This window comes from Varanus komodoensis, unplaced genomic scaffold (genome assembly GCF_004798865.1).
Source record: "Varanus komodoensis strain SLA01 unplaced genomic scaffold, ASM479886v1 scaffold2, whole genome shotgun sequence".
Classification (NCBI taxonomy): domain Eukaryota; kingdom Metazoa; phylum Chordata; class Lepidosauria; order Squamata; family Varanidae; genus Varanus; species Varanus komodoensis.
Window position 1 is genome coordinate 16,715,920 of NW_025335568.1, and position 72,089 is coordinate 16,788,008.

The 72,089-nt window shown below is 41.8% G+C and overlaps 2 protein-coding genes across 3 annotated transcripts in view; both read left to right on the forward strand.

Moving 5' to 3' along the window:
- Positions 1–3,721: 3,721 nt before the first annotated feature.
- LOC123022639 (melanopsin-like) lies at positions 3,722–30,243 on the forward strand (the record flags this gene model as incomplete). Its single annotated transcript, XM_044428495.1, has 10 exons — positions 3,722–3,750; positions 4,307–4,462; positions 7,825–7,958; positions 10,818–11,021; positions 19,846–20,017; positions 21,220–21,378; positions 22,846–22,953; positions 25,871–26,045; positions 28,200–28,349; positions 29,845–30,243. Coding segments are annotated over 10 exons (1,686 nt in total), but the record flags the coding sequence as incomplete, so codon positions are not given.
- A 34,252-nt stretch (positions 30,244–64,495) lies between these two features.
- PDLIM5 (PDZ and LIM domain 5) overlaps positions 64,496–72,089 on the forward strand; it is an 80,996-nt gene continuing 73,402 nt past the window's right edge. For both annotated transcript variants that reach the window (XM_044428308.1, XM_044428309.1), the window contains exons 1-2: positions 64,496–64,652; positions 70,235–70,370. In XM_044428308.1, the coding sequence (XP_044284243.1) occupies positions 70,275–70,370 (96 nt within the window). In that variant the 5' untranslated portion in view covers positions 64,496–64,652; positions 70,235–70,274. The remainder of the gene's footprint in view (positions 64,653–70,234; positions 70,371–72,089) is intronic.

Below are 72,089 nucleotides of genomic sequence, written 5' to 3' on the forward strand. Positions count from 1 at the left end.
AAAAGCCCCTTGGAAATGCATAAGCAGCCACTTTCTTTTCCTAGCATGCTTGATCTGAAACATGTGCCACCTACCCACTAACAACCCACACCATCCAGGAAAAGAATTGAAGAAAGGCACAGAACATGTTGCTCTGGCATCAGGTGACTGGATTATAGAGTTTTGCATTTGTTGTCATAAAACAGGAGGGTGCCCAGAGATCTAAATGTTCTGATTGCTCTGGCTGCCAAAAGTTCAGCATTCTTGAAAAAAAAATGACAGCTTGGCACATGTAATTCTTTCTTTCTCACAGTGCTCCATTGACACAATAGGTTTATGTCCATTAATGCAGTGAAGCAGCTTTTACTTGTCACATAAACTGGCAGCTCAGGGACGGATTATACTTCTTAGGACTTCTGCATCACATCCTGGCCTTTTCCCTGTCAGTTTTTTATTTCCATTTATGCCTTTTTTCTGATGCGATTATTTACTTTTGATTGTCTGAATGAATATTACCAAGTAACATGTACTATGTTCCAGTATGGCGGGCAACCTGCAAAGCAAGGAGTCAGGCTGATACTTGTTTTCATTTGATTCCTGTTCTAGTTCAGCAGCTTGACACTGGAAAACAGGACTAGCACCAGGGTTGAGAAGGTTTGTGTCAGGGATGCTGCCACTGGTTGCTGGCCATGGGCTCACCTGGTGGCAGTAGCAGGGTTTTCAAAGCTGCCACCCTGTTGCATTCCCACAGTATCCCAAAGGATGCAGCATTAGCCACTTAAGAGCACTGTAGGTCCAGCCATTGCCAGCTAGGAGAACTGGTGGAAAGGAGTACCGCAGCAGTCAACAGACTCCAGTAGGATTGGCTACCCAGATATTCTTTGTGTTTATGGTGGATCTGTTTTCAGTCCCATAGAGACACAAAACTACTTGTATATCATGTAGGCGGCAGTGTAGTGTTTAATTTCAAGGTGCAGGCACAAGTCCAAAAGTACAGAAAGCTTATCAATGAACTGATTGTAGCAGGTTTATCTCCAGGAATCAGTTTTTGTAAATGAGTTTTAATTGCCTGTTCAAAAGAAAAATCACCACAAAATACTTTGCATTTCAACCAGAAACAATATGGTCGTAGATAATGGCAGAAAATTGTGATTTACCCATAATTTACAGCAGCAAGTGTCAGGTGCATTCTGCAAACTTTTTGACTATTCATTCCAAATTGAGGGTTGCTGTGTGACATCCAAGCCAAACACTGGCCCTTAATCATGTGTTAGATAACTCACGGTCATTTCCTACTAATTGTAAGTTAACTGTGACTTGCTTGATTTTTGATAGGTTTAGATAGGACTCAGTAGTTGAATATTTTAAATGGCTATGAAACATGCTCAGTGCACAGAGGGCAAATTCTGGGTTAACTGACTTCCCATTTGTTCATGCAAACCAGTGCACTTCATCCTAGCTATTGTGAGAATTGCAACTCAATTTGGAGGGAATTCTCAGAAGGAGTGGCAGATGTCATCAGTGTCCTTGCTGATTAAAAGGAAAAGTTGATATTCCATCCTTTTGAGCAACTAGTACCACTACTGGTATTTTATTTATTGATTGATTTATATCCTGCCTTTTTCCTACAAAGGGCTCAAGGCAGCTTACATCTCCTCCTTCACCTATCCCCACAACAACAACCCTGTGAGGTAGGTTGGGCTGACAGTCTGTGACTGGCCCAAAGTCACCCAGTTGGCTCCATGGCTGAGTGGGGACTAGAACCCAGATTGCCTGAGTCCCAGTCCCATGTTCTTAACCACTACACCACACTGGTTTAATTACTAGAAAGCAGAGAATTTGCTTTTATGTGCTTTTATTCGGTGGTACTTTCCATTTTTAAATTCTCTTTGTAAGGTGAGTTTCCTTTTAAAAAGAAAAGAAAAGCTTTAGGGTGAGACTTATACTGTGTAGTTAAACTATTTTAGTCTAGTTCTACTTCAAACTGGCAGTAGTTTAGTAACTAGAATGGTGTACATTACTTGATCTAGTTACTAATCTAGATTTAGTTACTAAGCTAGTTTATTAAACAGATTTAGTTTACATTGCTAAATTTAAATAGTTCACATTATGAAGCTAAATCACAATATGAGTTGAGGTAAATTAATGGATTTTTGTATGTATTTTTCAATGGGTTAAACAGTTATGCATGTTCTGATGTTTAGGTCGAAGAACAGAAAGAAGGGGTTTCATCAATAAATTCAGCAGTTGCAGAGATAGGAAGTCCTTCCAGAGGGACTTCTCCTTGTGCTACAAATCAGAAGATTTTGTTCACCTGTTGAGTCTTTCACTCCTGAATGGATTACCTCTCATTCCTCTCATTTGTCTATCAAGTTGTGCATCTTCACAGTAGGAGATGAAGTCTTTTGTCTGTTGCCTTCTGGGCTTTAAAGACTATTACATAAAATGATAGTAGACACTGTTCTTTGGGGTCTTAAACTCAGTCTTCATACAATCTGTGGATGTGACACAGACCTATTTATGTATTTTCCTCCAATACAATTTGAACAAATAATCTGAAATATTTCCTTTTTGTTCTCTTCCATTTAAGAGACCTAGTTGAGCAATCAGAAAGGGTGTGCGTGATTTTAATTTTGTTGTTGTTCTTGTTGAAGTTTGATTTCACTCCCCAATAAGTGAATGAGTAAATGAGTCTTTCAAGAGCCTTCCATACGGTTTGACAAACTATTTTCAAAATTTGCAGTTTCCTGTAACCCCAAAGCTCATTTTTACCTAGATTGTTTAAAAGAGCATATGTATTTGTGTACAGGAGGCTATATAATATCAACTTCTTAATATCATTGAGATCAATAACAAAGATAACATAATTAGGTAATTAGGATCAAAGAACATTTGTGAATTTTCAGAAAGAAAAGTATAAAGTCAAGTTACATATATTTCTGTATAGTTAACTCTATGTATCTGCTTTTGCTATTGATCCTAAGATGTATTTCCAAGGATATTTTGTGATAAAAGCTAATCTTTCTTAGTCTTTATGTAACATAATAGTTATATATCTTAGTAAATCCCCAAGACACACACAAAGCAAAAGCATTCTGAGCCTGAGCCTTCCCTTCTCGCCCTCGGCTCCCAAACACCGGAGAATCCTTTACAGTGCAGATCATGATTGGCATTTCACAGCTAACATGACAGTGCAACTCCAAGAGCTCTCCAGCAAGGTGAACAATAAGCCCTGTTCATGTAAAGAGTGAGTGCCTGGCCTACTCACTACAAAAAAATAGCCATGTTGGCTGTAAGAAGAATGTCAGAATTCATATTAGGGTAATATCTTTATCAAGCCGATTTAAGGTCTCTTTCACTCACACACCCCAAGCTTTTGAGATCTCTAGAGGACTTCATCCAGCCGTATGAGTATGTTATAGAAAGCAGGTTGTGGAACAGGGAAGGAGTTGATCTGTTGTTGAAATAAAGCTGGAATAGTCAGGGTCCTAATATGAAATTGTGAAAAGTCTGCAGATATCATCAGACAGTCTAATGATGGTTTCTTTATATCACACTTCTATAGCTGCTGGAACAAACAAACAATAAATGGATTATTAATTCTTGTTCCCAAGCAATTTAATCAGAGGAGTCTTTCTGTTGGCACTCTCTTCTAAGCGCCTTCTAAGATAGAAGTACAGTATCCAGTAACAGAAGACAGCTGTTTTTAGAAGTGTTGGTAGCCCAGTTATAAAATGTCCTGCCTAAAGAAGTGTATTTGATGCCTACATAACATTCTTTTCAAAACCAGCCTATTATGTTTTGATTTTTATGTGATACATGGTTCAGAGGCTGCTGAATGATTATAAATTTTATAATCATTTCATAATTAATGTTATGGTTGTATTGTACATTTTACTGTTGTATAAAACATTTGCTGATTAGCACAATCTTAAGGCTAGTACACAAGTATTTTAAATTATCTTTATCATCAAGAATTTACATCAATTTTTGGCATTTTATTTTTATTTTAAAGGAAGGCCAACATAATTTCTGTCTTACATCTGATCTGTTTACCCATTAACAGGCTTATTAGGTGTCTTTTACTCTGCACTGTTATGCCAAAGTATTCTTGCAGTATGTTCATGCTTTGTTTGAGTCAATGCCTGATTTTCATTCGAAGCACATCAGTTCTTCTTTTCATGCTTAAAAAAAGAAGGATGCATATTTCATGACATACTGATTTTTTTACTCAACTATTCCAATAGTTGTCATAGATAGTGTTGTATTTCATGCTTTAATAATTATGTCCAAAGGAACTACACTGATTGTGGCAACATTATCTTTCCTCTCCTTTTTTGTTCCAGACGCAGGATCTTGGAACGCAGAACCGAACAAAAGTGAATGTTCCCGATCATGTCCTTTATGCTGTAGGCTCTTGTGTTCTTGTAATTGGTTCTATTGGGATTACAGGAAACCTCCTTGTCCTCTATGCATTTTTCAGGTAAGGTAGTTTTATCAGGTTGAAGAGAAACATGAAGGACATTTTTGTTCTTAGTAGAAGGGGAAAATCAACAACCTGAGGAGCTGTCCAGTTGGTCCAACCCTCTTCTCAGTTTCACATGGCGGGAGAATGGGAGAGATGACTCTTGCAGGATTCAAGTACGCTTCATATTCAATATGAAAACTCCTGGTTCAGGAGCAGGGAATTCCTTATCTCACCTGACATAGAGATGAAATCAGGAATATTGTAGTTAGAACACTTAGTAATCTCCTCAGAGGGCCCTCAGACCAACATAGTGGAAGATATGTTTACTAAATAATAACTGCCTGTAGTATCTGAGAGACTGGGGTCATTGATATTAACTATTTTATTTAAGTTCATTTATAATCCAGCTTTCCATCATGGAACTTAAGGTGGCACACATTGAGATCTCAGATGCCTTCCTATTCAGAAACTCAACAGATACAAACTTTTATATAGCCTGAAGTACCTGATATTGCCTAATCTTGGGAGCTAAGCAGGGTTGGGCCTGGTTGAAATCTGGATGGGTGACTTAATTGTTGAGAACTGCCCAGAGAGCTTCAGCTACAGGCAGTATAGAAATATAATGAATGATAATAATAGCCTGCTTAGCTTCAGCAAATAGCCATATCCTGTACCCTAAGAGTGTAACCTGGAATGTGGTAACAGAATATAAAAGCTATTAGAACTTGGAGGTTTGCATGAATCCAATGCTCTTCTGTCAGCGGTGAAGACACAGTGAGGCTGGTGCTAGACCAATTATAGGGTTTCTTGTATCCTGGACGCTCCCCTCTGCATCCTTCAAAGTGCTTCCTTTCAGACCTGCCCAGGATCCTCCGCGGCATGTGGTTCTTTCCATAATGACTTCACAGGCACAGATGGTGGTGAGGGAGAAAAGGTCCGATTTCAGAGTCCCCCTTAGTGGATCCTTGTAGTGACTATGGACTAAGAGAAAGAGTGTAATTAAATCTATGGTCCCTAGATACTCTCAATGTCCACAGGATTGATTTCCCCAGACCTTAATCATGCGTGCTTCTCTGGGCTATTATTCTGGACTCTGTGAAAGACTACTGAACCAAGGAGATAGGCTGGTGGATAATTTTCTGATGGTATTACTGTGAAGGGTGCTTGTGGACCGAAAATTGTCATGTAGCTTTTGAGTCATGATTTTAGCACCCTGTAAGAACTATAACAAAACTTGATTCTGGAATATCCTACATGCAGTTATCTTAACCCAGTCAAAATCTCCTTTCCAGCATATCAGAAATTTTACAAAATTCCTTTGGCTGAGAAAAAAGACCATATGAAAATGTTAGAGGATTTCAGAACTAAAAATAGTCACAGGTGAGGAAAATGTAGTTTCTGACATCCTATGTATGTTTAGATCAGAAAAAAAGTCCTTCTACTCTCGACATTCCACTGCAGCAGTGCTGGAAGCTGTAGGATATTTTTCTGTCTACACACGCATAAGTTTATGCCCTGAATTTGTTTTTGGATGGACTGTCTTCTGCACCTAAAAGTTCATACTCTGCGCCCTGATATTTTGATGAATTTTCCTTGGATGTTGTCAGTAGTGTTGTTTAGTTATCACATTTGTTGAGATGGGCCCTGGGATACTGAACAGCTGTCAGAAAAGGATGACTTTTGCTCTTGCTAAATAGGGATAGCTTTGACCTCATGATCCAAAGAAGCTGTCTCAGATCTTCTACTTCTTTCTCCTACCTCTTCAGTCAATTGATTTTTCCTTGCCCATTAACATTTCAAGACCTCTGTAAACCCTAGAGAGTAGCATAGCATGCTAGCATCTGCTGAGCCATGGGTCAGAGCTTACACAAGCTACCTTTTGAAAGATGTAATGTGGTAAGATTACACATTATACAGCATTGTAGGACAGGTATATGATGAGCTATTTCTATCACTGGCAGCAAAAGAATAATTTGCACAGAATACTATGCAGACAACATGCACTAGAAATAAAGTCACAGTGGGACTTTTAAAATATTAGTTGAAAAATTTTGTGGGGAGAGTGGCTTTTTGCTTATAGTTTTCATGAAACTACTACAACACTAGTTTTACTGGAAACTAAATGGTATTTTTGGCTGTTGCAGTTGAAGTAACAAATTTCAACATGTACATTTTATACTAATATTTCACCTTGTAAGTAGTAAATTCATATATCTGCAACCATTCAGTTAGGTTTATATTTGTTGCCCTGGTTTTCCCCCCATCATGTACAGGTACAAATGCAACCGTGTAATTTGCAATCAGTTGTACTTCAGACATAGATAGCGCACACCACTGAAAAAACAGAATTCTTGTTTCAATGAATTATGCTTCTACTTTAATTATTTACCTCTCTTTATATATGGGCTGGGTCATAGGATGGACAGCCACCTGAGAGGGATGGTTCAACTTAGAGTCCTATACTGAGCAGAAGGTTGGACCCTATGGCCTATTGGCCCCTTCTAACTCTACTGTTCTATGATGACCAGGCCATGAAAAACATGGTATTTACTGTGATAGTGTAAACTCACATATATTACTTAAGCTGAAACTGAAATAAAATTCATTTTGGGGACCTCTTAGTTTAAAATAAAAACATTGAATATATAGCATTGCTGTTACTGTGCTTGCTTCTGTGAATGTCATGGAGGTGCTCTATTCCGAGCATCCACAGAACGTTATCTGTTATGCATATGAATTCATTTACAATTGATGTGGATTCAGGTAAGATGGCATCATTAGTTTCAGTACTGTACCTGTAAGTTTCAATGCCCATCTTGCAGGATTGGGACTGGCATGTATACATGAAAACAAACTCAAAAGGATTTATTTGGTGATTATGTTTGCCTGTAAAAATAGGTCATATAAGCTAGGCATAATACACTTTAGTCTCTGGATAAATCTTAATATATGGTTGTATCAGCATGTCCATGCATTTCCTGAAAATAATGGCATCTTTGGGAAAGTTGCTATTTCTGCCTGACTGCCTAGACATAATACATAGTTTTCCCAAGTGACTGCCTATTTGCAAACCTAGCTTAAAAAAGGAATCAAGAATGATGTGTCAGTGGGGACTTTTGTACGTGAAAATTGGAAGAAAAAACTGACATTCATTAGTCTCATCTTGGAGCCACTTGTATAATAAGAAAAATCTGTTCCCTAAATTATTTTTCCTTACTAGACTTCATTCCAAAAAAGTTGTGTATACATTTGTATAACAGTACATTTTAGATAATTTGAGTCAATTCATTTTATGAACTGAGTGGAAGCAAAGAAAAATTAACTGAGAGTTTTTCTTACTCTTTCCCATATTAAACATCATGATGAATCTTGTTAAGCAACAAGAGGCTGAGGACTCCTGCAAACTATTTCATAATGAATTTAGCAGCAAGCGATTTCCTGATGTCTGCAACTCAGGCTCCCATCTGCTTTCTCAACAGCATGCACAGAGAATGGGTACTTGGAGACATAGGTACGTCCATCTAAGCCTCTCTCTACTGTATGAAACTTGTCTTGGACATGTCAGTGGTATGATAAGGATGTTGGAATCCATGCTTTGCCACATGAGATCACAGTGAAGGTGAGGGGTCAGACTATCAGGAATGGAGAGCAGATCAGAATCACAGGACAACCCATGAAGCAGGACCAAAGAGTACCCATATTATACAAGGATGCACAAATGCTCATTGGTCAGGCAAAGCTGGAACAGCTACGTCTCTTTTATGCCTTTCTGTCCAATACTAGCCTTGGTTGGAGGTGTTATTCTCGGAAAGCCATTCCAACCTGCAGTTCCCAAGATCTGTATACATGGCAGCTGCACAAGATCCCAAGAGTATCAAGTCATGGCAGACTCCATCTGGCGATAAGCTTCTTTCCTTCTTTCTCTGAACAGTGGTTGGAGATGAGAGTGTATGTAAATGCCTGGCATTTGAGCTGCCCTTTGCAGGCATAGAAGCTGTTACACTGGTACTTACTCCCAAGCAAAGAGACATGCAGAGAACTTAGTTGTGCTTAGTGTGCCTGAAAGCTGTTACTACAGAGCAGACATGCATACTTGCGTAGAATTGGATTGTATTTTGTATGCTTGGTGGGAAAATGGCCAAACTGGCCCTGCTCACTTCTGCTTTCCCTGCTGTTGTCCCTGCTCTGTGCCTTTAGCACTGCCAAATGGAGCCCCTGAGACTATCCCAAAATTGGATTGTAGCTCTGAGACTGAAAAACTTTCATTATCCTTGTGTACACCAAATACCAGAAGAAATATAATAACTGAATGGGAAATCTTGCAGCCAAAGGGAAGACTTCTTTCATCACTCCTGGTGACTGGCCTTACAGAATTAAGGCTAATCATTGTGTGTGTGTCTGTGTCTGTGTGTGTGTGTATTAATGCTAACTGCTAATTCCCTCCTTTTAAAAGAAGTAACAGAAGGGAAGAACTGAACTCAAACACACAAGGTGTTTAATAACCCTTAAAGAGAACCTGTTAATTGAAAATGACAACCAATAATCCCTGGCTTTTTTCAAACTGCACCCTGTGCCTCAACCCATAGACACCTGGGGTGGGTCGTCTGTGGGCATTTCCCTGAAATGCAGGAGACCAAGATGAAAAATTCATGATCTGACTCTCATCCCTTCTCACCCAAAATACGGGACTGTGGAGCAAGGTAGGCATCGCTGTAAATCCATGCCTGCTAGCTCTCTCTTCTGTGCACTTTTACGCTAGCATAGGCTAAGGGGGCCCAGTCCAGATCTTACGCGTCCCCTCCAGCCTCATGCAGGCGTCCAAATCACCTCCTTGCACCTACTCTAGACTAATATACAAAAAGACATAATGATAAAAACAGATTTACAGAAGTTTCTGTTTTAACTCAGGAAGTTGAGCTTTAAAATAGGACAGAAAAACCTTCCAGTGCTTAGGGGTCCCAATGGCCCCATGTAGAATTCTCTAAGCACTGCCTTATGTAATTGCCATGTATGCCTGCTAGATAATTAATACAATCCCTGCTTTAAAACAATTCTGTATATAAACTGGCTGTAAGACATTTTAACCATCCATACCAAGGGATTCTAACTTTTAGCTATTTCTCTTTTATACCATTTGTATGATATTGCATACACTTAGGATTAACAACATGCTTTCAATTTTTAGATCAAATAAATGTAAATCATGTCTTCTAAACCAGTAAACAAACATAACAAGATGTTCTTTATCTTCATTAGTTTTATAACTATTATGGAATGCAAACTTCACAACAATTTTATATTCTTGATACATCAAAGTTAGAGTTTTGGATTATTTTTCACTCTTCTAAACAATAAACACATTTTTTAAAAATGGCTCAGTTTATTCCACAAGGCAACATTCCTGGAAAAATGTGACTTTAATTGGATTTTTTTTTGGGGGGGGTGGCATTTTTCCATTAACAAAGAGAGCTCAGTAGCAACATATGGTAATATACAGAGCGTTATGCTGTTTAAATATATATTTAAAGCCAGTATGTCTGTGGATAGGCAGCATGTAGGTTAGGATCTACTGGCAGGTTTCTCAAAAAACAATATAAACAAATTTCTAGATTCTGCATGCGCTCAGAGATGCTCATTAATTTTAAGGATATGCATTTTGCACCTGACTGTAGTTGACAGATTGTGGGGATCTGGTAAAAAAGTGAAGTAGAGGCAACAAGGGTAAAGTCAATTAATGCGTACCATGTATACTGGCCCAGTTTAGATGATCATTGAGCAAAGATAGTGCAAGTCTTCTGCTTGTGTCTAGATTCATGATGTTCCTCCCTTGGTACAGCTGCAGTTAAATCAGAAAAGTTTTAATTAACTATGGTTTCTCAATTTATCTGAATCAGAGAACTGCAGACAACAGCTATTAAACAAGCCAGGCTATTAGGCCAGCTTCAAACAATTGTTTATATTTTGGCTAGTTCTGAAGCTGGTAACTATAGTCCCTGATTCAAATAGATTGGTAGACCATGGTTACTAAGAGGCATCTTGGCTTAATCATGGTTTACATGAAGAAGATGCATGCATGGGCAAAAGTTTCCTATATATCTCAGATTAAGCCAGAATACTATCATCTGCTCTTGGACATTGTAAAGATACTTTAAACTGGTGTTGTGATCCCATCCAAAGTGGTTATGTATCCCCTTCTTAGGTGGAAAACATCTAACTATAAACTGAATAGTATTTACAAAGGGGATCTGCTCACCAGAAAGAAGCCCTTAGCACATCAGTTATGCAAGGATATGTATTGCTTGTTGTTCTTTATTTCCATGAGCCCAAATTCACAACTTAAAAATGCTGTGCTTTTCCTTTTCTGCTTTAGGTTGTAATTTTTACGCTTTTTGTGGGGCACTTTTTGGAATAACATCAATGATGACCTTGTTAGCTATTTCAGTTGATCGCTACTGTGCAATTACTAAGCCTCTGCAGTCCATAAAAAGAACTTCAAAGAAGCGTTCGTGCATAATCCTTATATTTGTCTGGCTCTACTCACTGGGATGGAGCATGTGCCCACTCTTCGGATGGAGTATGTTACCTACTCTTTTTCTTTTTACCACTTACATTGTGCATGCCATATTGTGTGTACCATTTTTTCCTGTTAGGTAAATGTGGAATAGCCTGATGGCATTAGCAAATGCATTTCTTAATGTTCCTGGGACATTGTTTTCAATGGCAATTCTATTTCCAATGCAGTGGAGGATTTCTTATATTCCAGCTATGCTCAGTCTGAAGAAATTGGCTTGTGGGCTTAGAGCACAGCTCAGTCCAGATGCCTGTAACCTTCTGAAATCTCCACAAGGTAGAAGGGACTGCGAAGGCAAAGGTTACCTCCGTGCTTCTCCTGCCATACACTTAGAAAACTGATTTTGGTGCTATGAACATTGTAGCTTGGAGCACAAGGGAAAATCTTGGCAGCAGCTCTCTTCCCTCCTGCCCGCTCTACTGTCTCTACCCTGCCTCCTTCTCCAAGATCAGCCCCAAAGAGGCACCTAGGGCAGTTCTCTCCATGCCAGTGGGCACTCTGGGCTCAGCGACCCAGCAATGAAGCTTTGTAGCTGCTGCTTAAAAAAACATAATAGTCCTGTGGCTGCTTAGGGAATGTTTATCAGCCATAGGATTGCACTGTTGGAGATGTATAGGGTGGGCATCAATTGTAATTATTCATTATCTTTCAAATTAAGACTACTGCTGTATCAATTCTGAGTCTGCAGTATGAGGAGAGTGTGTGTTTTTGGAAAAAAGAGCAAAAATGTTGTGTGCTGCCTCAGGTGAGGCCACCCTTAAAGATGGCCTAGTTTTTAAAAAAATAAACTTCAGTGCCCTTGGGAAAGAACTTGTGTTTCAAATGCATTGGCCTCAGTGCTCAGTGTCCCATGGTGTTACTGCACAAACTCCGTGCAAGCAGAACTTTGCTGCACAAGTTTCATTACATTTTCAACAAGTTTAATTGAATTTTCCTCTTGTGCATAGTTCAGAACATAGTTTCTGCTAGTGCAATATTGTTTGCATTAAATGCCACAGCTGAATATTGTCCAATAAAATTTTCTTGTAACTCTCATCTTACCTTTTCCCCTCTATAAATGTCACTGCCAAGAATGTATATATATGATCCTTTCCCAGTTTTGCAGGGCAAGTAATTGCACTGGCATAATCCCACCGAGGTCCACAAATAAGCAGTGTGGTATGCAGGGATTGGGCCTGCCTCTTCCACAATACAGCATTCCAAGACTCTGAATCTGAACTGGGAGAAATGCTTAGGGAAATTTCCAAAGTCAATGAGCTGAAAGAAAGGCCAAGTGGTTTGTGAGCACCAGACTGACTCTGGTTTCTGGGGATGACACTGTGGAACAGGGAGGTTTGTAACTTAATCAGCCCTGTGGTTTAACACCAGGTCAGTTAAGCAGGCAAATTAAGTAACAACCTGCATTCATGCTGTCTGGCCCACAAGCAGCATGAATGTCTCTGGGAATTGAACCAGTTCTGTCTGGGGGTGAAGGGAAGAGGGAATTCAGTTTGAAATCTTCTGATTTGGGCAAATTCAACTTTCATATTCAGAGGCCTTGATTATTGCAGGCTTCTAGTGACCTTTATATTACTCTTTGTACCCATTATATCCTATCTGGCTAGCTTTAATATAATAAAACTGTGGTTAGAAGCTTCCAGCCTTAGTCTGCTGGGAAGAGAGAGATTTTGTAGGAGACACCAGCTGATGTCAGCTCATCACTAGCCACAGCCTGAAACTGGAGAGATTCTGTGGGATAAGCAAAGGAATGGGAGTTGTAGTCTAGAAGTGCATCTAGAAGTTAGGGATGGGCTGCTTTCAAGCAGGAACTCCATTCCTTAACTCATTTCTGAGGAACCACATTGGAGTTTTATTATTATGCTCCTGTTCAGGCCACACTAAATAAATACTTGAATGATGGGAACTGCAGCGCTGAAGTTCATTAGGCTTTTCCTCTGCTGTTTAAAGAGATATTTCCTACTCTTTGCTTTATTTTAGCGGTGTCTGTTGAGGTATGGAGGAGGATAGTAAAAGAGATGCTCAATGACCAGGGAGCCCGAGAGCCCTCTCGAGAGTATTGCATGGTGACATCAGTAGCAGCTGGACCAGCAGCAGCACGGAGTTGATGAGTGTTCCTGGTCCAGCAGCTCATGTTGCATCTGATATTCTTTTAGTGAAAATGTGTGAGGCATCCTCTAGCTGACACTTAGTCACAGATGCCTTTAGCCACCCTCTAACTCACCTAACCTTATGTCACTATTGTACATGGAATAAAATACTGAACATTATTTAAAAAGGTGTTTGCTTATTTAATTATTCATTTATTTATATCCTGCCTTTTTTCTCCTTTCAAGAAACATAAGAGACTTGTTTATCAATATCACCTATCTATCTATCCATCCCCTTTTCTTACAAAGAACCCAAAGCAGCTTACAAAATTCTCTCCCTCCTTCTCTCAGTCTTATTCTCACAACAACAGTCCTGTGAGACAGGCTGGGCTGAGTCTGTGCCTGATCCAAAGTCATCCGCTGAACTCCATGGCTAAGTGGCGACTAGAACCCGCATGTCCCGAGTTCCAGCCCAGCACTACGTCACACAGATAAGTGTTATATTCCTTCTTCTCAAGTAGGAAGTGGGAATATAACAAATGTAGGAAGACACTGGGTTCTTGGGTAAACTATTTACTCTTAAAAAGATGTTTAAACAAACATCTTTGTTTGCTGTTAAGATGTTTTAAGATGTGATTTGTATTTTTTTTAATTAATAAACCACTTTGAATTGTTCTTGCTATAGAGTGCTGTGGTATAAACTTGAAAGCATGTGTGGGGTTGCCTTTTAGCTGGAATGCTTGTAGATCACTCTTGCAGTGGCGTGGTTCATAGATAACACAAAGCCATAGTATGGATTGTTGAATTCTAAGTTGTTAAATATGGCATTCTCATGATATATGAAGGGTGCAGTGAAAAAAAAAAACAAAGAAGCACAAACAGCCCAGAAAGAGTACATATCGTTTGTTGCTAGGCTGTTTAAACCCTGGACAGTTGTTTTGTGTGAACACAAAATTGTAGGTTATCCATGGGTTCTTTCATTAGGCTATTGGTGGTACTCAGAAAAGTATAGTGCTGACGCTTAATTATAAGATACTTTTCTGCTTGTCTTTAAAAAGGCAGGTTATGTAATGTTCTAAATTGTACTGAGGTGACGCAGTGGTTTAATCTGCTGTGCTACTGGGCTGGTTGATCGAAAGGTTGCCGGTTCGAATCTGCACAACGGGGTGAGATCCCGTTCCTCCGTCCCAGCTCCTGCCAACCTTGCAGTTCGAAAGCATGCAAATGCAAGTAGATAAAAAGGTACCACTTTGGTGGGCAGGTAACAGCGTTCTGTGCACTTTGGTGTTTAGTCATGCCGGCCCCATGACCACAGAGACTTTCTGCGGACAAATGCTGGCCCCCTCGGCTAGGAAACGGAGATGAGCACCACCCCCAGAGTCAGGCATGACTGGACGTAACGTCAAGGGGAAACCTTTACCTTTACCTTAAGGATATAATATGCATGTTATTTGAATGGATTTAAGCACACACAGGATTTTGTGACACTAAGAGTCAGATGCCTCATTTATATGCAATAAAAATGCTATTAACAAAAGCTGTGCTTAATGACCTTAGCTTAGTACCCTAACTGCAAGTTGATGTTTTTCCTAATTAGTACAGGCATTTCCCCCCACCTTAAATGGAACTTATTTTGTTAGTACTTAGCTACTTTTGTCCCTACAAAGTATCCTGTCCTATTATTAAATGTTGGCATGATTAAGAAATGACATCAGGCTGTCTTACGAGGCATTTAATGACCAAGGCCTAGCTCTGAATGCAGGCTCCCAACAGCAGACTGCTGAGTTCACACACAGCCTCATTAATTCTGTCTCTCTTTCAGCATGAAAACATCTGGTACTGGGTTAAAAGCAGGGATTTTCTCCAGTGCCTCTGTTATTTGTAAACAGCAGTTATAGATGGGTTATTCTTCTCTTTGCTATAGCAAAGAGCATAAAATTTGTCATAACTGAGCAGTACTCTAAATAAACTAGATTGAGATTTGCATTGTTGGTTCTGTCGAGGATTTTCAAGCTATTCCTCATATGATCAAATCTCATATTATTTCCTTTAGGAGAATGTCCTGGTGTAGATCGTTTTAGCAAGGGCCTGCAGTAGAAGAATTCATGCTCCATTTTGCTGAGATGTATACTATTACCTTCCAGAGATACCAATTATTCCTGTCTGCCTCAAAAGCCACTGTGCACAGCAATGACTGGCTTGTCCCAGCATGTGGAGTAGTTTCAAGTGCGGGACTGGGACTCAGGAAATCTGGGTTGTAGTCCCCCAGTTGGCCATGGAGCTAATTGGATGACTTTGGGCCAGTCGTAAACTCTCAGTTCACCTACCTCACATGCTTGTTGTTATGAAGATAAGATTGAGAGGAGGAGGAGAATTATAGAAGCTGCCTTGCATTCCTTAAAAGGAAAGAGAGCAGGGTATAAATATAATAACATAAATAGATACTCTGTCCGACCAACCAGCAGTAACCACAGGCTGCCTGCCTCATTGACTTTTTTAGTGTTTTTCCTGGAGGCCTAGAATCTCACTTTCACTCCTTTTTTGCAGCAGTGGCAGTGAAAATATGACCCATGCCAAGTCTGGTGCAGGGAATAAGTGGACTGTCCAAAGTTTCATCGCCTTTCTGTAGACCATTTCCTGTATTGCTCCAAATTTTAGGTAGATAGGTAAGGCTTTAAATATTCAAGAACCTGGGCAGCCCACCTCCAGGAATGGGTACAGGGAGAAGACAGACTACCGAGCCTGTTCAAGTTCTGGCCAGTCTATCTGTCAAGTAAATTGCAAACGTGTGGGGTGAAAGGAGAAAGCTAGGCTTAAATTGCAGGAAAAATCGCAGGGAGTCTCTCTGCGCATACATCTGCATGTATATAGAGATGTTCAAAACAATTCTTGACATTCTTGCTGAACTAGCATTCTGAAGGCCTATTTATATTAGGATGAGCTCATTTATATTAGGAAAAAGTTACTGCATGGGACTTTTTAATATGCAATATGCATCACTATTTCATTCTATTTCTCCAATAAACCTATGAGACATGTTTACAGAAGCAAGGCTTCCATTGCTGAGTAAGATACTGGACCAAGTTTTTCTAGACAAATGTCAATAAAATCTGCTTATGGTTTTGGGAGATAGATAGATAGATAGATAGATAGATAGATATAAGCTTTCACATTACTAAATAAAGAAATAGGCTATTTGAAATTGGTTATTGATACAACATCCTGAAAGTCTGGTGTTGATAGAGAACTGAAACAGTGGTTTGTGATTCTATTTAGGGGCTCTGAAGTCTCTTAATTAAAATGGCATTACCTGCTGCTATAATGCAGATAAGCCTTGTTAATAAAGGTTTTGAAATTTGTATAAATAAAAGGAGATGACCGAATCTCTACTCTTTCCCATAATTGTTTCAAGAGGATTTCTTGCCTTCCCAGGAAGAATTAGCATACATACGTGAAGAACTGTAATTATTTGCCCATAGAAGACTGCTATGTTTTTGTTTTTAATACTTGCACATAATACATTTATTCTTAATAAGCTGGGTACGCAGGTGCATGTAAGCAGCTATGGGGAGTAGATAGTTCCAGAAGAGACTTGAGCTGTCAGCAAGCCCAGGTCTATTTCTCCTACTTGCTTGTAGGTGGGTGCTTGAATGGCTAATGCTGCGATTCTACACCTGGAAGTAAATCCAGTGCTCACTTGTTGCTCAGCGTGCTGATGTCATTTGCAACCCTGCTTGGCATTTGCTTTTCCCTCTGACCTTAGCTACAATTCCTACAGTGGCTAGGATGAAATGATTTCCCTAACAACAATATATTGTGCCCTGTTTAAGTGTACAGTATTTTGAAGTAGCTTGCTACTTTTATTGTCCAGTCCTCAGGGAATTAAAACTAGGGAGCTGGTTGTTGACCAGGATTAACATAAAGTAAGAGGGCTTTGAATCCAGTCCTCTGATTCACCCTAAATACCTCCTTTTTGGCCCTTACATCTGCAGAACTGGTGTGTTAGCAGGCATTTTCACTGCCAGGTGAGAGAGATTCTCCATCAGAGAAAGGGAAAGTCTGCAGTACAGTGTCTCCTGAAATACCTTCTACGACATGGGTCCTCAAACTACGCCCGGGGGCCGGATCCGGCCCGCCATGCCCATTCGGACCCACCACACACGTGCCCACTCCAGTGCCCGCCACCACCCACCTCGCCTTGCATGTGGGGAGGCAGTGGTTTGCTAACTCACAGAAAACGATCTCCAAGCGAGCAAGCTGCTATGTCGTGCGCCCGCCTCGCGGCATATGCCTACCCACCCTCTCATCTTGCCTCGTTGGGTGCCCCACTGCTGCCTCAGCCTGCCACCTACACATGACGCACCCGCACCTGCCCGCATGCACCACCAGCACTGGCAGCTTGCAACTGGCCCCTGGAGAAAAAGTTTGACAAACCCTGTTATACAGCAATGATGGCAAACATTTTAGAGACCAAGTCCCAAATTGTAACCCAAAACCCTCTTGTTTATCACAAACTTACAACCCTAAAATAGAACCTGGAAAAAAAACTCATAGCCAAAACAAGCAAATATGTATTTGTTCTTGGAAGCACACTGACCAGTCAGCCAAAAGCTTGGATGAGTCACGGCTAATGAGCTATAGCTCGTGATATCATCGACTGGCACAGTTAATCCTTTCTGAGTATGTGCATGGCCACTATCTGCACGACTATTCAATATTGGGCTGCTGGTGCAATCCTGGGGTGACCTGGCTTGCATGGCAACACAGAGGGCTCTGCGGGTCCACTGTGGCACAGGTGCCATAGGTTGGCCATCGCTGGCATAACCCTACCCTGGCACATACCCCTAACCCTAGTACAGGGCTAAACTTCCATTGAAAAGAGGGTGATTTTGAAGAAGCGTTCCTTGGGTAGCTTTTTCTGCACAGCTCTACATTTCTGCATATTCTAAACACACTCCAACCATCAAAACTATGCCAGGACTCCTCGTTTTCCCAACCCTAACCCTACCCTGGTGCAGAGCCCTAACCCTAATATAGGGCTAAACTTCCATTGAAAAGAGGGTGATTTTGAAGAAGCGTTCCTTGGGTAGCATTTTCTGCACATCTAAACACTTCTGCCCATTCTAAACACATCCCAACCATCAAAACTATGCCAGGACACCTCGTTGTCCCAACCTTAACCCTACCCTGGTGCATACTCCATCCGTAATACAGGGTGAAAGTTCATTTGAAAAGTGGGCGATTTTGAAAGAGCCTTCCTTGAGCAGCTTTTTCTGCACAGCTCAACGTTTCTGCCCATTCGAAACACATTCCAACCATCAACACTATGCCAGGACACCTCGTTTTTCTAATCCTAAGCCTACCCTGGTGCACATCCCTAACCCTAATATTGGGCTAAAGTTCAATTGAAAAGAGGGCAGTTTTGAAAGAGCCTTCCTTTAGCAGCTTTTTCTGCAGGGCTCAACGTTTCTGCCCTTTCTCAGCACATTCCAACCATCAAAACCATGCCAGGACACCTTGTTTTTCTAACCCTAACCCTGTGTTGGTGAACCTTTTAGTGACTCAATGCCCAAACTGCAATGCAGAACCGAATTATTTATCGCATAGGGCCAACACTGCAACAAAACCCGGAAACTGAAGTGTTAGTTTGGATAATAAGTACTCACAGCCAGTCCAACAAATATACATATGTCCTTGGCAGTGCCCTGACTGGCCATGCTAAAGGCAGGACGGGTCACTGCTACTGAGTCGCGGCTTGTTATGTCATCGCCTTGCACCACTACTCCTTTCTGAGCATGTGCATGGCCCCTGTGTACCCTGTTATCTGATTTTCGTCTGCTGGGGCGACTAGGCTTGTGTGCCGACAGCGCGGGCTCTGCATGCCACTGTGGCTTGCGTGTCGTAGGGTCTCCATCAGTTTTAGGGTGTTGGAACGTTTAAGTTACTTTCCTCCTTAATGCATGGACAAGTTCTTGCATGTCGTCTCACACATGAGGAAAAAGAATAACAATAATATTAAAGTAAAACACATACTAAAATCACAACAATTAACAACAACTACTACAACAAAATAAATACCAATAGGAATTGAGTCCAAAAAGTGTTCAGTTCTAATCTCATAGCTGATATAAAAGGGTTTGGCATATTCAATAGAAAAAGGATTATGCACTTCTGGTGAACATTAACAGCCTGTCAAGGTCAGCACCTTAATATTTGTATAGATTCCTATGTAAATAAATGCTCTTCTATTTGAAAGAACAAAACTTTCTGCACATAGAATCTGGGAGTAGTTCACCTAGCCCTGGAGTGAGGAAATTCAAACATGTCCCAGAAGAAGTGACAGAACCCACATCAGTTGAAATTATGCACCTTCTTAAGAGCATCTTCTATTTAAAAGTAATTCACTGTAAACATGCATAAGATCAAGTGACAATATACTGCAACAGAAGAGAATCAGAAGTATAGGTCAGCCTTCCCATTGTCTTGAACTACAATGCCCAGCATTCCTGATCATATTGGAACTGGAGGGCACCAGGTTATGAAGGCTGTAGTAATCTTTTATTCAGTATTTCTGGTGCCATACATTTATGCCACAAAAAATGAATTAATATTTAAGGTGATGCAAAACTCATTGTTTTTATTGCAGCAGACTAACACATTGTATCCCTTAACTGACAGAATCATATGTCTGTTCTTATTTATGAACCCTATAATATAATGTATATGTTCATTGTTCTCAGGTTCCTATATACCAGAGGGTTTGATGATTTCCTGTACATGGGACTATGTAACTTATTCACCAAATAACAGAAGTTATACCATGATGCTGTGTTGCTGCGTGTTCTTCATCCCTCTGATCATCATCTTCTATTGCTATATATTCATGTTTATGGCAATAAGAAGTACTGGCAGGTAAGCAGGGCACTGAAAAATATTTCTTTGCCTAGAAGTCAAGCATATTCTCACAGATGATCATTCTATAGATTTCTTTCTACTTATGGCTTTGTGTAAAGCCTGCTGAATGACATAAGGCGATAAATAAGAGGAAATGTTTTGGGTGTGCTTTCATTGTCTTTTTGTCCTTAATGATAAGCAACATTTGGTTCTTAAATCAGTAACTTTTTTTTTTAGACAAAGGTTTGCAATGATTACTTGGGTAATAATTTTTGTGTTGGGGCAAGTGATTAGAGATGCAGGGTAAATAAGCTGTTATTTTTTCACTGAACCACTTTCTAGAAGCATGAACGGGAAGAATGCTTGCTTTGTAGATGTAATACGAAAAACAGCAACTAATGTGTTATATTTGCTTCCTCTTCTGCATGCATCTTGTGTAACACCCAAATGCAATTTTGCAATCTCCCTTCATAGTTAGAGATGCTTTAAGAAGCTGCACATATCATGAAGAGAGATGTAAAAGTTCCACTGTAAATGTTACAAATAATGCGGGGAACCAGAAATGCAAATTAATTGCACTTCCTTTCCTGCCTCAATGCAGATGCCCCATCCCAAGCTACCCCTCAGCAGAGGTTGACTCTGCTATATTTCAAAGGATAGGGAAGAAACAGCATACAAATCAGGGAAGGTGTGCAAATTATCTCTTTTTCTGAAGTGCTGGAGTATATGGAGTATATTGTGTATAAATTGCTGGCTGTGTTGGTTATATGTTGGTTACAAGCTTGATGGTGACTTGGCCAAGCAATGTGTCCCTACAAAACCTACTAGAGTGCAAATGAGGAGAGGCATTGGCAGTTGTAGGAATGGGGATAAACAGAGTTAAAAGCACATACCTTTAGTTGCCTGATACTCCCGCAGCCCAGCTCTTTAGAGAGGAAGACTGAGTGAAGCAGCTACAACTGCTCTGCCTTCCTTACTCTCAGTGCCTCAGGGCCATGATCCAAAATGGGTAGGTCCCAGAGGCAATGGGAATAAGAAAGGATTGGTAATGACAGCCACTTCTCTTGCCATGTAAGCAATAATTACAAGAGAGGACGCTAGCATCTGCTGGAGTGAACTCCCAGGGCACCAGCATTTGTCCCACCTGGCTAGGTGCCGACTGCAGACCTGGATGAACGTATTCTTAGTCACCGAAATGCCTCCTGCTCTTTCATTCACAGAAATGTCCAGAAATTAGGATCCAGCTATAACCGGAAATCCTCTGTCTCGCATTCCATAAAGAGTGAATGGAAATTGGCAAAAATCGCCTTTGTGGCCATTGTAGTTTTCGTCCTGTCCTGGTCTCCATATGCGTGTGTTACACTGATTGCGTGGGCAGGGTAAGTGGCAAGCTACCTATGAAATCATTTTGGTCAGAAGCAGGCCAAGGTGGGGTGAGGGCATGAATCCAGATGTAAAAACGCATTCCTTGCCTGACTGCTCACTCGCTCGCTCGCTCTGTGAACGAGGCTTCAGTGCAACGCATTTTGTCATCTACAAGGAACAATATCTATCATGAATGTCTCGGAACGTCACACAGAAAGAGCGTTGCTGTGACAGGCTGAGGCATGGAAATTCATTGCTCCAAGTGAGTAAAGAAGAAGCAGTGATAAAGCTATGGTGCAGCTTGAAATTCGAAGTGCATGCTCTAACTGATAGATTTTTTTCATCGCACTTGCCATATACTTGCGGGTGGCGGTGGATGCCTCCTTGTCTTTCCTCTATATCTTCTTTTGCTTATGTGCATGCTGGCAGAGTTGGGCAGCAACCTCGGTTAAAAACTGCTCTCCCACGTGCACAGTTCTGAATAAAGAGATCTTCAGTTTTCCATTTCAGTCCCTGTGTGAACTGAAATATCTCCATCATTTCACAAGAGCTAAAATAACCACCTAGTTAGAGGTGATTTTTCCCTAAAATATTTTTTGCAGGGAAAAAAAGGGGGGAATCCAGTGCTCTGTGCTGCCACACTTTTCAGATGCATAATGCATTTCTGGCTTGATGTCAACCCACCCTTCTGTTTGCATATGAATAATCACTTGCAGAGAACTGGTTCAAAATCTCAGTAATCGTGAAGAAATTTAAAACTTCTCCCAATGTTTATTTGGAACCGGCCATAATCATGAAAATTATGCACAGCTTAAGATAATTAAAGGCCTCTAAAATATATGTATTAGCTGAGGAATTGCAGGAGACGGGAAATCTCAGTTCTTGCCCTTGATGCAGGACATTTTTTTTCCTACTAAAGTAATTGAACTTTTCTCAGAGAAGCTGGGGTTTAGTCTCCAGAGTGCTATGCTCTGTGTCTAGAAGAACATCACAGAGCCTGCTTGGAAAAACCTTTCTGATGTTGGAGACGGTATGCAACCTTGGAAGGGAGAGCTAGAGATCTCTGCCCTATCACAGCTATCACAAAATGAACCATATTGGCTGCCTTCCAAGGACAGAAAAGTGACCTTGAATATGGGGATATTCCAGTGGGGAGAAGACATTATAGATCAAGATGCAAGATATCCTAACTCTCGTCTATCCTTCTTCATTCCCCCTCCAAAACAGGCTCACTAGGCAGGCTGAAAAGCCTGTCTAGCCAAAGGTACCCACAAGGAGAATGTGCTTCACCTCTCCTACTCTCAGCCTCAACTTAGCTGAACAAAGGAATCTTGGAAGCTTGCAAGTGCAAGTGCCCTTTAGAAATACGATTTTTTCCACTCCCCTAAAGATGTTTGTCAGAACCTCACAGCTTCACACACATCAGGAAAAAGCCAACCAATTTTGTGCTTAGCTAATGAAAACTTTCCCCTTATTTCTAGCTATGCCAAGATCTTAACTCCATATTCCAAATCTGTGCCTGCAGTTATCGCCAAAGCTTCTGCAATCTACAATCCCATAATCTATGCAATCATTCACCCAAGATACAGGTATGGTGGATGCAGCCTTCTGACTAATTTATTTGAAGATAGGTATGGTTTTAAATGAATTTGGACGGTCAAAAGAACACCTTTGCATGAACACTTTCACTTGAATCTTCCATTTGTGTCTGGATATTCGTATGAACTTAACCAGCATTTGTACTCATACACTGAGATGTATAAAATAATTCTGTAGGGTAACCTTGGGAGGGTCCCCCAAACAGCTTGTCATGATCCTTACTCAAATGCTACCCAGTCCCGTGTTACATGGAAGCTGCATGTGTACTCACAGTTAAGGCACAGGAGGGCAATTGCCCCTGCACGATTACATGTCTGTTAAGAAGTGAGGCAATTCACCCTTCCTCCAAGACAATTCACCCCAATCATGCCCCTCCCCTGTTAGGAGTTTTGCAACCTCACAGAACAATGTCCGAGGCCTGCTTTCCAAGGTCAGGAAGGAGCAAGAGAGGAGTGAATCAAGATGATGAGGTTCAGAGAAAGCAATCTTCCTCTCTGCTTTCCGCACACATACGCACATTCCAGCTTGTTCTGAATGTCCACAGAAAGACCCAAGCATGCCAGAAATAGGAGGAATAACCCAGATCTCATTCCAGTGGCATGAGATCAGTAAACAAAGCTGTAAGCTGCAAGTTTGAATCAGGAAGTGAATGTGGTGACCCCAGGAGGCAGTATGAGATGGAGGGGCCCCATTGAGGAGCACAAGCCAGGAACTCTGCACACCCCCTGGTCCACAGCCTGGTGCATATGGGTCTCATCAGCACATAACAAGGCCTAAACACCTTTGCACTAAGCTCTGTCCATTCCCCCTCTGCTACCCCTGTCCAGGATGTATAGGGGAGGACAGCTGTTTGTACCCAGGGGCTAAAGTCTAGGGGCGATAGGAGTCTTAGGCCCTGGAGTTTCCTGCAAATGAAAACATGATGCTCTAAGGCTATGGATGGTCTTGCATAGGATATGAGTTAAATATGTAATTGTTCCTCCAACTGCATTATCACTTTTTTGAAACCTTCGCATCTGCTTAATCCCATTTCTCCTTCAGTTTAAGTAACTAAGAATGAATTACCAGGTGAGTTAGATAAGTTCATGGAACACAGTTGCAGCAAAGTCAATCTCTGTTTTACCTGAAATGTTTAAGTGCTTTCCCTGGGCTTTATGCTGGATTCTGCTGAAACACTTCACAGTTCATAGCAGGATATCTCTCCAGTGATCTGGCTAGTGTCTCAGTTGTTGGGAAACTTTGCATATTGGAACCTTGGTATTCAAACTGCATTTGAATATAGCATTTGAAGAAGACACTCCAAAATGTATTTGCCTGGGGACTCTTCAGCCCTCTGGGAGCAGGTGAGCAGTGAACTCTGATGCCACACTTTGTTCTGAGCATGACTGGAAGAAGCAGAAGTAAATTAATTATGCAAAACAACTAAATGCATGCACGTTTTCTTCCTCTGCATAATTTACATAGATTGTAGAATGGGTTTACCCTAATGCCAATTTTTATTGATTTTTTTCCTTCCAGTCTGCTATTCCTAAATTAACAAACTAACTTTAAACTCGCTGTCACTAAGTGCTACATATTCTTCTCAGCACAGTTCTGCACTCACCCGGTACTCCAAGATAGCTTGTATGTATTTTAGCTTTGCATGACCTTTTCCAGAAACCACTTGGAAGAGGTGTCCTTGGAGTGGTGAGAAGAATGGAGTGAAAAACATGTAATTATTTTGAAATTGAAAGAAGGATTATAAATGTGTAGCAACCAACATATTGAATCCCAAGATCACTGCTACCAGATAATTATATCTGAACATTACAAAGGCACTACTGCAGCAGTTCAACTGAAGTGAGGACAGCTTGCTAGTTTGTTTTTTAAGTGCAAATGTTTTCCAAGAATTCACTGTGGACTTCGAAAAATGCCTTGCAGGGATAGACAATAGCAGCCTTTCTATTAGGCATGCCATAATTGATTCCATTTGGTCTCATCTATTCCTCCCTGAGACGTGTTGAGTTTCTTCATCTCCTATCTACATCAGATTGGTCTCGAAGATGAAAATGAAAACAATCATGCAAACTTACCATGAAATACAGCAGAATCTATTCCTCATGAAGTTAGAGTGCCTTGACAAAAAAAGCAGAATGTTCTTTTCTTTGTTCTTTCTCCTTATTTGGTTGTGATGTTAATTCTAATAAAAAGGAGATGACATTTTAGGAATAGTCCATGATTGTTTATAAATATCCTACAAAATCTAATTACAATCTACATTGTAGACTTTAGTAGTCAAAATTGTAAAAACACCCAGGCGTTTTACTTGTTTCTGCTATCCATTTTCAGTAGGAAGACTAGCTTGTTATGTGTTGATACAGGAGAAAAGAGAGAAATGGTTTTTCTCACATATTATTTGTACAATATAGTTTCTGCAAAACTAAGCAATAACAATATCCTTTCTGGTTCCTGACTCCTCACTAAGCAGATCAGAGGAAGCTGCATTAGCTGGTCTAGGGACACAAGCAGCCAAGCTCCCAGGAAGAGCAAGCAGGAGGTGGTGGAGGTCAAGGGGGAGGTTCCTAATGGGTTTTTAAATATGTTTTCTCCCTGCTACCCTTAGTTTACATACCCTTTGTTTTCTTTCTTGCAACACACTCCATTTACTGGTAGGATTATACTGGTAACCTTTAGGGAAGGCAGGAGAAAGCACTGGTTGTCACAACTGGCCCAACAAGGTAGAATGAAAAAATTAGCAGAAAAAATGAACCAAGAAGTCTCCTCAGTATTGGGATGTCTTTTTGGCAAGCCGCCATTCAAGGAGGAGAGAAGGGACAATTCTAAACTGTCTTGCCATGTTCACATATTCTCCAAGTGGTCTTATCTGTTAGACATTTGATTGACTTTTTATTTTCTCCTGCCTTTCAGGAGAACCATTCGAAGTGTTGTTCCATGCTTAAGATTTCTTATACGGATATCAAAAAGTGATCTTTCAACAAGTTCTATAAATGAATCATCATTCAGGGCTTCTGTGTCCAGCCGCCACTCTTTCACTTCTAGGAACAAGAGCGGTTGTGTTTCCTCCATTTCTGCTGCAGAAACAGTAAGTTGTTTCCATGGTTTACCACAAGGGCACATTGGGCACATTCACAAGCACCTCAGCAAATTATGGATTGATTGATTAACCCATGAGATGCCATCATGCATGTTGGATACCTTCCAATCCCATTTTTCATATGAAATACCTAATCGGGACACTCAGAGGTGCTACATGATGTTCTAACCCTGCACAGTGTAGGTTCACCATGGGTGATGCAATGCACATTTAATTGCAGATTAACTGTAGCTTGTTTAACCCTAACCCTAACCTATAGAGGTTGGTTAAGACATCACATAGCACCCTCCAATCAGCCTGATCAGGAAAATGGTGGTGGCACATAATGCTGAGGCAAATCATGGATTAATTAAGTCAGATTTACAACTGTTACATGCGAATAGGCCTTACGGTTTCCAGAATCTGGTATTCATAGGTGCCTACACTGGCCTTTTTTCTTACAATCATTTATGTAAACCATGGACTGCCCTCCTACTGCATTTGTCAACCAGCCAGGTTTGTTTTCTCAGTCCCTAACTTAATTGTTTCTGTTCTCCCTCAACTGCAATCTCTGTATCCCAAATGCCTTTGGAGTGCTACAGTAATGGCATATTTTTTGACCTCTGCTTCTGTAGTCTGATGAAACAGCCCATAAACAATCCATGGTTTTCAGTTCATATGTAATGACAACTCAAGGTTTAAACAATCCAAAATTCAGAAGCAAACACCAAACCATGAGTTCTTTGCCAGAGCCATTCTTGGTTAACAAATTATGGTTTGGGAGCATGGCTTTGTTAAGATAGCGTGATAGTCCAGAATTCAACTATCAATGCCAGGCATGTGTATGATGCTCAGAGTTGGCCATTTTGAGACTGCTGGGTCATTTCATATGATGAAATAAACCAACTTTGGTCTGATTCAGAAATACAATTCAAATGCAGTCTTGCTTCTCCCTTCAGGTACCAAGAAGTTATCTTTACAGACTTATTGCTTTAAGCATAGGTTGCAAAAGTTGGAATGTATATTCAAACAGTGCTTCATTGTACAATCTTTAGCAAAATAGATAAGTCAAAGTGACATAATGATATTGACACAAATTAGATTCTCTCTTGCCTTCCCTTCTGGAGCCAAATGATTTTAGTTCACTAAAAGATATATTTACCTCCAGTATCAGAGACAGAGTGTCTCTGAATAACAGTGGATGAGGAATAACAGAGGGAAGGCGCTGTTAACCTCCTGGCCTGTGTGTGGGTTTCCCATTGGTATCTGGTTGACTGCAGGATGCAGGATTAGGTGAGTCTTTGGTCTTACCAGCAACGTTCTTCTTACATAATCTAATGCTGCTTTTCCGTCTTGTATGCACATGCGTGCACACACCTCTACACACATTTTGAGCAGGGTTCTGCTTTTAATGTTCCGTCTCCTAGCATGCTTTTCTAGTTAAATATTTGGCAGTTAAAAAAAGCTAATCCAGAGCAGTGGTGGTTTGATCAGAAACATTTCAGAGTGAGGGCAAAGGGTGGTTTCTTTGATTGCAGCAAAAGTCATCCAGACAGCGCTCTGCAGAATTAGATGCTGGAAACAGCGAATCCAGTAACTGGCCAAGTATCATAGTGCAGGTTTATTACGAAAAGGAAACTTTTAAAAATAGCTATTACTTTAAAAACAGGAGGCAGGGTATATGAAAAAATGAATCAAAACATTCTCTATCAAAGCAAAGATAACTATCCAGAAATAAATTTTGAGATATGTTAAAATCATCACAGTTTATTATATAACTGTGAATGAGGGCTGTAGTTCTGTGCTAGGTTGAGTTCATGACTCTACACATAGCTGAGTGCAGAATTCTATTACAAATGCTATTACTCAGACTCCCATCAGTCCCAGCCAGCATGGCCAATTACTAGTGGTGATGGGAGCTATAGTCCAGCAACGTCAGGAAAGTCAGAAGTTCCTCACCTCATCAGTGAGCAGATTTAGCCAACAAACCTACACCTACTTATCGACAAGTAAATTCCACTGATGACCTGCAGGGTGGTTCTTTGCACACCTAGTTCCTAGTTCATGGGCACTTGCTTAATGCAAAACCAGTTTTTATGTCCATGGAGGAAAGGCAAAAGTACTGCACTTTAACACAAGGATTCCTTCCAATTTCCATTTTAGGTATGGAGTGATGTGAAGCTTAACACTGTAGAGACAGTCCATACGAAACTGCAACCCTATCGAAGCAGCTCTCTTTCAGAAAAAGCAGAAGATGAAAAGAGCGAGCTGCTTCTGAAGGCCCACAGAAGCAATGCAGCAGCTGAAGAAAAGGTGAAAGGAATAGCAGTTTCTAATGCTCCTTCCTTATAATAACATTTCAGAGGAAAGTCCTCTTTGCATATAATCTGGAATTGTTGCCACATTAGGATGTTAAAGACATTCCACCTGTGGTTTCTCAGACTGCTGTGTCCTTCATGCAGAATGTGTAAGGATGTACGAGAATTTTATTCCTGTACACAAATCCCACAATTTAAAAACATGGTCTACAGATCCATAGAATCAATGTGATTTGGAAAAAGATGATCTACTGCAGAATCTGTTAGTCATATTCATAAAAATCTGAACTCACTTGAATCCATTTCTCCAATGCCCCTACCTTACATATTATAGGTCTATTGTAGAAATTAGTTTCTTCTAACCCATTCCAGCTTGGTTCCTTTTCCTTCTGTTCATAAGCACAAAACAAATGTCTTATATAATAGGCAACTTGAATACTGCCCTATCCAGCTCAGATTGTGGGAATGGATCCCAATTCCTCCGTGTTTTCCTCTTCACCACTCCTTCATAGACTCAGTAATTAAACATTACCTCCATCTGCTTTGAACCTCTCTTTCAAAATGGATGCAAAATGATGGGAACCATTTCTTTCCTTTTTAAAAAATGAAATATCTTGTCTTTGAGGGGGAAGAGGAAAAAGAAACTCCCATTTCTCACTGAGTGTGGGAGACTGGCAGCCTCCACCTTTGGAAAACTGAAGATGGTGAGTAATCTGTGCACCCTTTGCTGATGCAAAGAGAACTGGTGGCAAATACACCACAGTTCTATGTCATTCTCAGAAGCCTTCCTTTGCACACATGGAAACTTCAGGCAATGACATTGCAGCTGGGGTGCACATGTGTGCACAGCGTATGTAGGTCAGATAGTCCATAAAGGTTCCAATAATGCTGCCTGTAACCCTCCAAACTCAGAGGATTACGGGCATCTATACATGCTGGGAAGAACATGGAGGTAAATGTCACCTCCATGCACTTCTGACCATGCAAAACTCAGCTGATTTTGGCTCAAGTGTTTAACCCCTGGAATATGACAAGAGGCTGAGGCACTCCCAGGATCCCATTCATGCTGGCAGAGCCTGTCTCTGCCCCTTCCCAGCCTGTCTCTGTACCCAAAGGCCTGTCCTCAAAGTCATTCCTGAGACCTCGTTGCTGCAGCCAACACATTCCTTTCTACACCAACTGCGAGGGCAGGAGGAACATGCCCTAAGAAAATGCTTAGAGGCAGTTTCCAAAGTCAGAGTTGAGATTCTAAAACATTCTATTGCTATCTATTCTGATGGCCTTAGGATTGTTCTCAACCTGTATTACAATGCTGTGTAATTACACCCTGTTGCAAATTCCCAGAGGCCATAATTCAAGGGGTGCTTTGCCAACTGAAGGTGATTGTGGCATCTCTTCCAGGAGAACAGTGTAATTTGGCTGAAGCTGACTGAGTATGGAATGTTGACTTTGTTCCTTCTTGTTTCCCCTCCCTGGCACCCCTTTGACAGGTTGCAATGTCCTGCATCAGTCTAGAGAAAACCCTTGGAAGATCCCTCGGAGTGCACATCACAGAAATGCCTCTCATGAGCAATTGCTTAAAAACATCTTCTCTTCCACTTGGCTTGAATAGTAGCAGTACTGGGGAGAGTACAGACACTTCTCAAGCAGAAGCTCAAGAAAATGAAATAAATGAAAGTCTGGACTCCTTCATAAGCCCCAGCCTTCCACAAATTATTATCATACCTACCTCAGAGACCACCTGCTCTGAAGGGCAAGCTGAGCCAAAAAATGGACCAGAGGAGACCACTGATTTACTTTTCTCTCAAGGGAAGAATCACCTGTTGGACATAGGAAGGCTCAGCTCCTCCACTGACCTCCTTGAAGCAGTTGAGAAGCTCCTGTCCTAAAAATAGAAGAGAACAACTATCGGTCTTTGGCTGCTTCTTTGCATTATTATACCAAAACAAAAACTGAGAGCCTTGTAGATGAAAATAGAACTATTTATATTTCTTGTAATGCAGTCTTTAGACATTCTTGAATTTTATGCACTTTGCAAAAGCAAAGCACAGTGATAGATGCTGAAAGCCCAAAGCAATCGTAGCTTAAAAACCAAGTATTTGCCAACCAAATCAGCTAGAAAGTATTTCTCAGTATATACATTTGGGATAGATTTTCATGCTTTGATACCTTTCCGAATACTGCAATTACTGGAATGCCTCGTAAGGAAATGCCCTGCCATATCTCCACATACTAAGGCTTAGCTCATGAAAAATAGTCTGAGAATAGACCTTGCATTCCTTAATATGCTATCTCCTGGAATTGGTCCTTCTCCAATTTAATTCCAGCTGAAAGCTGATGGAGCAAGTGGAGATGTTTGGAAGCACATGCTGCAGTTGTTTGGCAACCAAGAATCTGCCAGTCTTTTATCCTACATAGTAGCTAGTTCACTAACTCACCCTGAAACTATAAGCAGAGAAGGAAGAAATAAGAGCGACAAGAGAAAGGGTACCTCTAAGGTGGCCATTAGGGATAATATACTTGGGAGAAACTTTCCACTTCAAAGGATGATAAACTTAGTAGGAGGGGTTGCCATTAGGAATGAAAGTGTCCAAACCATGCACAGGCAGAATATAATATAAGCACTTCTTAAATACAGATATAAAGATCTCAGACCTCATAATCACTAGTTATCAACACTGTCTCCTTTCCTGTGGGCAGAACTAGATGAAGAGATAAGGGGAAATAAGGCTATTATGCAAAATGAATGCAGTAATTCCTTTCTTATCCCTAAGGAATTCTAACAATAGTAGAAAAGAAGTCTTAGATTGTGGCTCACAGTGTATGTCAATAATAAAGGAACTCACTGTTCAATTTTCACAAAAGCCTTTATTCACTAACGGCAATAAAAACATTTCACTGCAGCAAGATGGTGGTCTTTTTGCAGCCAATCGCAAGCTTTCTGATGTTTCCTTTAGGAGGTTAACACATCCTATGTATATATTCTGGGGTACTGGAAGAAGCTAGGACAACAGTGTCTATATATAAGTTGACATTCTGAGATTTTTACATAATATATACCATGAAGTATCCATAGGTTTTGGCCAATAATTTGCAAATACGGTCCAAGTATTCATGGTGGTAATAATATACCTAACATATATTTGAGAAGGTGTTGGGTATATTTGAGAAGGCACCTGTGAAGGTGCATGGCCATCATCATTTCTATAATGGTCACTGCCTCTGACCCTGATCCTTCCACAGAGAAGAAAATGGCAGAATACACTCAGCACCTTGGCTGCACTTTTCTCCTGAATTAGATTGATTCATGCAAAGACTCATGCATATCACTTCAAATGTAACCTCAGAAATCAGCATCACATGGGTACAGTTCACACAAATATGACAAGCCTGAATACAGAATGTCTCAGAGTACTAATAAATCATGGCTTGTTAACTGCAAACATGGCATAGTTAACATCCTGACCATGGTTTTTCTTTGTCAGCTGTTGATGATTGACAAACCATGTATAGTGTAGTTCATCATCAACAATCCATTTGTTAGTGGGATTCACTCAACGTAATAACCCATGATTAGGTAACAACTATACTCAACCTACAATTTGGATTATTCTGCTGTGTGAACCAGGTAATAGAAAAAAAGCATAGGATAAATTCAATGCAAATCCGCAAAATCTTTAAGCTTGCACTGAAGAAAGGAAATTAAGGGGTGTATGGGATATCCACATTTCCGTGTGGAGGAAAAGGCTTAGCTTTAGTGCTTGTACCCCTTTGAGAAAATCATTTATTCCACTCTTCTATTTTTGCCCATTGGTAATTGTCATATTTAGTGCTTTCCTAGGAATGTATGTTTGTTTGTTTATTGTCAAATACTCATTTCTCTTGCGTTCACTACAGGTAAGTGTGCATAATAGGGATGGGGAAGTTCCATAAAGGAAATGGATTTGATCTATCAGAGATCTCCCTGATCTCTGTTCATGGCAACTGGAGATAAGTCTCGCTTAGTTTTGTTGACATGCAAAGGCTTGCCATGTTTAATAGTGAGCAGATGTAGAAGGATTTGTATTTGGGAAACTGTTTCAAAGAGCTGCTGTGTGATTCAGCTGTATTTCTTCAAACACATGTAGAAGACTTGCCTTGTTTACTCACTGATGATAACATTTTTGGTCTTGCTCACAGAAAAAAGGCGGCCCACTGAGATATTTCCTAGATCAGCGTCCAGGCCCAAAAAGGGCTACCCTTCCCTGGTGGCTTACACTAAACGAGCCTTCTCCAGCCTGATTTCCTCCAGATGTCTCACTGCCCGAGGATGATCGGAGTTGTGGTTACACTAAATACTGATGAAAACATTGAGGGCCCTTCTTTTAATAGTAGTATCTGTTTGTCAATTATATATAAGGGTACTATGACCATTTTGGGTATTTGGCTTTTGCAAACCTTCAGGGGTGATCCTTCTAATACACATTTACCATCTGTGATATATTTGGCTTTACATTGGTAAAAAGAAATATCTGGGCCCTGATTTCTTTTCTCATGCTGTTTTGGCTATGACCAGTTCTGCTTTTCTGAGAGTAGTACAAGCCAACTACACAATTAATTTAATTTCCTTTCTAAATGCTGATGAGGAAATCCTTCCTAAAGAGTGCCCTAGAAGTTGAGACTGATTCTATCATCCTTTTTAAGTAAGGATGAGGAAGAGAGATTAATTAAAGGGAAATTGATCATGGGTAAGCTTGGACAGCTGATTAGGATTTATTTTTTATGATCCACTGGTCCCAAGTAATTCCACAGCTTATTTCATACCATTGTATATTGCCTGTAATGCCACATCTAGTTAATCTTCAACAAGTCTCAAGTCACTGTGACCTCTATCTATGTCTCTATTGCTGATGAATGTGCAGATAACCATGGTATAGTCCTTGGCTACAATACTAAATTTGGAGCGAACCCCCAGAAACTTGGCCTTTTAGATCATGCTGACTAGATGGAACCCAACACGTACTCAATCGAGCAGGCTATATGTTGGATGTTCTTTCTGGTTATTTATTTCAGCAAGGCTTACTTCCACAGAAATTTATACATTTGAAAATTTTCCCTGGCATCCAACAAATTACCAAACCCACATTTAGGATGCCGATAGTTGGTTCAGGGATGTCAGTTATGCTTACTGTGCCCCATGCTAAACTGTGCAGACCGCCTAGCTTTCTTTCCATGGTGTGTGAATTGGGATCAATATGCAATATCACTTGAAGAAAATTTTTCCTTCTCTTCCTTGTCTCTCTGGCTACTCAAGTTTGCTGTATGTGCCTCTGCAGCAGAAATCGACACCCCTGCTGTGATGAGATTTCCATTCATACCATTTCTTGCCTTGCAAAGTGCTTGTGTTCACATACATAGACAAAGTAAAATATCCAGAACTAAATGGAGATGGAAATGAGAGTGGCTGGGGGTTTTATTTTCTTTCTTGAGTAATTTAACAAAAAAGACCGCCCCCTCCCCATGACTGTTCCAAAGCCCGCTTCTCTTCCTTGCGCAGCTATGCCTGTATGCATGATTCACCCACCTTAGGTAAGCACACAAAGACCAGTGCAAGACCAGGGAAATTTAGAGTGGGGGGGGGGTTACATTTCCCCACTCCTTTTTCCATGCTGAAATTTTCCTCTTTCAGCAGGGAATGTTTTTTTGTTTTGTTTTTTTAAGAAAAAGACTTTTTTTAACCCCTTCACATGGTGGGGGAAGGATTTCAGCATGAAAACAGGTGGGAGAAGCTTGAAATTGGGGCCATGTGCACTTGCTGAGAGCTGCGTCAAAGCACACGCACAGGCAGCAATGCCAACCCAGGTCATAGGGGGACAAAACCAGAGGCGGCCCAATGAAGTGCTGAGCTACAAGAGGGGAAGGGGCAGAGAGTGCTGTGAGGAGCAATCAGGGCCTTGCCTGCTGGCACTAGCGCCCTTTCCAACAAACTGTGGCCAAGCCACTCTGCCAGCTTCAGATGCCATGACAAGCTATTAGGTAAATCTGCCCTCAGCAGCCCAGCAAGAAGCCATGAAGTCTTGGGGCTTGTGTGGGAATCCCCCCACACTAAGAACACCGTGCCAAGCTCAGACCTCATGACAAGCCACCCTGAACTAAACAAGGGTGCCATCCTACTGTGGGCTGCTGTGCCTGGCAAAGTCCGTTACGATAACAGCTTTCTTCACCACCTCCTTGCATCTGCTGCATTATGCAAAAAAGCTGCAAAAATACTGCTCTTCAGGTTAAATAACCAAGACAGAGTGAGGCGATCCCTTCATTTCTTGCAATAGACAGGGAGAGGCCACTCTATCAGAATCTCTCCAAAGTACAAACATAAAGCAGCTCCTTTTACTTTTCAATCCATCTGCCACAGCCTTCCCCTTTTCCCTCGTTTGGAGAGGTACCAGGAGGTTACAATCTTTCCATCCACCTAGTTCATATTCCCTGTCTCATCCCATTACTTACATCTACATACATTGCATGTGCATTATATTTAGCCCATTGTCTATTCAAGGTGTGTGAGTTAATATTCCTCAGCTTATTACGCCTGTGTGCTTATAATTACAGGTTCATTAGTTCACTCCTCTCTAACTTCACCTTGCCCTATGCTGCCCGCAGCTCATAAAACTACCCGGAGGATGAGATAGGAAGTAGCACACTTTCTTTCAAGCCAATTATCTTTTTCTCCTCTCCACATTCCTTCAGACAGGCTTTCTGCCTTGGTGATTGGCTTTGTTTCTCAGTCACTGAGTTACTTCCTTCAGCTGCATCAAATCATAACAATTGGAAGACAGAGCAGGCCAGAATGCGTGTGCCACGGGGCATCACCACCCCTTGTTCAGCTAAGCACCCTCCAGATCTCTTGGGCCGCAGCTCTAATCATCCTCAGTCAACACGACAACCCCAACCAATACTGATAGTGCTGGCTTGGTATGATAGTGGTTGTAGTCCAACACATCTAGATGACACCAGGTAGGGGATGATAGCATTAGTATGTTTTCTGGAAACCATGAGCAAAGGCCAAAATGGGAACAGTGGATCACATGGGAGGCACAGTTGGAAGTCAGAATTTAAGAAGAAAAGGGAAGACAGAGATGACAGCTGGGTCCTGCTTCTCCCTTTGATGCACATGCCTGCAGCTGCCCCAGGCATGTTTCTTTGAACCAGGCCACATCTGCTATCAGACCAGTTGTAAGGAAAAGAAATTTTGGAGATGGAACTAAGCCACGGGAGGAGACAGTGTGCAGCAAACCTTCCGCTGTTCCTTAGGCTTTTGTTCAGATACCAGCTTCTTGTTGGTTTCCACTTTCTGTGTCTGCCATATAGCTTTAAACTCATGAATCTGCTGCAGTTACACTTAGTTTGACCCTAAACTCTTGGAGAAGGCACCATGAATGTGCTGCATATGAATGCTTGAGAAGTTAAGGACATATTATTTTATAGGATATGATATAGAAAGAAGCAATGTCCTAATACTTTCAAATTTTCGTAAAATCATAGTATGGTATGCAATCATAATGTGACACAACATTCTACTTAGGTATGGTTTGCAAAGGTTACCTCTGTGTGATGACCTTTCTAAATCTTTGTCTTGCAAATGGATGGCACTTAAAATGGTAAAAAGGAGGGTTAAACAACAACGGCAACAACCCAGGGTTCCCCTACAAGGCTATTAGTCTGCTCAAATATTTCTTTAAAATACTAGGCCAAAACCCCCTTGGAATATGTTAGCCACTAGATGTCATCAGTGCAGTTATTTTCAACATTACCAAGGCTTACTCCAAAAACCAGTGAGTTGGTAGCTTTCTCTCTCTCTAAAGATTATCTGGAAAACCTTTGAAATTGTTTTCTCATAAGGGCTGACCAAGGTTTTACTGGCACTGTACATACTCCAATGCACAACATTGTCATCTCTCTTTCATATGAGCAGAAAGTCTGACCAGACCTGCCCAGGAGAGACATTTCTAAAGCGGCCTACTTGCTGGAACCATTATTTGTAGCTGTTGTTAAACTTTCTCCTACTCTAGGACACATACCCCATTCATGACCATGCGCACGAAGAATGCTTCCAGATGGATCAAGCAAAATCTATGGTGCAGCTATTCATCCTTTCTCTCCTCAGCAGCTTTTTTTCGGGGGGGGGGGGGGTTGGTTGTTGTAGTTTTTTACAGGGTAGATAGTTGGAAGAAGGGATGGGGAAACACAGCAGGTTTACAGCTGGGAGAAAATGTCATCTAGTCCACCCATGACAGTGGGGGAATAAGACTGAGTGATTGCACAACAAAAGCCTCATCTCGAAGCACCTGATTTTTTTTAATGAAATGAACACTCAAAGTTTAAAAACCTACTCCAGTGAGATAAGTCTTTCATCTGGTGTATGAGGATAATTCCCTATAAGACAGAAGCAATCACAAACACTGATTTGAAGTCTTCCAACTAAGTATGAACTACTTACCCTACAGGTTAAAGGTAGAAATGGGCAACGTGCACTATAAGGAGTATGGGTAATTTTCTAAGCACAGTGAACCAACCAAGACCTATTTAACACATGCACAGATCACAATCTTTTTCTCTTCACTTCATTATCACATGGCTGTTCATCGGCTGCTAATCCATAGCTACTTTCAGTTTTGCTACAGAATTGGGACCCAAACACTACAGTTTCCTTGCCAGCTTTTCCACTACATAACCTATAGGTGGCACTGTGCTATAGCGGGATAGCAGAAATACCATAGAGGAAATTGAAGTTTCTCTGCTCCAAAAAAATTCACCATTAGTACAGGTGAAGAAGGAGGGTTACAACATGGTCTAAGGCAGGGGTCCTCAAACTTTTTCATCAAGGGGTCAGTTGAAAGGTGCCAGCAATGGGTGCAGGCCTCCAAGGAGATGTGGGTGGGGGATGCTGGCTGGGGTGGCGCTGCGGGGGGGTGCGGGGCACGCAGGTTGAGGCAGGGGCAGGTGCGTGCGGAGGTTATTTTCTCTGAGCGAGTCCAAAACAATCTCTTTGCGAGCAGGCCGCCTCACGGTGAGCTGCCGGCTTGCTCGTGCGAAGATTGTTTTGGACTCACTTGGAGAAAATGATCTCCTTGCGAGCAAGCCGCCGCTGGGCTTGTGAACACGCACGGCGAGTCCAAAACCTCTATGGCGGGCCGCATAAATGGGCATGGCAGGCCAGATCTGGCCGGCAGGCCATAGTTTGAGGACCCATGGTCTAAGGAATGCACACAGGAATAGCAAGCACATGATAAATGCATCCTGCACTTGAGAGCTGGCTGTTGGAAGGGTGTGAATTTACTCCATAGCCAGTCCTGCATTTGATGTTAACTAAAAGACTGTGCTGTGTGGAAATGCCTCATATTCACATTATCATTATCATTATTGTACTTGTACACCACCCCATAGCCCATTGGGCTCTCTGGCAGTTGACACATTTAAAATATATACATAGGGAAAAAATCATCACATTTAAAAAGCAATAATTGATACATACAACCACAACTTCATGGCCAAGAGTGCCAGCCCTGAATGACGGCACCAACAGCAGCTCTTCTTTGGCACTATTCTTGGTGCCTGCTCAAGGGCACTGCTCAAGGCACCAAGTCTCTACAAAGGTCCCATGCCAGGAGGCCCCACTTCTTCCAGACGGCAGGTGCAGGTGCGGCAGGTGTGTCACAGGGCTGCACTATCTCAGTATCGTTGTTCTACACTCCCTGCCCCAGCTTGTGTTGACCTTACTGCTTGCTTCCTACTGTTGCCTCTTGCTGCCTTTTCATCAGGAAGAGCCTGAGTATAAACTTATGTTTATACTCTCACATAAGTATAAAACATGGGAGGGCTGTGGCTGAATGGCAGGCCCCTTGTTTTGCTCATAGAAGGTCTAGGACTAATCCCTGGCATCTCTGGGCAGGGAAGGAAAAACTCCTGGTGAGCCACTCCCAGGCTGGGTCAGTAATACTGGGTAAGATAGACCAATGATCCAATCCAGTGCAAGCCAGCTGCATACGTTCCTATCCTGGTTCTTATGTCTGGTCTGCCAATGTAACAGAATGATGTGGTAGAATCCTGAGATGGTACAGTAGACGTAAAACTCTGAATGCTAAAATTGCTGTATAACTTTTCTGCCTAAAGGTGTTAATCAATTCTAAATACTTTCAGTTTCACCAAGAATTGAGATTCAAGCACTTGCCCAAAGACCATTTCCCCTGCTTTCCATAATATAACCTCTAGGTGCCACTGTGGTGTAATGGAATTGCTCAATGCATACATAGAAACAGCCTTTTCCTTCAATTTCTTTAAATAATACTGTGTCTTTCCCTGAGAAGGGAAAAACTACTGAAAGTGTTGTTCAAAAATGGAAGCAACCTGGAGAGTCACAACTGTTGCTGTAAAAAAACAGCAACCCAAAACCAAGTAGGAAACTATGATCACAAAAGAAAAAAACTCACTTATAAATGTTCTTCGCCTTTAGATGGGAGATGCAATAACCATGTTTAAATGTACTCCAAGAGCATCCTTCCTTGACCTGGCATGCTGGACTACAACTCTCAGCATTCCCTGGCGAATCATGGTGGAAGCTTTAGTTGAACACATTTGTAGCCCTCTAGTTTGAAGAAGGCTGCCCTAGAAGACAGTCCTGTTTTACACAGTGGTTGTTAGGATTGCTGAACTAATGACTTAAAACTCTTAGAGATCAGTACTATTCCTCTTTTGATGCCATTGGTGTTTACTTCATTGTTATGTGGATATTTATATTGGTAATTTTTATATATAAAAATGTATTTAAAGACCTGTTTATATTTGCAGGTATTAGGGACCATTGTTATTATATTGCATTTATATTACACTTTTTCTCTTCTTTAAGGCACCCAAAACTGCTTACTGTTGATCCTGTTTGCTTATTGATCAAAACTGCTGATCCTCACAACAGCTCTGTGAGGTGCATTAGGCTGAGCGTGAGTGACTGGTCCAAAGTCACCCAGGGAGCTTCATAGCCAAGTGGACACTTGAACCAGATACGTATCACAGGCCTGCAGTCCAACACTCTGTCACATAATAGCATAAAAACTATATATGCTATTTTATGCTGTATAAAAGCATAAAAGCTGAAATTTAGAAGCAGAGGTGCAACATCAGGAACAGGGAGAAGAGAGACTACCGAGTCTTTTCCCTTCCTGATGTTTTCTCGAAGTTCCTTTTCATTGTTCTTCTTCTCACAGAGAAAGTAAATGGTATTTCATGTTTTGTGTTTGTTTGTTTTTGCTTGTGAGTGAAAACATCAGCAACTCCCTGCAGTTGTCTACTTCTGATTTTGTCATCTCACAGCTGCTTTTCACAACAAAAAAATGACTTAATGGCAGAAGTCCTGCAGCTAGGCTGCATTGGATCTCTGAACTCTGAGTCTTGCAAGCATCCCGGCGAGTGTGATGGCTGTCTAGAGAAGTCCTGCAGAGGGGGAAGAATGGAGGCTGGGCACCATTTGGTTACATCTATGCCCTCTTCTTCCTACCACCTTTCCTCCTTGCCTAACCCAGTTGTGACTTCACAGAGATACCAGCCATGGTTCTTTCCAGTGTGAGAGCCCGTGTGCTGCAGTGGTTAAGAGCACAGGACTGGGACTCAGGAGATCCACATTCTAGTCACCAATCAACCATCAGTCACAGACTCTCAGCCCAACCTACCTCACAGGGTTGTTGTTGTGGGGATAAGAGTGAGACCAGGACAAGGAGAATGATGTAAGCAGTTTTGAGTTTTTTTTTAAAGGTGGGATATAAATCAAATAATAAATAAATGTCCACACTGGCTGCAAGAGAGACATGGCCGGGGTTCAGTGTTCAAAGTCCCAGGACTGAGGGCACAGTACCTTGGAGCAGGGAGGCCAAATAATTGTATTACCCCACAGACAAGGTATGGAGCTAGAGGACTGTCTTCTGGGAGCCTTCTTTGGATGGCTGTGTCAGCCTCCATCATCCCTTGCTTTGTGATGGTGTCTAAAAATATTCGAATAAGAATAACTATACTGTTTGCCAGCCCTGATTCTTAAAACAAGAAAAAGAAACCACTCTGAGCATGTCCAGAGCTGCATTTTAAACACAATCAGATCATAACACCACCATGAGTAACGGTGATTGCCTTCCGCTGGCCTTATCACCTTCCACCAACTGGGTGATAGACTCCAGGGCTATTGGAGCCTGAACTGTGGCCCCAGGGTCTGTCCCCAGCAGCCCAACTGAATGGTTTTGTCCTTCACATGACACTAAACTATAAGGCCACTTTGCAGTCTCAGAGGCCAGACCAATTCAAGAGGTTTGATTTCTTGTTTATAGTCTGCCGTCACAACATATTTTATCTCTAGGAGCAAAGAGTGACAGAGGTTCCCTTATATTTCTATTTGGCAAAGCATGAACAATGATATCTATATTTGAAATGTTAATCTTGGGAGTGTCTCATTTGTTTATGTGTTGGGATTCAAATCACTAAGGACTCTTTTTACCCTGAATTAACTTTCTGGGTGTGTACATAGGCAACAGAGGCACCAAAGTGTCCTCCACTTGGCACCCATCATACCAAGCCTGTGTAAAGTTTTGGATTTCAGCAGTTTTGGGTTCCTCCTGAGGCAGATGCTTGGGAGTTTCACCAACTGGGGCTGTGTGAACTATGGGGCCTGCCTTGAGCAGGACCACTGGTAGAATGCAAACCAAATGTTTTTGAAGTGAGGCTGCAGGCAGGAGGCCAACCTAATTGTGGGGCAGGACAAACATCTTAGCTCAAATAGGAAATGCTGGGCACAGTTTTAGAATGTCAAACTTCATCCAAGATTCTTAGTTAGGTCAGGGAACCACACCTGAATATATTCCAAAGAAACAGCTTGATCCTGACCATCTTCACTCAGAAGGTCTTCCTGCATCCGGAGTTGCTGACTCCCAGGCACATGAGCATATTTCAGTCTAAATTATGAAAAAGTAGTGAATTCTGATGCATGTTTAATGTTGTAGTTACTGTTCCATACACAGGTATCATGTCCCTTAGAGGTCACAGAGCCCAGACTATTCCTTGGACTCCCTAAAACACACCTGCCGCCACCTATTGATTCACAGAGAGCAGGAGATGTCGACATCCTTAATACCTGGGATGAGATATGTCAACCTTGAAATCCATCCAGGAAAAAGATTTACATAATAACAATTTAATATTTAATTAACTTTATTTGATTTAAATAATTTAAATATTATTGGCATAACACATGTATTTAACAGGTCAACATTCACAACAATACATAAATAAGACCAAGACAAATAAGAACGACAGTACTGATTGTATAACATCACAGCTGTTTTCAGTTGTTTCTCCCTCCCTTCACATTTACTCCATCTTTGATTTTACCTACCCCTGAAATAAGTAATTCCTTCCAACCCTTCATTCCTCTCACTATTGCACTCCACCCTCACTTAGCTGACCCCCCATAACCATCTTGGTCTTCTTTTTACTACTCCTAACTCCGCCCAGCATTTCTTTTTGGTCTTGGGCTGTCAATCATTCTTCCATGCACTCTTCTGTTATAAATTTTACACTTTTTCATATCAAATAGCTCCTCTTGCTCTTTTTATTTAACTAGAGGTGTAGCTTTCACATGTATAACTATTACTTCGGTTCATTTAATTGACGGCCAGCCAGAAACATACATGCTTTGAAGAAAAATGCTTCTTCACTCTGCCTATATGGTGCTCTTGAAACTACTGCTTGATGTCTCCTGATGTTTGTTGTAGTTGTTAGTTGTGAAGTCATGTCTGACCCACCACTACCACATGGACAACATTCTTCCAGGCCTTCCTGTCCTCCACCATCCCCCAGAGTCCACTTAAGCTCACACCAACTGCTTCAGTGACTCCATCTAGCCACCTCATTCTCTGCCATCCCCTTCTTCTTTTTCCATCAATTGTTGCCAGCATTAGGCTCTTCTCCAGGGAGTCCTTCCTTCTCATTAGGTGGCCAAAGTATTTGAGTTTCAGTCCTGATGTTTACATGTCCCATAAGTGTAGTTATGCAGGCTTTCTTTTCCCCATTCTTCCTTGTTTTTTCATGCCCATGTCCTCCAGGAAGCAATATTTGCCGATCTGAGCATAATGGATATCATATTACTACAATCCATCTGCAGCTTTGGTGGGAGGGGGCAAGAACATCTAAAGGGAACTGAAGATCCGTGAACAGTGTAGACAGTTTTGGTTGCTATGCCTCCAAAAGGATACTGAAATGCTGGAAAAGGGGTAACAAGGGCAAACAGAAGGATCAGAAGACAAGCACAACTCCTTATAAAGAATGCTTGGGGCTGTTTAGTTGAGGGAGCAGAAGGTTTAAAAGGGAAGACATGACTGGGATGTATGAAATTACACATGCTGTGAAGAAAGTGGAGAGAGAAACTTATGTCTAGAACTACAATTGTGAGTCATTCAGTGAAGTTGAATGGTAGAAGATTAAGGGAAGACCGAAAAAGGAAACTTCTTTATACAGTACATAGTTGAATTTTGAAATTAGCTTCCAGAGGGTGTTGTGATAGCCACCAATTTAGATGGTCTTGAAGGGGGATGGGACAGATTTATGGCAGATACTATCAAAGCTAGGAATGATGATGGCCTTGCTACTTCAGGAACAGCAGGCTTCTGACCTGATGCTAGGCAACACACATCAGGAAAGGTCTACTGACCGTACTTTCTGCCTGAGGGCTTCCCAAAGGCATCTGGCTGGCCACTGTGAGGAGCAGGAGGCTGGGCCAGCGAGGCCTTTGGCCTGATCCAGCAGGATTCTTTGCATCCATGGCAAACTGAAAGGGGCGGTACAGTACTGGCCATGGGGCTAGTTTTCTGGGACATGACCCTATGGATGAAGCAAGAAATGAACAAAAAATCATGTTGGAAACAAACAGATATAAGAGAAGGAGAGGCTCAGAAGACTAAAACTGGCTGCAGTATGCCAATCATTCTAAAAATTCTTTCCAAGTTAACGAAGCCTCCATAGAAATTATATGATAAATAAGTAATGCAGCTCATGATCCATTTATTCATGTACTGAGCCCTCCCTTTCCACACAGGGGCTCTGTCGATCATCAGAACTGGCCCCAAAAAGCTTATAATCCTGATGCAATGTCACTGCTTTTACCACTCAGAGTTTAAAGCAATCCTTTTGCGTTAGTGGAGATGATCTACTGTTCCAGTCTGTGTAATTAAGCTTCATGAAAGGAAAGGTCAGCGATGGAAGGACATAGCTTTGTTTTGTTTGCTGTTAATGCCTCGGACACCCTCCAAGGAACTTCTTGGGGAAGACAATCTGTAACCATTTCCCCATTACTTTTCCACCATTTAACTATTGAAGCAGCCGGAACAAATTGTATGTAGAACAAAAATTGAATGGCTCAGAATACTAAGTGGAATTATTTGATTACACGAAGGGCATAGTCTCACAACAAGACCCAGTGCCTGTGGGACTATCTTAACTATTCAAGTCACTACTGTGGCTTGTCATGATGTCCAAACAAGCTGAACCAGCCTTACCTTAGAAGAGGCCATGATAGTTGTTTAACCTTCCTTGCAACCTGCCCCCCACCCCGCACTGAGTTGATTGGGTGACATAACTACCCATGGCCTCACCCTGTATATTCAGACTGGCCACCAACATGTTCTACCAATCTGATCATGCAAATAGGCCCAATGAGTGCTTCTCCAGTAAGAACTCTGTTGCTCTGTTCTAAGACTCTCTTAGAATCATAGAATAGTAGAGTTGGAAGGGACTGTGAAGGCTTAAGAAACAGCAGAAAGGTGCTCACACATAGTACACTTTTCCTTCCTTTGAAGTACCATCGCTCAGTCAGGGAGAACATGTGGACAATATTTAGTTCTATCCACTTACCTGAAGATAGGAAAGACCCTTGCCTGAAACCCTGAAGAGCTGCTTCCAGTCAGTATAGACAATAAATACCGATCTAGATGGACCAATGGTTTGGGCTGGCATGATGCCTCTGCTTTTGTTCCTGTGCAAATTGGACCAAGACTTTTTTTTCACAATAGACAAGATGCCTTCCTCATCCATCACATTCCATGTACGAAGTTTGCTGGACCAACAGCTGAATTTTGCTTCAACACTGGCAATGAGACCAACACCACAGCTAAGAGCAGCGAAGAAGATAGGAGGTTGACATAGGTTGGAACATCAGAACCAAGGCTGATGAAGGCGGATGGGAATCTTGGTGTGACACCAAGTAGGACAAGAGGCAGAGGCAAGTGAGGTGAGGTGAGGTAAAACCAGGAACATACAGCCACCCAGCAAGGCATGACAGCTGCAAAGGCAAAGACAAAGCCAGAAAAAAGTGAAGTCGGGAAGGCACAGCAGGACCAAAAGGGAAGGCAGAGTTAGAGGAGGCAAGGAACTGACACCAACAAAGCATTGCAGAATCAGAGACAAGAGCGGGGGCAGAAACAGGCAAAGGTTAGATATCAGGAAGGCATAGCAAGACCAGAGGCAAAGGCAAAGTAGGAGCAGATGGGGAGGGAAGAATGGGAATAAGAGCAGAGCCAGTTGTAGGCAGGAGTCAAGGCACACCTGAAAGTAAGGCAAAACTGGAGGCACGATCTGGCCCATAAAACACCTACTAGGGAGGCCCATGTTATTCTGATAAATCTGAGCAAGAGGAAAGCCTCCTCTAGAAGCCTCCACAGTTCCTAGCTATGCTGCATGATTGTACAGGCTCCAGTCTTGCAAATACCTACAATGGTCCTCTGGCCATTTGCAGAACGGACCATGCTGCTCTTCACCATCACATTACCAGGGAAGCTGTGCCGGTGCTTCAGATCCAGATGAGGTACAAGATAGGCTGCATGTCACTAATGATTCTCTTTTCCAAGAGATAGGACTGGCTGGACAGCAACCACTGCTGCCTTCTGTCACCTGCTTTTTCTGGCAGTCGCTTTGCTGAGCCTAATGACAGGGCCGGCTATGTATCCATTCACAGTTGTACATCTTCAATTCTATTATCTGTGCAGCTGCTGGAAAGCATTTGCTGATGGCATTTTCAGGAGATATAAGCAGTTTAGGGAGGGAGCCACACATGCAATGGAATGGCTTTCCTTTTTGAAAAAGGGTTTGAGTAAAACAGTAGTCTTTAAAGTGTGAGTCACACCTGTAGCATCACAAGTTTAGTCAGAGTATTTTTTAAACCAGATGGTGGAGATGAAAAGCCTGACGTCTGTGATTTTTAGAAGTATGTGCTTATCCAGGCACAATGGATTAATACCTCAGTCTCCAAATTCTACTTTCCATCTTCTTTTGAACTAGGGTTGAATTATGAACCCCACCTGTGAGCAATATATAATCTTGTTTTAATAAATCTTTTTTAGCAACAATTGCCTGCATATAGCTTGAATACTGCCACCAAGATTCAACAGAAAACAAGAGGTGTTGCCATAGTAAATGGACAAAAGGGCTGAAGATTGCTTAACAAGAATTTGATGCAAAGGACATTGGAGCAGTTGAAACGCAAGCCCATATGTGTTTAAACAAATAACCAAAAGGCCCTACAGCTTCTGGAATTCCCTAGTCAACTTGCTGGGAGATGTAGGCCTTTTAAAGTCCATAGGATTCCACACTCAGAGTCTAATTTCCAGATTCTAAGCAAAAACACAATTTTTATGAATGTGAAAAAGTTACATAAGGTTTCTTTCAAACATGTTATATTAACCTAAATCATTCTTGAATTCAGAGCAGAAAGATTAACATATGTATAAGTCTAATCTACCAAAGGAAAAAAGGACCCCTTGGGGTGGATGCAGATTCAGTCATATTCAGAGTATTCTGACTTAAACCAATGGGACTAATGCTGGTCATAACTAATATAAGTTCAATTGATCTTGATGGGGCTACACATACCTAGGTATAACTAAACCTGGATCCAACTCTTTAAGTGCAATTCTATGCAACCTTTCCTCCTTTCTTTCTAAGGACAACAAAGTAGCAAATGACACATAAGGAGGGCTTGCTCAGACCTTCTCCAACCACCATTTTTCTGTCAACAGCACTCCTTTAAAGTTGTCTTTCTCCCCTCACCTTCCACTGTTCCTTTGTTCCTGAACCAAGTCTTGGGGGCCCCTTTTCATAACTGCAAACACACCCAAAGCATGGACTCCAACTGCAGAAAGATACATAGAACTCAATGTGGTACCTAGTTTACCTACATATAGAAACCATTAGGGGAGGAGTGGAGAGTCATCTGGAATCACTCAGTCCCTTGTGACTCATTTGACCCTTCCAGAGGGCTGGAAATTGTCATGGTCTGCAGATTTTGTTTGTTGGGTCTGCAAATAGTGATTATTCTGCCTGTAAAACCAGATCAGTCACATAACTTTATAAGCTTGCTGGCAGCTTCCACCAATAAAGTGTAAAGACTTAATCAATCCTCTCTCAGCCTCAATATATTATTTTCCCTTAGGGCTGATACACATTAATAAGAATATACTTCTCCACCCATAATGTATGGGTATAGAAATGGAAGTTCTCATTGCATTCCCAAGCAGCTTAAGGCTCTGGATAACCTTTGCTGAACTTGCTCAGGGGTACATCCAACTGCGTCATAATATTCATTCATTTAATATTCCCATGAGTACAATTTAAACACAATCTTAGAAATGCTTGCTCAGAAGTAAGTCCACTTAAGTTCAATAGATACTCCCAATGAATAAGACTGTAGCCTGTATTGCTCTAAGTATTTACATTTATTTATTGTATTTGTATACCATGCCATATCTAGGTAGATTCCGGAGCGATAAGCAGTCCAAAACAAAAACAAACAAAAGACACACACACACACACACACACAAATCAATGCATTACAAACAAGTTCACCTTAACATTGTGGCTGGTTAGCAAGAAAGGCTTCCTGGAATGAAGATGACTTCAGATAATTTTGAAAAGTTATCACATTCAGATAGGTTCAGTATGTAGAAAGGTCATTTTTGAATACACAAAATTCACCTGTTAAATAATTTTAATTAAAATGTGCCACAATAAGATTATGTCCTGGCAGCATGCTACTTCAGGAAAATGAGGCAAAAAGGCATTAGGAGATTCCAAGTAAGAAGATTCCAAATATTAATAAGTGTCCAAAGTTTTGCATAAGTGAGGAAAAGAAATAAATGTATTTATAAAATTACCTTTTATATTCTAATAAGAAGATAGACCCTATCACACCATCAGCAGCTTGCTGTGACAACTTTGCCCAGCACTTTAGGATAAAATCAGTCAGATTTGCCATGAGCTGGACAGTTGATGTGGTTCTAGAATGGGAAGAATCCAGAGCACTGTCTGGTCTGTCTTGTTGGATGAGTTTCAACTGCTGCAACCTAAGGATATGGACAAGGTGCTTGGACAAATCTGACCCACCACATGTTTACTTGACCTTTGCCCTTCATGGCTGCTCACCAAAGCCAAGGATGGGAAGTGCACTTGGGTCCAGGAAGTTGTTAATGCTTCTCTAAGGGTTGGGTCTCTACCCTCTTGACGGAGGTAGTGATCAGGCCCACCCTGGATCCAAAGCTAACCACCAATTATAGACTGGTGGCTAACATCCCGTTCTTGGGCAAGGTGCTCGAATGGGTGGTGGCCAGGCAACTCCAGGCTCTCTTGGAGGAAACAGATCATCTGGACCCATTCCAGTCTGGTTTCAGGCCTGGCTAAAGCTGCCTTGGTCACCCTGTATGATAACCTGTGCAGGGAGAGGGATGAGGGAGTTCATCTCTGTTGGTTTTCCTGGACCTTTCAGTGGCTTTCAATACCATTGACCATGGGATCCTTCTGGATAGGCTGGCTGAGTTGGGGATTGGAAGCACTGCCTTGAAGTGGTTCTGCTCCAACATGGCTGGCCGATTCCAGAAGATGGTACTGGAGGATTGTGGCTTTGCACCATGGCAACTTTGCCATGGAGTTCTGCAGGGTTCCATTTCATCCCCCATGTTTTTTCACATCTACATGAAACCACTGGGAGAGGTCATCCTTGGCTTTGGGCTGAAGAGTCATCAATATGCTGATGACAGCCAGCTCTACCTCTCTTTTACATCTGATCCAGGTGAGGCAGTGACTGTCCTTAACCAGTGTCTGGCTGGAGTGAAGGGCTGGATGAGTGCCAATAAACTGAGACTTAAACCAGACAAGATGGAAATCCTGCTGGTAGCCAGTTCAGTCTTCCGAGTAAGCGATCTTTGCCTGTCCTGGTTGGGGTTGCACTTCCCCTAAAGGACAGGGTGCAGAGTTTGGGAGTACTCCTTGACCCAGAGCTGTCCCTGGAATTTCAGGTGGCTGCTGTGGCCAGGACCACTTTCCTTCAGCTTTGGCTGGCTCATCAGCTGTTCTAAAGCAGCTTTTTCTAATGGTTGGTATTCCAGGTGATTTGTACTGCAACCTCCATTACCTTCAGCAGGTAGGTCAATGGCAATGCTAGCCATGGATTATCAAAACTGTAGTCCCACCACCTGGCTTAGGGAAGGCAAATGTTGAGTGTAACGTAGGAATTATTATTAGCCTTCCTATGATAAATTAATAACACAATAAGTGAACCAATCTGATAATAATTCCTACAGTTTGAGAAATAAAAGACAACCTTAATGTTTTGGCATGGTTATTGACTTACATGTGAGCTTAAGTGGACTCCGGGGGATGGTGGAGGACAGGAAGGCCTGGAGGAATGTTGTTCATGGGGTTGCGATGGGTTGGACACGAGTTCGCGACTAACAACAATTGACTTACAAGAGATTAATCAAATCTGTGTGATGTAGAAATGATTTGCAACTGAATCATTCTTTTTCCATCTTTTCTATTATAGTTTTTCTACTTTATTCATTAAATAACAGAACCAGTCTAATAGTGTGGTTAGTACACTGACCTGGGACACAGGAGATTGAGTTATGCTCACCTGATAATTTTACACCAGTCACTGCCTCCCATTCTAACCTACCTCACAGGGCTGCTGTGTGGATAAAACATAGGAGGAACCTTGGAATCCTTGTAGGGAAAAGGTGATGTGTCTGTGTGTTAAACCTGAGACGTTATTAGAAATAGTAGATTATAAACCAATTGCAGTGCAAATGAAAAAGACTTCAGGATAGTTCTCCAGGTCCCTAGACAAGCCAGGAGATAGCAGACAATTCGACTTGTCTCTGTCATTAGCTGCTATTTTTTAGTCTGCTAATTCTTTTAAGGGTGGCAGGGAAGTTGCAGGCTCCTTTTCTGACCTGCATAGGATTACACTTAATCCTAGCTTTCCCCATCTTGCCATGATGTCTGCATATGCCATTATTATATTCCTAAATGTCCAGAAGTGAACACAGGACTCCTCTTTTCTCCAGCTCAGGTGGCTGGCATTTCGATGCAGATTATTTAGAGGCACAGATGGGGCAAGTTGTACCCTGAGGCAGAGTTAAGCGGTTGCCAAAACAAGAAGTTGGTGGAGAAAGCTGAGTGCCAAACAGCTGCACCCACTAAGATAATTGACTTTGCTGCCACTCCATGCGTAGTGAAAGATGCTGCCCCATCAACTGGGGGCAAGAAAGATTCTGCTGCCTGCCCAGTTGGCTTGTAGGAGGTGATGCCATCTTGTCCTTTGCCTCTAATAGCAAAACATCTTGGGCCGGCCCCTCTGCATATGGAAAGTGCATCCAATCCCAAACATACCTACAACCCGAAAGCAAATTCAGGCTAAGCAGCCAGTCATTCAATATGTGGGACGAAAGTATGTAACTGGGATGCCGCTGCAACAGAAGTAATTCACTGGGTATCTATGCCTTAAATGAAGAACAATCTGTCTGCTGTCATGAGCAAACGATTCCCTAAATCAACACTGCAAAACCTGAAAACACTGGGATCCTGAATACATTTCTAATTCAATAAATCTTGCTGAGGAACGATTTGGTTTGTTTTTTATTTCAGATAAAAAATGACTATGGGATAGTGTGACAGTGGTTTAGAGTGAGGTGTGGAGAAAGGCAATTGGCAGGTTTTCTCTTTCATAAGTTCAGGAGAGCTCTTTGTGTATTCTGGGCATCTCTAAGAATCTTTTTTGTTCCTTTGGAGCTTCAGTTGCTATTTTGGATCAATTTCAAGCTGGAAAGCTCTTCTGAGTGTTTCACCATTGGTAATAAATGATTAGGTAATAAATTTATCCCGCTGCCACATCCCTGCCACATACTCCACTTTGAACTGAAATGTTAAAGTCAGTTTCTAGCAACATGGAAGGAAGAGAGTTCAATAGTTACACAGTCCAAAAATGTAGGCTATTTCTTAAAGCCCGTCTGCTACTGGTATCAGATCTTTTTTATTTAAGGCATTTATTATGTGCATGTAATTCCCTGCTCACATTGTTCACAGGTTCTTTAGATGACATTATGACCCTTCAGTTTCTCCTTTCAAATAACATGTTCAGGAAATTCTTTTAGAGCAGGGAAATGTGTTATTATTTGTGAAAGTGAAAGAACACTCTTTCCCCACATCTCCGTTTGCAGTATCTCCCATTACTACCAGATTTTCCTTTCTGGCACAAAATGAAAAGTAGATTGAGCAGGTTAATAGAGGCATTCCCTGAATTATGAACATCAAAGTTGCAAACAACCCATACTTATGAATGAACTGCCATACAGCCTGTGCCCTCATAGAGAAACATTCCACAGTATTTGTAGTTCTTACAGTTTCTTCTAGGAGAATCTTCTTCCAATAATGTTGTGCTTTTAAAGGGTCTCCATAGAGTCATCACAGAGGCACAAAAGGGTTTCAAGGCTGCCATTGCTCCCTAGGGCTGCATTCACACTCCACTCTATTCCCTTTCCAGCTGTAATACAAGCAAGGGGTACCAATGATGAGAAAGAGGATGAGAAGCAACACTAGATCGCTGCAGTGGCAGAAAGTCGCTAGACTCACTGGAAAGCAGTCATGTGTGGGTTGCTTTTCACACAGCATAAAGTTAACCTATGGTCAGATTCATGAGGGAGGCTATCACTGGCTACTAGCCTTATGGGCTATATGCTTCTTTATCAGGCATGCCTGCCTATACCAGTTGCTGAAGAGCTTGGGCAGGAGGAGGTCTTGCACCACCCTGCTTGAGGGATCCTGTGGGCAGCTGGTCTGCCAGAGTGCGGGACTAGAGTATATGGACCTTTCATCAGATACAGATGGCTCTTCTTGTGTTCTTATATTTACCCAGACTCTTAAAACCTGGAGCTATCATGCACTTAGATGGATAGAAAAAGCCCCTAGTCAGAAGAAGAACAATGGGACACCCCACTTCTTTCTGTTCTTGTTTACAGCTTCCTGCATTTCGAGAAGGTGGATAAGAGAGATGATCGTTGGTAGAGGTCTAACAATGGCTGAAAATGTCATCATGCTGGCAGCCGTGGAGTATCATGTGGAGGACGCTGCAAGGCAACTGTCAGGAGCTTACTGTGCCTGTCCCCCAAAACCAAGCGGTTCGCTGCTTGGGGATTTGGTCTGTCTCACCCAATTGACAGCAGCAGGTGCTCCATTCCAAAAGCGAGAGCCTGTTAAATGCAGGATAAGCCGTAGAAGTGAAACTGGGTCAGCCCTGCCCTGCACAGGACAATGGAATGCCCTAGGAAATGTATTTAAACATAAATCCATTTTCACATAGTTGCATTCTGCAAATTGTTGATGAAACAGTACCCAGAATGGAGAAGAACTGTTCAGGATAGCCGCTCTGTTATACAAACCTTAAACTTCCTATTATTTTAAATAGGAACTTGTTTCCTTTGCCTTTCTGAGGAGCTAAAAGCTATCCCATTTCTCTTCAGAGTTATGAAAGGAGAAAATAAAACCCTTGCAGAAGACCCAGCATGTTCCATGGAACCAAAGTAGTGAGTATATTAATAGAACACACAGTCCTCCTCCATAGAGATCTGCTGGAATGCCTTTCATTCCAAAGATGGTTGGCCAGACTTTTATCGAACCAGAAAGACTGACATCATTCCTGCTATCAGGTTGGCTGATTTCATGTTGAAAACAGGTAATGCCATACCTCCCATTCTCCTTGAATTAGCTGCCTAGTTTCGGAGAACAAACAAACTGGCCTTAAAACCAGGCCACAAACTTTCACTGGGTTCAGTAGGAGTTCTATTTTGTGTTTGTTTGTTTGTTTGTTTTGTGTACTTGCATGCACAGGAAATAGGAGAGATGACAAATGTTCTACACAGACACACAATTGATTGTCACTGGGCATGTCAAACATACCTGGCTGTAAGTGCAAGAAAAAGAGTGTGTTAGTTTTTTAAAGATGGGAGTTTAAAATTTCAGGAATGGCAGATGAATTCCTCCCCTGCAGCACACACACACACAAACAAACACCCCAAGCCAGCTAAAGTCAGCTTTTCCCTAAGTTTTTCAGGAAAAGTCATAGGGAATATTCCAGAATAAATAAGGCTGTGTTGCTTTTTCTACTTGGCCAGATATAAAAGGGAAAATAATACGTTGTGAGCCAAGCCAGCCAAAACGCTGCTGCCTCATTATCTCCTTGCACTTGCTGGTCCTGCTGGGTGTTGGCTGTGTTTTGTGATTTTCTGTCAAGCTAACAGTCAGTCTGTTTTGGCACAGCCAACAAAAAATCTTGTAGCACATTAAGGGACAGCTTTATCGTGGTGTATACCTGCACAGACTTGAGTCTCTACTAGTGTGAATGCAAGCATGTTACAAGTCTTTCAATAACAGAAGAAGGCTTTATTCCACACAGCTCCAGTGACCTTAACTGCCATGCTGTGAACTGAGCTAGCAGAACTCAGCAATTTCTCTATTTGCTGCTTGTATGCATTACAACATTTCCCCTTATTACGCTTCTGCCAAACCTTAAATTCTAACACTAAACAATAATACTGCCTTTTCCTTTAGAGGACTGCGTGTTTATTTCTTCCTTGAATAATGTTTTGGTGACTTTTCTGTGATTGGGAGTTCCTACAATGTACTGGTATTAGGCTGAAACACTGGTAGATTACAGTCCATAATCTAAGGAATGCCAGGAAAACCAGTTTCCCCTCTTTTTTCATTGCTGGCCACCTTTTATCCAGATGTGTGTTCAGCTGAATTTTCCAAAACTGAAAATAGCTCATGTTGGTTTCCATTTCCTAGAATGTCATAAGACAAACAGAATGAAACACATCATCTGCTAAAGTGACAGTACAGGATATTGGACCAGTAACTGTTCTAACCGGAGCAAGTAGAGGAGAAGGTTATCAATGGCTACTACTTACTGGTCGTGTGCTACCTCTGTTAGCAGAGAAAGCATGTCTGCATCGACCAGCTGCTGAGGAGCTTGGGTAGATGTAACTCTTCAACCCACTGGCTAAAGGGATCCTTCAGCAATTGGTTGGCCACAAGGGGAACAGAATGCTGAACTGGATGGACCATTGGTATGATAACAGCATGGCGTTTCTTAGGCTCTTATGTAAGTATTAACCTTGGGTCTGAGCCTCAATTTCTAGCATGCAGTGTGTCACCTTCAATACAAAATCATCCCTTGCTAGGTATATAATGCAGATGCTTCACTTGCTGTTTTGATATATCCATCAAGATAGGTCTGGGTGTGGCAGGGGGGAGAATGCAGCAAGATGTCGGATCAGCAGGAAGGTTTTTAGCCTGATTGCCCATTAAAGGGTTATAGTCTGGTTAAAGGTGAAGGAAGAAGCTACACTTCTTTGTGTGGTCCCTGAGCAGGGTTCAGTAGAAAAAAACCACTTGCTTGTGTCAGGGGAGTGAATTCTGGAAATGGCTTAGCAACAAGTCACTCGCATTCTACCTTTCTCTGACAACCAAATGCTTTCTTGGTTTAGCAAGGTACTTGTCCTGTTCTTTATGGTATGAGTGACTTTTAAGAAACTGCACTTGCAAGCTCTAAAGTACCAAAGGAATTGTATGTTGCTGTTGTTTATTTTTAAAAGCATCTACTTAGAAACAAGCCCTTATTGACATTTGTTTGTGCTTATTTATATTTGTTGGATGACCTTTGTTGCCAATATTGTGGTGTGCCATCATACTTGAACTTGCTTTCCTTTCTGTCAACATTTCTGCTGGAGTAATCCTGTGATGGATCAAGGACTAATTCTATAATTAAACAAACAACAGCCAATCTTATATTTGAGACTTTCTCCATGTATTCTGGCAAAGCCGTCTTTAAAAGACTGTATAACCCACTCTGCTAAGCCATTTGATGCCACATGATACAGCAAAGAAGTGACATGCCTCAAGTAACCCAGAAACAGCCTAACAAAGAGTTGTTTACCTAAGCCTTTGTGGAGATACTGAGTTTGTGTTTTTTTCATATGTCAACAAATATATATAGGAGAAATATTATTTCTCTGTACACTTCTTTGTATCTGTACCTTCCTTTGCATTTCCATACAATACCTAAGTTGTTCTGGTTGATTTCTAACTGTGATGTTCCTGTGTTTTCCATTCTTCATTCATATTTCTTTGGAAACTATGGAACGTGGGATGGAGCAATGCAGAACAAGCATGTCTGTGTCGACTGCAGATGGTTCCTAATATTCAATGGTATTTGCTGCATTATTATGTGTAATAGCATATTGACACTGGTGGGCTTAAGCCTACCCTGCAATCTGAGAAAATTACATGACCTACACACAGTGCTGAAAGCAAGAGAGGGAGAGAGATCAGATGTCATCCTTTTGGCAGTACTCTATCTTCTTTCCATGCTAAGAGGGCATGTTGAGAATGTCTTGGGCCAACAAGAGGCACGATTCAGGTGCAGAAAGAGATACAGATGGACTTCAAACAGGACTTGCTGCTTATTTTCCCTTCCATGGAGTAAGCATGGCTGCCCTGTCCCATGCCTGCCTGCCTAAGGCATTCGACAAATGTGCTTTTCAACAGTTTTAAAGCTGATTTCAGTTGTCTGCCTCACTCCAGTAGCAGCCTGCCTTTCCCATTCTTTAAAGTGCAACATGAACCTGAATTACTCATTTGCCTTATTTGTTTAAAGGAGCAGCACAGCCATTCTGATCAGGTGTGGAAGGGGATGTGTGACATGTCAGCCAATCAGCTCTGTGCACCGCTGGCTTCTGCAAAGCAGCAGAACTGGTTCTCCCTGGATTTGCCACTAGACAGAGAACTGTGTCTCTGTCTAGGCCAGGGGCCTCAAACTCAACTGACCTGGGGGCCGCTGGACGTAGAGTCGGGGTAAGGCTGGGCCGCATCAAGTATTCCACCACTGCGGTGGTGGGGGGCCGCTCATCCCGCGTCGCTCCCAGCAATTGGCCCGCGGGCTGCGAGTTTGAGACCCCTGCTCTAGGCTGTGGTGGTTGTGCTTCTACAGCAGCTTGGCCACCCAGTGTATGGGTCACAGGGTATGATGGTACATATTAAGAAGCAAAGCAATTTTGTGATGGGGATGTATCTTCCGACAGTGTTTTCCCAGTGCCAAAGAAGGGTAGAGCAGGCAGAAGGACCTAAGCATAGGAAAAGAAGTGGCCTAGACAAGCAAGAGCCAGAGGTCTGAAAAAGCTCCAGGCCATAGGAAGCTCAAGAGCCGGAAAAGGAAGTGGAAGAGGCAGCAGTGATCCAGAGGAATGATGGGAAAGATGAGAAGGCCGCAGGGACAAACTTGAGAGGGAAAGAGAAACTTGGGAGAAAGGCGGTGTGAGGAGACCAAGTCTGCACATGGTTTGTCCACTTCCTTTGTGATCTGTTACCGGGTATCAGTATCTCTACCCAGTTCAGTGTCAGTGACTAAATTGTTTTAGCAGGTGGAATGTATTGTCCATATATAGCAAAATGATGTTGTTGTTGTTGTTTTTGGGAAAAAAATATTTTTTGTGGGGGGCTTCAGCAGCTGGTGCTCATGGAAGAATTTTATATTATTCCTCACTTTGTGTTATACACAGTAAGCAATCTACTTGGCTATTTGTGATTGCCAATGAGAGGACTGCTGGTTTGGTGCCTGATGCAGGTTGACTGATCCACTGCAGTTTTTTCTTGTCCAGGCAGGGGGAGTAAGAGCACTTTCTCCTTAAATCTCTGGAAAGCTTAGAAGATAGCACATGGCAGGGGCCCCAACAGCACTAAACATGTTTAGCTGTTCCATTTTAAGTTAGGAGTAGGCTGCCTTTAAGAATGGGATGCATAGCATCTATAAATGTAGCTCCATACAGAATGCATTTCCGCAGCCTTGCCTGAATGTCACCAAAGCATGGATATTTATTTATTTATTTATTTTCTATGCCACTCAAGAACTGAAACTCTCTGGTTGGCTCACAACTGTTTGTCAAAGTACAATAAAAGTTACAGTTAGAAATACAGATAAAGTAAAAATCAGTACAGCATTCCAGTTTACAAATTTAAACAGTTTTAAATTCTATATAAAGTTAGCACACCCATAGATGGGAATGAGAAGAAGGAAGAGCTGCTTGTCATCAGCACACTGATGGCAGCACACTCCAGACCTGTTCCACTCCGCAGGTTCATGCAGATGTTAAATCGCATCTAATAGCACAGGGAAACCCCTGAGGAATCCCATGCTGGAGAAACCACAGGACCGAGCAATGTTCTTCAAGCACTGCCCTCTGGAGTCAGCCATTTAAATAGGAGCAGAGCTGATGGAAAGCACTCCCAGCTTAGACAACCACCCCAGAAGTCAATGGTATCAATAGAGAGATCCTGGAATATCAACAGCATCACACTCCCTCTGGCCCTCTCCTGACGTAAGGGGAAGAACCACATTTTCTAAAATTCCCTGCAAACATAATAGATATTGCAATGCATTGTATTCACTGTCTCTTCACGAGTCCATACTGGCTGAGGAATGCTGACAGTTTTAGGATGTATTTAGTCTAAACATGCACAGAATTATGCCTTTAAGACACTTTAATCGAATATTTAATCTCCCAGTAGTTCTTGCACTTATTTATTTATTTATTTAAGATATTTGTATGCTGTCCTTTGTGAAAGGACATATACATATATATATGTATATGTATACATATACATAAAAGTATAACATAAATAAATTAATGAGCCACTCTGGCTGCAATTAAAATATGATAATAAAATTCAATATCAAAACTTGTTAAAATATTGATTAAATAAAAAGGTCTTAACCTGGTCCCGAAAAACATACAATGACAGCACCAGGTGGACGTCTCTGGGGAGCGCATTCCATAGATGGGGCACCACCGCAGAGAAGGCCCTCCTCCGGGTACTCTTTCTTCTAATATATTTCACAGAGGATTTCCAGAGGAGGGCTTCTGCTGCCGATCTTAGGAGGCGGGAGGGCAAATAGGGAAGAAGGCGTTCCTTATGATGCAGCATCTGCAACTAAGGTGCATCCAGCTCATGTTGCTTCTAGGACACTTATTCATAGGGCTCTGCTCATTTGTAGGATTGGTTTTGGAGGTCCTGCTTGCTGGCCTGAAGCCAGTGGTGCCACAGCTGGTAATTAGGGAACAGTATCATTATAAGTTCCCCCAAGCTACAGAAACATGCTAATCTTGAGTAAGAGAGCGAACACCGGAGGCTTTTCCTACCTTTTGTAATATTGCTTCCATTAAAAATATACAAACATTGCATACTGGAAACAAACGTCTAAAATAGGTTGCACAACTGATGGTCGTAGAAAACTACCGTTCCAGCAAATTCTGACCAACATGGCTCGTTTGTTCTCTGCCAAAACTCAAAATTCATCTCCTTTCCTATCCTACACATGCTCTAGAGATTCCAAATTTCATATTTCTTGTTCTAGGAAAAATATTGACCTCCCACTGTATAAATATCCATGAAGCATCTTGCTACTAGTAAGCAATCGGTTTGGTACAGGATGTCAAACAGCATTTCTAGCAATATTGTAGATTTATTTCAAGAATTTTACTGTGAAAATGGTGGGTTAAATTATTGTATGGAGGGTGTAAAATGTTCCAGTGTATCACTTCCTGGATAAGGAGAGTGATAAGCCTAATAAAATGCCAGATACCAAGGGAGGGCAAAAATCCCCATTATAGCCCAGCTACTATTCCATTCTTCGAGGCTCAGTATCACCAACTTTGCTGCTACAAGGTTGGGACAAGCATTTTATTTATTTATTTTTCAGTTTATATCCTGCCTTTTTCCTACAAAGGGCTCAAGGCAGCTTACAGCATTCTCCTCCTCCATCTTACCCCCACAACAACAGCCCTGTGAGGTAGGTTGGGCTGAGAGTCTGTGACTGGCCCAAAGCCACCCAGTTGGCTCCATGACTGAGCGGGGACTAGAACCCAGATCCTCTAAGTCCCAGTCCCAGGCTCTTCACCACTACACCACACTGGCTCTCAAACTTGTGCCTGCTTCTGGGACAGTCGGATGAAGTTCCCCGCACTCATGTCATTGTGCTGTAACGGAACTGCTAGCTAACCTGTTCCCTTTTGTACATAGTGGTAGTCTTGGTTTATAGCTCAGTCGCTTCACCGCTATGCTACAGTGGTCCTCAAGGAAGAGCTAAGTAAGGTCTTCTACACTCCATAAAGAGACTAACTTTAGCTATGAACCAAGGAGGTTCCCCATTCAATACTGACTGTTACAAAATCCACAGGTAGACTCAGTATCAGTCCTTCCAGCTGTAGTATGGGCTAAGGTGAATAAAGCACCCACTCTACAAGGCTGTTGTAAGGATTATTGTATGCAGAATACTTTAAACACTTATTGCAAAATATTATTGCAGATCTTAATCCAGCATGTGCACTGGGGTTAAGTGCCACTAGCTTAAAAAGGGACTTTCAGTGCAATCCTTTATATGGTTTGCAGAGCTAAGCCCTACTAAATGTAATGATCAATCCCAGACAAGAGTGTATAGGATTGCAGCCTTAATGGGCAGCAGGTCTATCAAATGGCTACTAGTCTTAATGGATCAGAGCCAGTGTTGCTTTGAGTCACCAGTTGCTGGGGAACGATGGTGGGAGAACTTCTTATCCTGGTTCTTTACTTCTCAGAAGTGCTTGGCTAGACATTGTGGGAAAAGGGAAGATTAAATAAATAAGCTTTGGTTTAATCTAGCATGGCCTTTCTGCTTTGGGAGTAACATACAGTTCAGCATTAACCAATTTAGAAATTCACACACACATACATCCCTATCTCTTGAGCTTAATTTGTATGGCAATCCATTGTGGATTGGCTTGTTATGTTGTGTTCAACAGTATAAAGAGCCTCAAAAATAATTACCAATACTAATAGCATGGAATTGCTGCCAGACTTCAAACAAACTGCCTTCCCCCCCGTGTAATGCATTTACTGTATCTGTTGGCAGCTGAGGTCTAAAACACTGTATTCACTGGCTGCCAAGCCCAGTTGATTTTCATGCTGTGGCTTGCTAATATCTTTTTCCTCCTGGGAAATATAATTAGGTAAAGAACCAAGAGCAACGGTCTGCCTTCTCCACTTTAGCACTAGACTAATATCTAATGCTTGCTTATATTGTATTTTTGAATGTAATGTGCATGAAATATTTTTGAAAGTCCAACTGCAAGATTTTGGCATGGATTTGCAAGGGCTACCATCATGCGCTTGTGCATGGTGGTGGGGAACATGCTGTACTAAACCGCTCCTTAAGTGGGATGACTAGTAACCTGCCCTTTAAAAATAAAGCAGTACTGTGCGTACATCACTCCCTGTTGTCAAGGCAATGGAATTAAACAAAGTCCCTTGGCTTTCAGTTTAGAAAGAGAAAGGCTGATTGATTTACTCTCTTATTGTATCTAAGACTTCTTTTTTGGAAAAGCTAATAGTGTAGGCTAGATTTATACCCTCACATGAAACCATTACACACACACACTGATGCACCAAACATTTCTGAATACTATATATCCTGACAAATGTTAAGTTTTTGAAATACCTAATCTAGAAATGGTAGGTTTTACACTTTTTTGCACTCATAATTACAAGGTCCTTCTTGCCTGTCCACACTTGGACAGAATAGAATATTGTATAGAATATCTTGGCAAATCTAAGCAGCCAATTTCATACTAAATTAAGCACTTTTGGTCCAAGGGAACATATTTAGGTACATTTCTAACTACTGCATTGAAATTATATAACTTCTAATTATCTATTTCAAGGTAATCCTATTCATTTCCATAAGACACAATCCTATGCATGTTTAGACAGAAAACAGTTCTACAACTCCAAGCTTTTCTCAGCCAAGTTGGTGGAGATTGGAAGCAGTACATTTTTTCCTGTCTAGATGTGAATAGGATTGTGCTATTACTTATATAATTGCAAACATACCAATGACTTAGAGTGCTTCTGCCATCAGGTGGTACAGAAATGAAATAAAATATTTTTATTCCATTTTCAGGCAATTATTGCTTTCCAAAGTGGCTCACATCAGACAAAAAGAGATAAAGGCACTGCCATTGGACCTGCAAACAAACCAAAAAATAAGCCAGAAAAAGTAAAATGGATAGGAAAAAAGCGAATGAGATACATGGCAGGAACGGTTGATTGCCATGCCAATAACTGGTGATCATAGGCATCCTGACTTTCGTACCAGTGGTAGCATATAGCCATCAGGACTAGGAGTCTCTAATAGCTTTTTCCTTCATGAATGTGCCATGCTTGTTTTAAGCCCACCAAATTTGATGGCCATCATCACAACATGTGATGCTGAGCATCACAAGAAGAACACATGAAGAATGAAGAGCAGACCAGGTGGAGTCCATCATAATTTAAGCAAGAATGCAAAGTCCATGCTCTTCAGAGGTGGCCCAATTGGAGTATCAGCCCAAAGCATTAATGCACTCCTGGCACATCAGCAGCACATATCTAGCAGGAAGAGTGGGAATGCTCCCCATATGCAAAGCCCAGCTATTACCCAGGTGTAAACCATTGCCCCAGCAGGTAGTAATCTCCCTTCAGCATGTCTCTGATTTAGTTGGCTTTCATTCTGCCCCTTTCAGGCAGCGGCACAAACCCTTGCGCCTCTCACTTTGGAAAACATATGAACTGTTAGAAACTGTTGCTTGTACATGTTTTGTTACTATGATCAGAAACTCATAGAAACTTATTTTCTGGACTTAGGCCCTGACTTCCAAGCACCATGAACAGCTACAGTGTTTCATTGGATAGTCTAGCCCTGGGGGTTTCAAGCTACAAGGTGACAGAGATTTAAACGTGCCTTTGACTATGTTCTGCCTGCTTTTATGCATATAAAGATCTGCTTGCTGAGTGCAAAGATATGTACTTTGTTTAAAGTTTGGGAATTCAGCTTATCTTTAAGGGAAGGAGCAGTATCTCTCCTTGATGTGACAGCACTGACCTTCAAAGGTTTAATATTTACGATAACTGCTAACAGAATGCTATTTTCCTATCACTGTTGACAGTGAATCAAAAGGTGTATGTCATTAGGGTGTGATAGCTTTCTTTTGAAGTACATCTGAGCTACAACATGACAAGGGAAGGCAGCTGATCAGAGCAAACATCTTGGCAATAGCCATTCTAGCCACATAAGGAACATAAGAACAGCCTTTCTGGATCAGGCCAAGGGTCCATTTAGTCTACTATTCTAGTCCCATGTTGACCAAATGCCAGAAATTCATCCAGCTGGACCGACCATGGGAAACCCACAAGCAGGACATGACTGCAAGAGCACTGCCCCCACTCATGTTCCCCAGCAATCGTTGTCCATAGCCATATTGTCCCCGACAGTAGATGTAGCATAAATCCACCAGGACTAGCCTTGCCCAGCTGTAAGACAGATCTGCATAGCAGACAGTTAATTCCTTTCATGTAGCCAGGAGATGATGAATGCATATGTCATTGTGGGTGGTAAGGGAAGGCTGGCATGACCCAGCATGCTGGTAATACATGCTTTTTTTCTGGCCAACCAAGCCAGCCTGGTGCAAAATCAAACAAGACATCTGTCAGCATTCTAGAACATAGTTACAGGCAGGGAGGAGTGACAGCTGTACTTCCACTGGGAAAAACACCTGGTTAAACAAACACAAGTCTTTTGGGTTCATAATTTGTCCATTTTTATCTCACCTTTATCTCATGGAGCCTCAAGATGTATTGGGCTACAGCTCCCAACATGCTTCCAATAACATAGCTGACCGAGAGCAAGTTCTTGTGAATTTCATTAAAGCAAAAAAATCAAAAGAACAAAATAAAAATTAAAAATAAATTAAAATAAAATTACAGTTTTGTTCCATGAAATTGGAATAGATTGATTACAACTGATACAAATGAAAGGTTCATTCCCCAGATAATTTATAAAAAGCAAATTTATTACTATCCATAAGCATAGATACATATACACTTCAACAAAAGGAGACAACTATCCACGTATTTATCCATTTATAGATTATGCCTAAAGATCACTGGTTCAACAGTTCAAAACATCATTACTCCTTCACCTATTACACTCCCAGAGACAGTCATGTATGCTTCCAATAATGTAAAATCAGTCTTTTCAGTGTCAAAAAGGCATGACAAATCCAATTACATTTATTTTTGGTTAAATTCCAGGAAGCAGGTAGGTAATTGCATCAGTTTCTTGGTATCTAAATTAGGCTGCTGAGATGAAGAAAGTTTGCAGTGACTAGACATAGGTTTTTGTGCTGAAAGGACTGTAAGCTCAATTCATTTCTTTACTGAAAATAAAATCCTAGGCTCATAATGTACCCGGAAGCACCCATTCTGGCTGGGGCATACTGGGAGTTGAAGGATTTTTCCCTGTCTGGACTTACATAGCATTCTGTTTTGAGATATCTTCAGTTAAGTAACCACCCTACTACCCCATTCCAAACTCCCAATACTGGGGGCCCAGGCAATGTGGACACAACACCAGGAGGGCCATACCTTGAGGTACAGTGTTACATTCTAACCCCTGCCTTCCCCTCCCTCACAACTGGCTTCTTCAAGACTGGAAATGCTACCTCAGGAGGGCTTAAAGGGGACATTCCATAGGGGAGGGAGGGGAGAAGCCCACAGCATGAGTCCTTGGCAGCTTCCTTCCCTCCCTTTCCAAAGCACCCTTGCCAGATGGCAAAGTAGGAAGAGCAGGGAGATAGCAATTTGGATAGGATACCCATAATTCTCCAAGTTCAGAAGCTTATAGGCATCCTGGGTACCCAGTATAGTGTAGCTCATGCTTTGTCGTTGCTATGTACATCAAGTCATCTTGAGTTATGGCGACCCTGCAAATGAAAGCCCTTCAAAATGTCCTATCCATGACAGCCCTGCTCAGCTCTTGTACTCGGTCAGGGCTGTGGCTTCCTTCATAGAGATCATCTCATATTCGGTCATCTTTTTCTTTTTCTGCATTCAACTTTCCCCAGCATGATTGCCTTCTCCAGGGAAGTTCATGCTCACCAAGCTGGTATTCTACAGATGCATTAGCCATGCTGGCTGGGAGATTATGAGAGCTGACCAGAAGGTTATAAGGCAATCAGGGAAGGCTGTTGTAAGTTAACAGCATCAAGACTGGAGACAAATCCCTGTGCAGCACTGAAGCTCACTGTATGACCTTGGACCAACCAACAATTTTTAATTAGTCTAAATCACCCGACAGTGTTCTTTTTAAGAGAAAATGAGTTGGAAGGAATGGCCATGTGTGGCATTTTTGGAAGAAAGGTGGAATATACATGAAACAAATCCTTCAATGCTGACTGCAGTGGAAACGCTGTGCCTACTCATACTGAATAAAATTCCACTGGTTTCAATTGGGCCTGATCACAAGCAACTACACGCAGGTTTGGAACCGAACTTACAGCCCAAACTAAGGCGCTTTTTGGCATTCAGTGGGACCCAAGCAAGGGATCTGAGAATCACGCTTAGCGTTCTCCTTTTAGCAGGGCTTGGACGTGCTTCACTTTAAGTAGCTCGAGCGAAAGCTTTTCTGCCGTTTAAGACTGCAGCCTTCTGAATCCTGCCCAGAAGGCAGCAAGCCTCCCGGCTTCTGAGTAACATACGCGGGGTGCGCCCGAGCCGCCAAGCCGGCGAGCGGGGCTCCTCGGACCCCTTCTCTCGCCTCCCGCGCCCGTGCGCGCCCTCTGGCAGGTTTCCCGCTCTCTCAGCTGGGGAGAACTTCCCGGTGCCTCCCGAGCCGAGAGGGGAGGAGCCCAAAGAAAAGGGGCGGAAGTGCAAACAAGAGTTCGCGGCGAAAGCGCGCAGCCGGGGAGTTTGCTCTCGCACGCCCTCGAGTCGGTGCGAGCGCCCGTGCGTCGTCGGTGCTGTGCGCTTTCCGCGACTGTGCGCGCTTGGGGCAGCCGCCGCCTCCGCAGTGAGTCGAGGGGCTTGCGGGTGGGCGAGGCGGGAAGAGCGAGACGGGCTCTTTCCCGGGGCCGCGGCGTGGGGTTTCCCTGGCGCGCAAAGGCGCGTCTGCCCGGCGGCTCGGGGCAGCGCCCTGCGGCGCGAAGGCTGCGCCCGGGGAAAGCCCGGTGCGGCTCCGGGGGGTCGAGGGACGGGAGGCTCTTCGGCCGTCCCTCCGCCACCACCTTGCAGACCTGGAGGAAGAGCGAGTGTGTGGCGGGGAAGGGGAGGGCGGCGAGACATCCTGTTTGCCCTTAGACGCCGGTTACTGTGTGTCCCTGGGCTGCGGGGCAGGAGACCTGCGCTAGTAAGGAACTGCAGTAAACGCGACCGGCTGGCTGGCGGGAAGGGCGAGGAAAGCCGTTCCTTTGCCGGAGCCACCCAGGTGTCTCAGCAGCAGCTCGCTTTACCTGGCGTGGCTTAACGGAGTCAGATCCTGGCTTATTTTTGTAGTGAGTTCTTTTTCTTTCTCATCTCGCACTTCCTTTCCCGTTTAATAGAAAACAGTCTAGGGCTGGCACTTCCCCTTTCTTCCTCCCTCGCACCCGCTTCAGAAGACTGGAAGCTGGCAAATGAGCAGCTCCTTAGCCCTGTTCGGTAGGTTCCAGGGCTGGAATTACCTGGCTTGCATTTTGGGTTACTTCTCTTCCTCCTTGCGCCCCCCCCCCCCCATCCTGCTTCTCCAACGGAACCTGCAGGGGCAACCTGTTGGGAAATCGGTAATTCTAGACACGGTAAAGACTGCAGGACACATTCAGAGAAGGGTGGAGCAGGCCAGGTTGTGACTGAAAGCTGACGAATTGCTCCTATTTCCTCCTCCTTATCAGGAACTAGTTAGCTGCCCCACAGAACTGTAGCGATCCTGAAGCTGATCATATTGCTTATCATTTAAGGATATTAATAAATATTAAACAGATATTATTAAATAATATCATGCAAATAATTTTTAATAGAAGGGAGATATTTGCAATGGAAAAACAAAAAAAAGGTCAGAATCTTTTTCAAAACAGATATGCTAGGATAAAGAATTAATCTGAAAATTCAGTATCTTAATTTTCAGGTGCTTTCTTCTACATTCACTGATGGTTGCAGGGGAATGTGTTAGAATTGAAAATATATGTAGTAAGTTGAATATTGGATGTGAGAAATTCAAGGATTAAATGTAGTTCAAAAGTCAGTTCCTGAACATCATCAAAATGATCATCTAAGGATGTAATCCTATGCATGGTTAGGGCAAAAAGGAGCACTTATCACATCCCGCTATTTCCCATCCACCCTGGGAATCATTTCTAAAAATGGATAGGATAAAATTAAAGAAAAAAAAAACCATTTCAACTTCGAAGGAATGTTAAGGGGAAACAAATGTGCTAACTGAAGAGCCAGTGTGGTGTAATTGTTTAGAGTGTGGGACTAGGACTCGGGCGATCTGGGTTGTAGTCCCCACTCAGCCATGGACCCAACTGGGTAGCTTTGCACCAGTCGCAGACTTTCAGCCTAAACTACCTCACATGGTGGTTGTTGTGAGGATAAGACTGAGAGCAGCAGGAGGAGAATTTTGAAAGCTGCTTTGGATTCTTTGTAAGAAAAAGGGATAGATAAATGATGTTTATAAACAAGCCTCTTATGTTTGTCTACTGTATTATTGTCTACATGTAACTACTGTCCATTGATTGTCTGCATGTAACTACTATTCATTGTTCGAGACAATCATTAATGTATGCAGTGATTTCCAAAATCTGAAGCCCTACTTATTGTCATGATATGCAGTGTTCCAGTCCAGTGGCTCCTGGAAGAAAGATGAACTTTTGCTATAAGATTATGAAGTGAGGGAGGACTGAAGTACCTTGCTGACCTTTCCTATCCTGGCTTTAAACTCTGATCTGTAACAGAGTGTCTCAGGATTAGGGCCTGTGATTGATAGTGAAATAGACGAATTTGTCCCGGCAGCAAGACACTTCTTCAACCAATCACATGCCAGAATTCTTCCAACCTGGCAGCCAGTAGAATGTTGCTAATTTCTGTGTGTCTGTATTTGGAAAACCTGCTCTTGGAGGTGTACTGTTTTTTTCTTCTTCTTCCAGAGAGTTTTGCTGAACTAAAGAATGAGAAACTCTGGTAAAATTGTTACAGTATATGAAACTTTGTTTGCAATTTTGTTGGCCCCCCTTCCACATTTACATAAGAACATGCTTCAGGGAAAATAAGACCCCTCACATTTTCTATTTCTCCCCCAATCACTTGCTTAACTCAAGAACTGTCTTAAATACTGAGTAGCTTCAGTATCTTTCTGTACCATGTTCTAGTTTCATTTTGAAGCCTGTGTGACCTCTTAGTCCAAATATATAAAAATGGAAGACACTATTTTATCATGAAGTTGCAGAACACAAAACAATCTGCAATTACTTTGTGTGTCAGGTAAGGTCAACTACCTTAACCAAATGTACTGAAAAATGGAACATCCTTATCATTCTGCTTTCTTGCTGTAATGGTTACATATAAGTGTTGTTAAATCCATAAAGCACAAGAAAAAATATGACTCAATTATTCCACCTAAGATGATTCTTAATTCTTACATCTTATTCTTCCATTTCAGAATTTCTTGATCACTTAATTTTAAAAGGCAGGTGTTAAATATCAATTTATTTTGTTTGCTACATTGAGATTAAGAAATCCAGAGATCAGCAGAAATTATCAAGGACATTGATAATTAAACATTCATGGCTACTTAGTATTGCAGCTTGTGTATACATTCATAAACATGCATGCAAATATTGCTTCCAGTTCTCTCTTCCTTAGTATCCTTTTACCCTTAGGTTAAGACAACAATAAAATATATTCAGTAATGATTAATTCAGCAATGTTTTTTTTTACAAATGTGCTTATGTAACAACTATTTTAACAGAAGACAAGCCAAGCTAAATCAGACCAAAGGCCTATCTAGTCTAGTGTTCTGTACAGTAGCCAACCAGTTGCCTGTGAAAAACCCATAAATGAGATATGAATTGTTTTTTCAGATTTTATCCTGTGCTCTGAATTGTGACAGTGAGAAGATCATTCCTTCCTCCCTGTGGTGAAATTTAAGCTAGACTTCTAGAAGCTCCATCTTAATGGCTGTTAAATTGTCTCAGAGCCCTAGAAATAGAACAGACCTTATCTAGAACTCTTTCCAATCCAAGTTAACTTCTATAATGAGCAAATGTCAGGCATTTTGTATTGTACACACATACAAAACATTTCCCCTTCAGAAGAAAATGAGAAGACTTAGAGCTGGCTAAAGCTTCTGAACTGAGGCCAAGTTCCTGAGCATAATTTATTCTGGGTTCAGCTATTTCCAGAGCCATTTCACTGAAAAAGTGACATATAATCAGTTTTCCCAAGCTGGTGCTCTGCAAATCTAACAGCTTCATGCTAGCAAGGCTGGCTTGTTGGCTTGTATTCATCAGGCTGATCTTTCTCCCTAGGGAAACTAATAAACTAATGCCTGTTTTTACCCTTAGCATACTTAGGATTAAGTAGAACACCTGCCCTCCCAAAGAATGACAGATATTCTTCCTTATATTCCTCTATTTCTAACAAGATTGGGAATGTAGAGAAATGAAGAATGTTACATAGTTGAAAAGCAAACAAGCTAGCACCCAGTAACTAACTCTTGGAGGTAACAAGCAGATGTGTAATTTTGGCTAGTTTTGAGGGGCAGGCATCATTTATGGTTCCTGAGACTGCTGCCCTTTAGCTTGAAGAAAAGACTTAGGAAAGGATGCTCCGACTTTATGCTAGTCTTGGAAGGACTCAAACATAGTGATGTGGGGAGGGGGTTCCAATGCTTGGAACTATGAGCCCCCCCCCCCCACTGGTGTCTAGCAGCTTCCTGCATGTTTCTTGCATTATTTAAGGACAGTTTTTATATGTCGTTAAATGGTTCCTCATTCTTGTTGCATTGTTAACATACTTCTGCTCACAATATTTACATTTACCGGTTGTCTGTCTTCCTTCAGCATTTTTATTGTGATGCCACATGCTAGTCTTCTTGTGTCCCTACATGATAACTTAGCTCAAAGTAACCACAAGCACTACATGAATAAAAGGCTTATGCAAACACTCCTGACTTTCTGAGCACAAGAGAAGAAATCAAACACTTCTCTGCGGAAGATGAAACAAACCATAATCTCAGATGTCTTAGTTTCAGTTTTCCTTCAGTTTGTTATTGAAAGGTGTTAGCAATAGAGGGCAAACATGCCATGTATAAGCCTGATGCAGTGTTGTATGTATTGGAAGGGCTTGTCACTCCTTTTTAATTTAATTTATTTTTATTTTTAGTCCCATGGGCAACTGAGCAATAAGCTTTGCCAATGCTACCCTTTAACTTATAGAAGTTAACATCCTACAGTTGGGTCAAAGAGCATGATTACAGCACGAAAGCCCAGACATATGCATACATGCTGTGGAAAAATGTAGCATCACAAAATTACTTGGAAACTGTTCCACCCCATGTGGCTGCTGCTCTCCAGGTGATGAAGACAGCATTTGACCATCAAAAATAAACCAGTGAAGGACCATTCCCTTGTTCTGAGCAGTTCTTGTCATTTCCAAATGTTGTTCAAAGTAAGGGGCTAATTACGCTCCCCACTGAGCCATTTTCATGGGCCACAATATGGCAGGAAGGAGCTTGTCTCCAACAGAGCAAGAGGGCCTCCTCTTTGGTATACAGAATATTTAAGGAAGTGGATGGTTAACTTGCTTCATGCTTAGCTGTAAAGGCAGCTGTCAAGAAGACGTTTCTGCCTATTTCTGTTGCTTAAAGACCGCAACCAGTAGGACATTGTGTTTGTGCAACCCTGCTTAGACCCTTTGCCTGGCAGGATTTCTTACAAAGAAGTGCAGGTTCCACCACAAAGTAGCCCTTTACCCTGCATAGCTTCATTTAATGTAGGCTGCAATCTTAGAGGGTGTACCAAGCAAGATGCCTGCTGAAAAAATACATTTTTGTTGGCAAAAATACATTGATGGGAAAGAAGTCCTGCATAAAATACTCTCTCCCCAGGAATTTAGAAGTCAAAATATTCCTATTGAAATTTGCCTGAAACTCAAAGGCAACTAGTGCAGTGATTTGAATATTCTGATGGTGTGGTTCTTTGTGACGAAACACTAATCATTTATGAATAAATGGCTTCCAAACACTGTTCAAGAGCAGCCCAGGCAGAGTCCACCATGGTAATTCAAATAAGAATGTAAAGTCCCTGTCTACCAGGAAAAAAAAAAGGAATAGTAGCCCAAAAACAGCATTCCTGGCACAGCACCATACATCTAGCAGAAACAGTAGGAATCCTCCCACGTTACAAGGCCTAACCATTGCCTGGGCAGGTAGTAATCTCCCTGTCTGACTGTCAGCATTTCTCTTTCTCTTACGAAAGTTAGCTTTCATTCAGCTGCTTTCAGGCCAAGATGTCAACACTTGTGCCTCTTGCTTTGGAAAGCATATGGAATTTTTGCCTTTGTTGCTTTCATGTGTGTATTTTGTCAGTATAATAAGGAATTTCTAATCCTCTCTTGCAGACACTCAGTTTCTGGATTTAGATCTTGACTGCCAAGCACCATGAACAACTACAGTGTTTCTTTGGTTGGTCCAGCCCCTTGGGGTTTCAGGCTGCAAGGTGGCAAAGATTTCAACATGCCTCTGACTATCTCTCGGGTAAGCATGTTCTGCCTGCTTTTATGCATATGACAGTGAGGATCTGTGGGACGTTATCTGGGTTCTGAGTAGAGAGACATGCTTTGTGTACTTCTTGGGAATTCAGCTTATCTTTAAAAGGAGAAGCAGTGTCTCACCTTGATGTGAGAGTACTGACCTTCAAATGTTTAATATATAAGATAATTGCTATGTTTGACTGTGAATCAAAAGGTGTATGTCATTAGGGTGTGATAGCTTTCTTTTGATGTATATCTGAGCAACAGCATGACTGGGGAAGGCAGTGGATCATAGTGAACATTTTGGTACTTGATATTTTAGCTACATAAGAGGAGCTCTTTTGGATCAGGCCAAGGGTGCATCTAGTCCAGCCTTCTGTCATGCAGTGGTGAACCAGCTGTCCACAAGAAATTCACAAGCAGCACGCGAAGTTCCTGCTGAAATTTCCCAACTAGTGTACATAGATGCGCTGTCCCTGATCTGGAGGTAGCATGTAGTTGTCAGAAATAACAGCCATTGATGGCTTCCCTGAATTTATCCAGTACCCTTTTAATGCTGTCCCAATTGGTGGCCGTCACTATATCTTGGAAGATGCATTGCATAGTTCAGCCATGTGCTTTGTGAAATATATCTTTTATCTGACCTGCATTGCTCACCTGTTAGCCTCCTGGTATGATCCTGGGTTCTAATGCTATGGGAGACAGAGAAAAAGTATTAGAAATGTACTTTCTCCACACCATGCACAATTCTGCCCCGTTTTGCCCACCTCCCAGTTTCAGATGCTGTAATTTTTCCTCGTAGAAGAATTGCTGCAACCCTTGTCCCGCTGTCTGGGTCAGATTGGCCCTTTTGCAAAAACGTGAGATTGGCTGGGGAAATGTTCTGCTGCGTAGGATAAGGGAATGTGGTTGTAGCCCTGTGGCTTCCTACCCAGAAAATAGCTTCCTGTTGCTATTTCAGTCTCACTCTGGTTTTGCAAATTCCTGTACTAACAATAAAAAGGAAGCTGAAATTACAATATTTATAAAAGAGATCTTGCTTATCAGGATGGTAGTTGGCATAAAAGTATTTCCTCAGTTCATAAGATGAACACAAACAGGTGGTTAACATAGTCGAGGAAAATACAAAGGAGAATCGGTGATGCAATAAATAGAAAGCACAGAACAGTTTAAAACACAAATTTAGGATGCAGTTCTATACAGAGAAGAATGTCCTACAACTCCCAGCATGCCTCAGTCAAAGAGGCTATGTACAGGCTATGTAATGTAGCCTGTAAGCCAAACCCACTTACCTGGGAGTAATGTTGCAGACTTCTAAGTTAACATCGATAGGATTGCACTGTTAAACTGTAGTTAATTCAAGGTTCCCCAGACGTTGCGTGTAATCTTAATATTAGAATATAGGATACTTTTCTTATTTATAAGTAACTTTTCAAGAAATGTTTCATGTGATTTATATGCTGACAAGTAGTCAAGGATGTACAGTCAGCCCACTATAGATTAATGCATATGTGATAAAATCTCTTTGTAACTCTGTAATGCAACTCTAGATACAAACATTAAGAAGAGAAGGGGATGGATCATAAGAAAGGGTTAGTAGTGATGTCAGCTCACTTAAATAAAGGAGATATGTTACTGACCACTTTAACAGTCTCAAGAATAGCATATGCTAATCATACAGACTGAACATATAGCTGAATAGATGTCCACAAGATGTTGTCAG